Raw genomic sequence first — 72,089 nt, 5'->3', positions numbered from 1 at the left:
TTCCCCACCAAGGAATGATCTTATATTACCAAAAAAATTATTTTAAGTAGTTCGATTCTTAGAACTACTCGTAGAATTTTCTAGATTTTTTCTAAAATTGCTCTATTTTTGGGTATTTTTCTACCCATTCGGTGTTAATGGGTTAATTCAATTTATATTGTGAGCCAACTAACAGCATTTAAGAATATTTAATTCATTAAAATTTTATTTCAAATCATTGTTTTTTAAAATTTTTCAAATTCATGGTGAATTAAAAATTGAATTTGAATAAATTGTTTACTGCACTGCAATAAAAGGCATACTTCCAAAAATCAATTTGAAGAGCATAAATCTAATAAAAATTTGGGAATCGATATAAAATTTAACAAAAATATGTTTCATAGCTCCCGTATAAGAGCCACTTCCGAAAGTGATTGAATCAAAATAAAATTTAAAAATTTATTTCAAACGACCGGTCCATAATTGACCGGTTTAAGTTTTATTTAACTTTGTAAAAGTTTTTTTTTGGATCACTCTTTATATATTTAGAAATACAGTGAATTTTATTACAAAGAGCAATGAAGATCTTCATAAGCCAAGAAAATGTGTTTACCTAACTACAGCAACAACAAAAATAAACTTTTGCTACCAAAAGTGACAAAATCTCCATACTACACAGAGAACAGAATGGCATAGGTCTAAACGCGACAGAAATCATTAAAAATCTTTAATTAAAGATTCTAAATGAAGAGATTAATTACACCGTACTACAAAAAGAGAAAAAACTCGTTACACGCGAAACGGATGATATACATGTGAAACTATAGATTAAATGGAGAAAAACTGCGTTTTCAGTTATTCATTTCGTGATCCTCTGTCCTTTTTAAAGGACTTCAAAATATCAAAGAAGTACATTTTTCAAAAAATATTTAAAAATACTCCTGCTGATCCAACAATGACAAGTTTTATGTCAAACGAACAAGAAGAGTTGTAAAATATTTCGTATTATCTTTATTTGATCCTGTAAGGATCAAAATATATCAAAAATGTCCTTTAAAATTTTCATCCTTTAAGATTGCCAATAAATTCCTTTTAAAAAAATAGTGCGTTAAAGACCCAAATATTCTATACTAAATGTCAAATTTTATTCTATACCATTTTACTTGTTTATTAAAAAGTATTCTTCGTAGCTTTTTACAAAGTTTTTTCGAATGAAATTTTAAAATCAAATAATATACTTAAGTAGTAAAGATAGAATGATGAAACTTTGGCATGTATTCAATATTTGGATTTTTAACTCACTATTTTTTGAAAAAAAATTATTGTAAATTTAAAAGGATAAAAATTTGAAAGGACATTTTTGACATATTTTTATCCTGACAGGATAAAATAAAAATAATACGAAATATTTTACAACTCTTCTTGATCAGTTGACATCAAATTGGCATAGTGGGATGATCATAAGTTTTTTAAAACATTTTTTTAAAAATGTACTCCTCTGAAATTTTGAAGTCCAGGAAACAGGATCACTAAATAAAAACTATGAACGCAGTTTCGCTTCATTTAATCTCTAGTTTCAGAGTTATATCATCAAGTTCATGTCTAATATTGAGTGTCAGACGTTCAACCGTACATGTTAAAACAACTACATGTTAAAGAACTGCTGGGAAGTATACTCAAGTATAATATGGTATAATATTTATCATAAAGAGAATTTAGTTTAATTTTTAAAACCATTTATTTGTTATCCATTTGTGTATTTTTTTAATGAAATTGAGTTTACTTATGGACTGAATAGTAAAAATTCAGAGAATTTTGCAGCACAATAAATAGATCAAAGTGGAATTCACAGAATATATCACCTTTATAATGACAACAGCGATTCCCAGAATAAAAGCCAATACGTTTTTTTGGTTTTGATTTTACGTATGTTATTTGGAATCCATAAAATATGAGCAAATTTTTGGAATTATTGAAACTAACATAGATAAGAATTTCAATCCCTAAGTAAAAACTGTAACATCAATGAAATATCAGGACAGATTTAGATATGCTGTTCCTGGCAATCGAAATCTGCAATGGTCAGCATTTCTCATACAATGAAAACTAAAAAAAAATAATAAGCTAAAACAAATTTAAAAAAAGCAAACCACCGAAGTTCTTTAAGTTAAAGAACCTCAAGGACATTATTTACTATGTACTTCTAATTCATGATGATTGGTTCAATGTAGTTTTTACCTAACTCATATATGGAAAAAAGAAAAAAAGTATGAAGACGTCAAATTACTATATATTATTTCTATGTAATTGATTTCTATGTTTGTAGGTATGACCTACAAAATATTATTCGATTATTGAACTGTGAGCGTGACGTGCGACGTCAGCCTTTAAAACATCAATATTATATACATATATCACCGAATTCTGACTTAATACATACAATTGTCCAGATAACACCCTTCAATTATTTCAAAATTCTTACTTTCAAAATGAAATGCCTCATAGCATACATTAGTCTAAACGAATTCCCCCCACATCAGTTGATTTTAATTAGCAAACTTATACAGCCAGACGAATAAACTTTTGGTCGAGTAGTTTTTTTCCTTCCTGCTATGTCTTTTTTTACTGTGCTACAAGGCAAACTAATTAAAGGTGACCATATTTACAATGCTGTCCGAGGTAGCAGAAAAAATAAAAACTACTAAAAATTTCTTTACATAACAATTATTTCTCTTTCCACTTGGTTAAAAGGACAAGTATAATTTTTGCCATTTGCTTTTGTACATTTTTTTCCAACTATTTGGTGTTGAAAAAAAAACTATGCTTAAAGGAATTTAGTTTTCGGTGGGTTTTTTGTTGAACTTTTATCATTTCGTATTAAAATTACTAATCAAATGTTAAAGTAAATTTACGTTGAACTTGTGTGTGGTGGAAGTGTTGCCTTGTGGTGCTGCTAAGGGAATGAGTTATATGAGATAGAAAATTAAATTGGTGTTACTAATTGTCATATAAAATTGAAGGACTTGTCATGCTTATGAATTTAGAGATATAGTTAAGTAAAGGTATTGGAATTTAAATAATTTAGCAACAGGATGTTGTATTATATTTTGTATATAAATATCATCGCTTGTTCTGTTTATTTAGTTTCTCGTTATGGCGTATCTTTTAAACGCGTTTTTTGATTTTAATAACTTATATGTAATTTTGAAGGTTACATATCTGGCATTTATTCCCACTTAGTTATTGAACATTATAGTGCAAACAACAGCGGTTTTCTTGGCTTCGAATATATTGAATTTTGTCTCAACAAAGCGTCATATGCGGGAAGTTTTGCTTTACTTCTTTAACTTGAAAAAAGTGCCACCGATTGCTTACCAAATCTGATGGTGAATATGTTTCATCATTTTAAATGTGCGTGATATGGTTTGCTCGGTTCAGAAGTTGTGATTTCGACACGGAAGATAAAGATCGCACAGGCCAGCCAATAAAGTTTGAAGACCAAGAATTGAAGGCATTACTCCAGAAAAATGTTTGCCAAACTCAAAAAGGGCTAGGAAAATCATTGGTAGTAATAAATTTAAAACGTTATCGAGCAGAAGAATTCATTCAAAAGCTGTTAAATTGGATACCATTCGAATTGAAGCCGAGAGACCTTGAAAGACGATTTTGCATGTCCGAAATGATGTTTGAATGCTTTGAAATAAAATAGTTTTAGCACCGAATCATGACTTGCGATGAAAAATGGATCCATTACGATAACCCGAAGCGTAAGAGATCGTATGTAAAACCAGCCGAATCGACGCCAATGCCGAATATTTATGACTAAGGTAATCCTTTGGCGGCAGCAGAACGGTCTTTCATTTCTTTTATGAGCTTCTGAAATCTGGCCAGATTATCACTTGGAACATTTGCCGAAAAACACCCAGAATAAGCTGCCAGACATGAAACCGTAATATTCCATCATGACAACACTCGGCCATAAGTTGCATTACATATTAAAAACAATTTATAATGAAGTGATTGGGAAGTTACGCCTTACCCGACTTATAGTCCAGGCCGTGCTCCATCCGACTACTATTCTCTCTGGTATGCTTCATTTTGGAACAGAGTATCCGATATTAGCTTGATTCGTTCTTGGCCTTATTTTGGCTCGGAAACCATATGTTGCCAGAAATTTGGAAAAAGGTCATAGCAATGGCCAATAATCTGAATAAATTTATATTGTGCAAATGTTTCAAAATAAAAGCTAAACAATAAAATTTCAATAAATATTGTAGTGTACATCCAAAAAGTATGAATTATTTAGTCTTTCAGCAATGGTTTTATGTGTATAAGTTTATAATCAAAACAGTTGCTTTAATATACATTAATTATAGTTCAATTGTAATGAATAGTAATAAGAAAAACTAAAAATACAGCTAAAGGTTTTTATAAAATAGTGTTAGTTAGTTTATTAACGTAAAAAATAATTATGATTAACATTTCCGTAGTGTATAAATTTGTTTGAGAGCTAATCATTTTGACAAAAATTTCTTGACCAAAACAAAGGAAATAGCTGTGTAGGTGAGATATACTCCGATTTTATTATATAATTTGCTATATTCTCATCTCCTGTGTAATCTCTTCCAATTTAAAATTGGTTCCTCGTTTTAGTTCCACCACAGCAGTTTGCTAAAATTCTCCAAACAGAAGTATTAGCCAAATTTCATAAAGGTATATCATCATACGAATCGAAATCACCATCAAATTTTGACTGGAGCTCAAAAGGTATGTCACCGAGCACAATCAGATCCTCCTTATGGTTATTAGATTTATGGAAATCTTATGTTAATTTTATATTAAAAATATATGTGTTTTATATGAAGACTGCAGAAACTTTAACCATCCGAAGGTATACCTTCCAACAAATTTTCTTCTATATTCACTTTTATTGAGTACACGCGGCATCCTTACAAAATAGCGTAAAATGATGTAGAGAATCGCAGTATATAAAACCTATTTCAGTCACAGTGTTTAATAATCTAATTGCTGTATTACTTACGTTACTTATCAAAGAGTATAATATAAAGTATTGCTTTGATAGCAAAAGACAACCAAACAAACACTAGATAACAATGTGACACTGAATTCGATGAACATATACTCTGAGCTTTTTCTATTTAATCCGGGAAAACCCCTTAGAAAAAGAACGGTTTACAATATCTTGAAATCAATACAAAGAGTTTAATAATGTGTCATGAAATGTACATTTTGAATTATTTTTCATGTGAATTAATATCGTTCCAAACTCGACAATATTTTTTTTTGACGTACCCATTCATCCAGAGATTTGCCTCATCACTGAAGATGATTGAAAATTAGCGAAAGGTTCCTGAGCAGAAATTCCATTTTGATAAAACAATTTTTCCGCCCATGGTGATTTGACAAAACAAACTTAGTAAACGACAAACAATTCGACAGATGTTGCTTTATCAATATGGCCGCTATCAACTGTCAAACTTCGGAACTCCCTATTGGAAAACTCTTTAGGTGAATCCGCTCCAATTTGCATTTTTAATCCTCATGTAGAGATTATTAAAATCTAAAACAATTCTTTTAATTGGTTTAAGTTTCATTAAAAAAAATTTAAAATATAAAAATTTGGGACTTGAGATATGCATAAAAATTTAGTTTTGCTTGCTTAAGATTGACATCAATTTATCACGGCTTAGTAATGAATTTTATATTTTACATTTATGCAGCTGTGGATAAAAAAAAACAATTTTTAATTATAATTTTTATCCAATATTTTATATTTTTAATCGATTAGATGACGGAGTAAAATGTTGCACCATGTGCGTACCAAAAGTCGAATAATTGCAAACTAAGAGCCACCCTAATATTCATATTTTCCAATAATTCCTCTTTGCTATTCATTTTTTTACTTTTAATATACAAAACCTGTCAATATTCTGTTTTATTTCATTTCAAATCCCATATTTGCCAAGATTTTATTGAAAACGGCAAAGCGCCTTATTGAAAACTGTCTTAGGTAAGATTATGAACAACAAATTTTCATAGATTTTTTGCATTCATAAAATATGTTTACGATTCTTGAATAGTTACGACAGAAACAATTTGCACATAAGACCAATATCCATTCATTTATACCGACAAACATAGTCACCCCCTTTCACACACTATTAAACAGACATATGTATGTATGTAAAATGTGTGTCTAATGAAGAGATCTTCCATATTTTATCATTTACACACTGTGTAGAACCACACACTCCCTCCCAGCTTGAACTATATGTTTGTAGATTTTGGTAGTCTATTAATTGCTTTCTTACCATCTGCTTTTACCAATTTCAGCACGAGTATCGTGTCTTGCCACTCGTTTACATTTGATAATAATGTCAAACTCGAAAAGACCAAGTTATTAATTCGTTCCTTTCAGTTGTATCTTCATAGATTGTGTTTGCTTGTATATATATATTTGTGCATTAAGTTGGCCCCAAAACAAGAATATTCCCAACATAAAGAAAAGCTTAATTCATGTTAAGATACTGTTTCTCAAAATTTTTGTTCTGGGTTCAGTATTTGGTATACTGGATCAAGGGATAAGAAGATTTTTTTTAATGTTTTTTTTGAAAGTGGCTTGTAAATGTTTTTTTATCAACGGCGCCACCCTAATATCCATATGTATAAGTGCAGAACAGTGTGATTGTGTGGTCTAGTGCGGAAAACAAAATTGTGTCAGTTTACTAATGGCTATTAAGTGGTATTTACATTGAACTGAGTGGTAAATTAATACCTTGCACTAAATTTTTTCTTTATTTTATTTTATTTCCATTTCTTTTTCATGTTTGCCTCTTTTTTATCATGTATTGTTTGTTGAATACACTTAAGGAAATAATGAACTTTGTTTGAAAGAAATTGATGTTCTAGATATATTTGCTGTTATAAAATGTATTGGTTTAAATTAATTACAATACTTTAAATAAGGAGTGAGATCGAAAAATTCTTAACATACATATATGTTTATAAAAAAGAAACCACTAAACTTACAGCTTTAATTTTTTTTTTATTTGATTGAAATTATTATTACAATTTACAAAAAAAAATATTTTTATAGTTTTAATCACTAGTGATGAAATTTTGAACCTTTTTCGGAAACCCTTCCATTAACGTTTTTATAGTGCTTTCTGTCACTTTGCTCGAACATGTAGTCCATCTCCGTTTAAAATCTACCACACTTTTGGACACCTTTTTTGTACTCTTCAATTCTCTTTTAACAAGAGCCCAATATCTCTCCACTGGCCTTAGCTCCGGGCAGTTTGGAGGATTTGCCTCTCTTGGTACAAATACCACATTATTGTTCTTGTACCACTCAAGGGCTTGTTTGCCATAGTGACAGGATGCCAAGTCAGGCCAAAAATAAGTGGACACATTATGAAGTCTTATGAATGGAAGCAGCCTTTTTTGTAAACATTCCTTGATGTAAATTTCGGTATTTATAGAGCCCGTTGTAACAAATGAGTGGCTTCTTTTGCCGCAACTGCATATTGCTTGCCATACCAAGAACTTTCTGGGAAATTTTGTCTGCTTTTGGGTCCTAAACTTTTCTTCAACATTCCCTCGAGCATCAGCAACATAAAATTTTTGACCTGGAAGTTGTGAAAAATCTGCCAGAACATACGTTTCGTCATCCATTATGCAGCAAGAATATTTTTTTATAAAACTTGACTTCAATTTCCGTGCTCTGTTTTTGGCCTCTAAATTTTTAGTAGCGTTCCTGTCAGGAACTTTTTGAGCCTTGTATGTTTTTAAACCTGCATTAGCTTTAACTTTTCGTACCAAATAGTCCGAGCACTGAGCTAACCGGGCTGCTTTCCTACCGGATGTGTTGGGAGCTCTTTTGAAAATGCGTTCTATTTTTTTGGCTTTAGAAACATCATGTGGACCATTCCTTCTACCTGAACCAGGTTTTCTATCAACTGACAAGTTCTCCCGGTACTGTTTAATAACATTGGAAACAGTTTGACGGCAGACCTTTGTATGCTTGGCCAACTTTTTGTAAGACCAAGTTGGGTTTTGTTGAAAATATTTAATAATTTCAGTACGCACTTTTTTCTGGTCACTCATTTTAATCAGATTAACAAAAAAATTAATATAATTGACATTACACATAATAACTGACATGTTTTTCAAAGGTAACTTGATCAAAAAAAAATTCAAATAATACTTGGGTTAAAAAATGTAATGAAAAACGTGTGTTAAGAATTTTTCGATCTCACTCCTTATTTCAAATTATTATTCTTTTGAGTCGGGAAGTCTATTATGATTTGTTTGTTGAAGTTATAGATTATAAAGTTATATATCTTGTACCAAATTGATAACTACTAACTTACTATTTAAATTCCTAACGCAGTCTAATAATAAATAAGTTTTAGTTGTACAAAGGTTATTTTATTAATGCAAATTTACACTACATTGTTTAGTTTGTGAATTGGTTTCTAACTATTAGAACTCTATGGACTCCAATAAAGCAGAATTACCATATGAGAAGTTTTTTTGGTGTAACATAGGGTAATTTATCTACAATATTTTTTTAAGTGTACTCTAATTAAATGTTGGGCATAAATAGTTTATATGGAGTAAATTATTGTAAGTTATTTGCTAGTGTTTTCATCAATAACATATTTCTTTCAAGTTTTTATTCAACACAAGTTTTAGTATTGAATTCATTGATTTTATGTAAAAATGTATGGATAATAAAAAGTGAAGGTAATGAATGGTTCTCCATAATTACTATAATACTGCAGAACAAAAAAGTAACAATATACCAATAGAGTAATTATTATTATTAGCAGTAAAGTTAATGAACTTATAACTTTTTTTATAATTAAGCTACTAACCTTTAATTTTTGTCTTTATAATGAGAAAATCTTAAAGAAAATTGATCAACAAATTAGGAGAATTATTGAAACTTGCAGCTGGCATTTCTTTTGTACATATTTCGAAAAAAAAGATGTAAAATACATAAGGTAGACATGAATGAAGTATTTTATCTTCTTTACAAAAACAATGACAATTAAAAAATTCATGGAATACGTTTTTTAAAAATATTTCATTTATATATATTTTCACAGTTATATATATTTTTCTATTGAAAATGGAAGAATAAAAACAAATTTCGAAATTAATTATCAGAAATGCCGTAATTACCAACAAGGTTTTGAAAATCCCAAAAATGGGAATTTTTAGTTTTTGGCTATAATATCCATATGTAAATTTAGCATTCTAAAAATTATAGGTTTCTTAGAAATTTTTTAAACAACTTAAAAAGGAAAACAGTACTTTGTTTTCAAAAAAACTATAGAAAACTCGCCTTTTTTTATTTTCTTCAATTCACATGCATATATGTAACTTTCGTCTCAGTCAGCATTTTTAAACAATTCTTTTCTTATTTGACACATGGGCATTTCCTGGCGTCACGGACGTACGTTCGTATGCTTTTGATGTCCAAAAAATAAAAAAAAATAAACTTTTCCTAATTTTTTTGGCGATTCGATAGCATTATAGTAGATTTATGTTTAGTGCAAAAGATGGATCCTAAGTTTTCATAATGATAGTTATAAACATGTGGGTTCGTTACCAAAATAGAAGTCAACTTTAGCTAAGAGTACACAGTGGGGCAGAATCATTTTTTTTTGGAAATAAATCTGGCATTTCTAAACGGCTGGTCCGATCCAGGAAAATTTATACAAATTTTTTAGTATGAAAAAGTGCAATATTTTTTAAGGACGGATTTTTAAAGTGGAATTTTTTTGAATCTAATTGAGATATTGACTTGAAATTTTTTTTAAAGACCAAAAATTAACTAATCTAAACACAAAAATATAGCTCGGAATAAATGTGAATCAAATTGTTCATAATATTTGCAATCCTATTAAAATTTTTATATAATTTTTAGTTTTAGAAAATCAATGAATATGTAATATGTAATAAAATCTTAATTTATTAACGAAACTCAATGAAATTTTTAACGTTTTTTATGTTTATCATTCCAAATAAAAGTGCGTAAAATAACTTGTCAAAAGGTCAAAAGCAATCCCGAAATTCCTAAAAATTGGAGCTAAAATCCCAAAAATGGTATTTTACAATTTGGCTATAGGGTTCACATTTCCTGCGGTTTTGGGAAAATACTCTGGCGATAAATTGTAAATGCATCAAGGTTTTCAAAGCAGCTTTCTATCTTCTGATCTCAGCTTTGGGAATTTAGAACATGTGGCCCAAATTTCAATGTTTGATAAAAAATAGGTCAAATTCCGAAGGGCGTAGGGGCGACATATTCGAAGAATATGACATGTTTTTTATACCAAAATGTTCTCCGTGAGGATGTCTTTCAGATAAACATAAAATTGTTATATGTTCTTAAAAAAAGTTTTTTTTTTACTTAAAAAATAGTTAAGTCACCTTTTCGCCCAAAAAAATAGCAAAAATTAGCTATTTTTTGAATATTTAAATTGAAAATCGTTTATTTTTGGATCCGTAATAGATACTGACCTCAAATCTTTTGTATATTCGGTCCGAAATTACGCCCTATATTTTTTAAATAGCGGGCCAAGGTATATCAAAATTTTAAAATTTAAATTTTTAAATGCCTATAACTCGAAAACTAGAAGAGATAAATAGCATACGCAAGCAGCCCTAGCCGAGCGCTTTTCAAAACTATTAAAATCTTTGAAATCGGATGGGGAGCAAAAAAATGACACGTGTTTACAAATTTTACATGTCGAAGATACCCTACTTTGAGCCCCATATCAACGCCCCTGGAGCATTTATATGACCCATTTTAATAACATAAACTCGAATGCTCCGTGGCTACGCCCACGTCAATTTTATCCCGATCAGAATTATTTCCAAAAAATTTCGATTCTGCCCCAGTGTGCAGTAGTGAAATGTAAAAATCTGCGAAATTGTACGGAATATTTAAGAGCGATTAATTTGTTTTAAAAGTGTATTAATGTAGGCCTATATCCTGTATTTCCGCAATAAAATATCTCTATTATTTTTTGCTTAATTGACCTTAAGTACCGGTATCGAACGTACGGTTCGCGAACGTACGATTTTTAAATATAGTTTTTTATTAATATCACCATCATTTTCCCATAAATATCTTCAAATTTCCTTAAAAAACAAAAAAATTATATGTACCAAATTATATCGCAATATCTTCAATAAAACACGATGATTATCAACATTTTATTTTTCGATCCTGATTGACTAATCGTAGGAAATGCATATACATACATTTGTTTTTAGTCCAATAAAAGAAAAATGGAGAAAATCTGGAAATATTTTGACCCAACTGGATAGGGTGGTAAAAATGTTAAAAATTTTAAATACTAATAGCTATAAGAGATAAATGACAACTGATTGTAGTACACGATGATGTGATGATATATGAAATCGAATAACAATCGAAGAAATGGGATCGTTTTAAAAATGTTTCTAATTTGGGAACCACTGGTTGTGCCATAGTGAGCCCATGAGGTCCAAATTCAAAACTTTAACTCGAAAAGACTATCTCTTTGCTCACGTGAAATTTCATTCAAATCAGACTAACTGTTTAGAAGTTACTGATTTATTTCACAATTTTTATCTATACCACTGTGAACCATTAAATTTCAATACTAGGGCGTATAATTAATATTTTCAAAGATTAAATATTTTCATCACTTATACGTCACTTACTCCTTAGAATATGTAAAACAAACTTTTTAACAACACAAAAGACAAATAAAACCAAACCATTTTAATTGTTTTATTAAAAAATCGATTTTTTTTGTTCTTTATTAAATCTTGCTTAAAAAAAACTGATGTGTTACAAAAATTATTAAAATAAACTAAGTAATTAAATGATTATTATAATTGAGTAATGCAAATAAAATATGTATGTAAAACAAATATTTTTAAAATATTTCTTGATTATCAATTAAATTCAAATTCTAAATAAATGCAATTTGCATGAAATCAATACATTACTAAAAAATCTTACATTGTTTTTTTTGTTAAATAAAACTCATATAAATTAAAATATTTTATTTATAATTGAGAGTTATGAAACCAATTAATATTAAATGACATATTTTTTTTTGTTTTATTTATTTTTAAATTTTTCTGGTCTAACTATAAATCTTTTTTTTCTCTGTTTTTTTTCATTTAATTTAAAATTCAAACTGAAATAAGAAAACAAAATTCTTGTTTGCCAAATTAAATAATGTTTGTTAAAATTATTTCATATTTTCAATTCTATATAGATTTTTCTTATTTTTTCTAATATATTGACTTAAGTTTAATTTATTATTTATTTATTATTAGTTTTTATTATTACTTGTATTTTTATTTCTCCTTAATATATGACAAACATTTCTTTTATAACTTAGTTTTTGTTGTTTGTGTTTTTCTTTTGTAGTTTTCTTTATTTATAATTTAAGTGATTTTTATACAAATTTGATTTGCAGGTGATCACTATTATTCAGATTTAAATTTTATTTATTTAATTTGTTTTTTGTTAAAAAGTTATTTGCAAATCATTCTCTTATCGGTTTTGTGGGTGTTTTATGTTTTGTTTTCTTTATTTATAGAAATATTTACAATTTATTTAATTTTTAGAAAAATATCACATTGTTAATGTGTTCTTTTGTTGATTTATTTATTTTTGAATTTAGCCTATAAAAGGAGATTATCTTTGTTTAAAATTATTGGGTTGTACAAAATTAGTTGATAAAATAATTGTAATAATATTAAATTTTTTAAATTAAATACGATAAATAAGAATTTTAAATTATGAGTTATTTCGTGATTTTAAAAAAATACATTGTTTTTAATTTTAAATTTTAAGAATATAAAGATAAACATAAATATTATTATTGTATTAAATTATACCTTTACTTTATATTTAAATGAAGATTAAATATAATTAAATATTGCTTTAAATTTGCATAAAGGTTTAATAATACCAATAATAAAACCAGGGACCGAAATTTACAGTTATTTCTTTAATTTCCTAAATAAGAAATCATATAAATTAAGGTTTTTCATATAAATCGGTTTTTAAATATTCTAGTTCCATACAATGTGTGTAAAGTGTGTATACTGAGAAAACAGATTCGTAGTAGCAACCGAATTTGTTGACAATGGAAGGATTCGGTTGCACACTTACAATTTTTGTGTTTTTTTTTGTTCTATCAACAGTTGATAAAGAAGAATTTTGTTTCTCCTTCTAAATTTTTGTAGCCACAATTGTAAAATTCACTGACTAAGGCAGTATCCATTGGCGAAGATAGGGGGGTGCTGGGGTGTTCAAAACCACCCCAGACTCGCATCTGCCACCCCCCCCCCCCAGATAAAAATTTGAAAAATCGCAGAAAGATTTTTTTGGATTTGTAGATTGTTCAATTAAGAGATTCCAGTGCCCTGAAATATTATTCCAATGCTAATCGTACAACAGATCACATGGAATGTTTGCTTTTAAAAACGGTTTACAAGCTAAAATAAAGGAATCAAATCCGTAAGCCATTTTGGTTCATTGTTTATCCGATAGGCTAAACTTAGTTATTGTGGATTCGTGTTCACACATATCATCAACGCAAACATTCTTAGCATAGAGGCTTTATGCATTCACTTTTCGAAACCAGAAAATAATAATGATTTAAAAAGCCTAAGCGAAGCTCTTCAAATTAAACAGTATAAAATAAACAGCCTTTGTACAACTATGTGGAGTTGTAGATATGAAAATTGTAAGTAAGCAATTAAAAATTACGCTATAATTAAAAGTGGAAGATTTTTATATAGAATCAACATTAGGTAAAAGCTAAAATCTGGATTTGCCGGATTCTATTACTCGATTATATTCCAATAATTATTGGAAGTTAAATATATATAATCGAGTAATAGATAGCATAATTTTTAATATCGAATACTGTTTCCTAAACTTTTCATTACCTAAAGCTGTTAACAGTTTCTTTAAATTAGATTTGGATGGCACCGATGAATTCATTATTAATTACAAAAATGTTTTGCAAATTGATTCTGATTCTATGAAAGCTGAAGCACTAGTACTAGTACTTAAGAATGTGTTTAAACACATATTCAGCGAAAAACAATTAAACTTTGATATGATAAAATCCAAAATTGACAAGAATATCTCTCCAAGCATTTACATACTTTTGCAAGTGGCAATAAGCCTAACTATTAGTTCTGCTAGTTGCGAAAGAAGTTTCTCAGCTATGCGTAGAATAAAACAAATGGTTACGTAGTTTAGATATAAATAAATCTTTTCAACTCAAAAATAGTATTTTGTCTAACTAATATAAAAAGGAACAAATAACAGTTTATATCAGATATTATAGTTTTGTTTTAATAAAAAATTATTTTTTTTTTATAAAAAATTGTTAATTTTTACTATTTGGGAAGGGCACTTGCCCACCCCAGAATAATAGTCTAGCTACGCTTATGGCAGTATCATTCGATTGGCAACACATTTGTTTGTTTAAGAAAGCAGTAAACGTAGTCATTTGAAGTTTGGTGTACCTATGAATTGGATTGAACCGAAATCACTATTACTTTTCTGTGTTGTTAAATAACATGGAATGCAGGCTAAAAGGTCTACTGTAGTCAGACGACGTACCTTTGATTGCCAAAGCTAAGCTCAAATTGAGGCTTATGAACCAGTACTTCAACAAAATTTCTCGGTTTGAGTACAGAAAAGCTCGTATTTTTAATGGCTCACAAATAAGAATTTTAAAGAAAGAAACAGATTTCACACATTCAACAAATATTTAGAAGCAGCGGCTTGGAAATCTTTTAGAAGTCTAAAATTACGAGGAATTAGTTAGAAACTTTTAATAAGGTAATGTGTTTAACCCTTTGTCGTTGGGTGGTCACTTTACTAACCACCTTTTCCATAGTCTCTAAAACATAGTTTATTGGCATCTATTGCCATTTTGCTAAATAATTATATTATTTGAAGTCATCGTTTATAATTTTTTGCAAAACTTTGCCGTCAGGGTGCTCTGGTTAGATAAATATATTAATTTGAAAATATTGTAAAAATCAGTTTTTTTAAGGAACTTTCACGCATTCAATACAAAATGCACATAATGTTTATTGTTCATCGAATTCAGTGTTACTTTACTATTTCGGTTGTTTGGTCAGAAAATTAGTCAAAAATATTCAATTTCCAAAAAATATATACGATACAAATATTTTTATCATAGTTATTTTTAATGCCAACCACGGTGGTTAGTAAACTAACCACTTCACTCAACAAAAAACCTTGGAATGGGACGGTTTTTTTATGTTTTGATTATGCAATATTTTTGATTTTAAACTTATACACAAAAAAGCGTGGCTGAAAGCGTTAAAAGGAATTGTATAAAATAGATTAATTCACGACCAGACTTAGAAACACGATCGGATAATAGTTTAAGGGCCTGATTCAGAAACACAAAAGAAAAAGAATTTTCTAATGTTTTCATACAAAAAATAAAAAATTGTTTTTGTTTTACTATTACTCTCTCAGCACATACGTTTTTGACAACTGAGTTAGGTCTTTGACAGGAAATTATCCGATCTGTGTGTATATATCAATGGTATCAGGCCCTTAAAATATATCGATGGCTTAATATTTCGATAAATGGTTCAATCATATATCATAACTAGCCAAAAAAATGTCTTCTTAACAAAACACGAGTTAGGGCCTTTATATATTAAGCCATCGATATGTATTACAAACTTAGTGATTTTCATATACAAAATTTAAAATAATTTTTGGGTTGTTTTATTGTTAAATTTTGAATATCAGGAAAATAAAAAATTTGGAGATACATTGAAAATGAAATTAGATAGCTTGTATTTCTTTTAAGTTTTGAAACGAAAAAAAATTAGTGACTTACTAAATGTAAGACTACTAATATTTAACCTCTTTAAGATCATTTAAAAAATTAAAAATACGATTTGAAACTTACTTTCATTAACCCATTAACGCCGAATGGGTAGAAAAATTCCCAAAAATAGAAAAATTTTTGAAAAATTCTACAAGAGCGATATCAAAGAAATTTTTTTGGGAATAATAAAGTAAAAATCGAACTACTTAAAATATTTTTTCGGTAATATTAGGTCATTCCTTGGTGGGAAACTAGTGGGCCAAAGTTGAGCAATTTTACAAAATCACAAAATTTGAAAATAAGCGGCTAGAAAACGGAGGGAGTGGACGTCCCCCATGCCCTCCTTGTGTCTAGTAGTCTTAGATGTCCTCTATCAGTAAACAAAATAACCGAGTGATTATACCCACTTTTCTAAGCTACAAATACGATATTGTGGATTGGGTATAAAAATACCCACTTCAGCATATGTGGGTTCTAAATCATATGAAATATGAATATAATTTTTCAAGAATTTTTTTTTTTTTTTTTAGAAAATCATAATAAAACAAGTAAGAAAGTATGGTCGGTCAAGCCCGATAATACCCTACACCAAGTAAATGAGTAAAAATATTTTTCTTTTAAAATATCAATAATTTATATTTTTGAGTGATTTTTTATGGACCGTGTGATCAATTATGGACCGATCACCATAAAATTAGGTCGTGTGATTTATGTCTATATAAAAGTTATTTATGTTGAATTTTGTGTGTATACCAACATTTTTAAGTGATTTATGCACGTTAAAGTGATTTTCGGAAGCGGGTCTATATGGGAGCTATGACTAATTATGGACCGATCGTAACAAAATTTGGTGACATGAATTTTGTATATATAAAACTTATTTGGAGCGAAATTTGTGTAGATACATGGATAAATTAATCATTTATGACCGATAAAGTCCAATTTCGAGGGGACATTTGTATGGTGGCTAGGTGAAATAATGGACCGATTTCAGCCAGTTTCAATAGGCTTGGTCCTTGGGCCGAAAAAGTAATATGTACCAAATTTGATCGAAACATCTTCAAAATTGCGACCTGTACTCTGCGCACAAGGTTTACATGGACAGCCAGCCAAACAGACGGACGGACGGACATCGTTTAATCGACTCAGAAAGTGATTCTAAGTCGATCGGTATACTTTAAGGTGGGTGTTAGACTAATATTTTTGGGCGTTACAAACATCTGCACATACGCATAATACCCTCCCCACTATGGAGGTGTAGGGTATAAACATATAAAGGTATGAGAATACATGACTATATAAAATATTGATATGGTGAAATGTTGACACAACCTAACTAAAATTTTTTCAACCAGGAAATAATGATGCTAAACCTGTTCTTTTATACTGATGGTGATTACCACAATTATCATATGTTGAAAAAAATAGTAGTTATGTGTGTGTAGGGGTTTTTAGACCACACAGTTCGTGGTGGCAGTCCGAAACTAGCAATATAATCTACTTTCAGGTTACAAATAGCCACAGAATTAGTAGGCTTGTCCTAGGAGGAAGTCAATTGGCCTTGCAATACCTGGGAATGTTTAAGTAACAACTGTCTCCTCTCTGCATTACAACGAGTAAATTACTGACGAATGACCCAATACATACAAGTTAGAGTCAACCAAGTGTTTAGACAATAGTGAAAATTAGTGTATTTTACGGGTGTATTTTGTCCTTGTCGAACTGCTGGGGAGTGTTAGAGAGTTCCATTCCTCCTCAATATGTTATTCATTTGTGAAAACTTTTTTAACAATAGTCATGGAAAGATGAAAAGGCTTATTAGTGATGCAGAAATTGCCCATAAACCAATATATTTTCTATATAATGTTTCTTAGACTTTCTCTTTATTAACAAAAATATGTATTGTTCTATATTATGGAGACCAATATTTCCATTATTTTCAACGTCAAGATACAACTTTAGATCGTATAAATACACTCCATCCATCTCTGACTTACCAGTCTTTTTAGTTATTTGAATTTCATCAGACATTATAAATAATATTTTCTGAAAGTATCAACCTTATCAGATGGTCAATATCTGTGGTTTGCACCATTATTTTCCTCATCCATTTATAATTGATAGCAACAACTGTTAAAACTTTAAGATGTTGAAGAATTTTTAACGACTCATTATTGAATGCTGAAGTCACAAGATGTTTTATCAAGCCAGACTAGATCTATTGATGGTAAATGCTTAACATTACACAACTAGTTATATATGTTGTTTCAACTTTTCACCATCTATATGATAGCTAGGCAGGCGCTGATCCTGGTCAACTATATGGGGGGAAAAAATTAAAATTTTTTTCACTTTTTTTTCCTTTTTTGATATGAACAATTTTTGGTTTTGGGGAGGGGCGAATTCCTATTTCCCCCTCTGGATCCTCGCCTGTAGCTAGGTGTTGATAAATCTACAACGTAATTATCAAAACATCGAAAAAATAAGTTAAGGGCTTCCTTTTTCTAAGTAGCTAATTAAAAAAAAAACTTACATTTTAGAACACATATACGCCGAAGTGGGTAGAAAAATACCCAGACCCTGCAGGCTCATGTGTGGCAGATAAAAAAAATTAAAAATATTTGCGGCAATATAAATGCCTTAAGTACTGTCTGTATAAAATTTCATCAAAATCGTACAACGGATTCGAGGGTCAGGCATTAATGGGTTAAAGATGTCATCGTTCAAGAATGGTGGAATATTGTAGCAGAATCTACAGAAAAACTAGATTTATCGATGAAAAATCACTTAAGAGACGTAATTGCTGCTAAGGGATACCACATTCAATATTAAACACATCATACATCATCATAATATGAATTTTATAAACACATATGTAAATTTATTTATAGGGTATAATTTTTTGAGTTAATATTTTGAACTATTTTGAATTTTTATTGTTTAAAGTAAATGTAAACCTTTTTTTATTTTACTATTAATTGGCAAATTTTTAATCACTTGTTGGACTTTTAAAAAATTTTTACTTTATTCGAATCGGGTAAGTATTTTTCGAATTCTAATCAAATATAATTTCTGCTGTATGGGGTATGGACAATTGTCTGTGACAGTGTATATGGGCTTTAGCCCCATTAACACGAAGTCTGGTTATGCCTTAACTCATAATTATGCAGTTGGTTAAAATTATTTTTGTATGAAAACTGTCAGGGGGTTAGTGTTAAACACTGTTTCGACTTTTGTTGTGCTGTGTAATTAAGCAAATAATCATAACTGTTCGGTCCCTGTATAAATCTATAGCCTTTTTAACATTAAACAATTAACATAAATATTCTATTGCCTACTCTAAGGCATTTAGTTAGAAATGCCTGCAACTTAAATAATAATAAGAAAAATCGAATAAAAATAATTGTGTAATTTCATACTTAAATAATTAGTATTACTTCGTCTTCTTCACTAGAGAGTTGCATTGCAATTATATTGTTTTTTGTTGTTAATATCTTTTATATAAAGATCTTAAATACTACTTCAGTAAATGAAGTGATATAAAGATTTTGTTTTTTTTTTTCGTTCTCCCAAAAGTATACACACAAATTTACAAAGAGTTTTCTTCATTATGTACAAATTTATAACCATATAAATAGTCTTTTGTTTATATATAAATAATATATTTACACATACATATGTTCTGGTACAATAATTGTTGTTATTATAGTTTTGTTGTTGCTGTTATTATCTATGTATTTGTGGTATTTTGCTGGTGTTGGTGTTGTTTTTGTTGTTGATATTCGTCCAAATGTGACATTCTTATCGTGTGACCCATAATACCCTGAGGTCAGTTAACGCTTACCAATGGTTCAAGTGTGGTTAAGTGCAACAACTGTTGTTGGTGTTGCTGCTGCTGTTGTTGAGAATAAAGTTGTTCGTTTGAGGGCGGTGGTGGCAGCACTACCACTATAGCCTCTGGTGGCAGTGTCGTTGTTGTTGTATGTGATGGTGTCATTGGCGTTGTAATCATGGTTGATGCTCCGGCAGATGGTGCCCCTGGCGGTATGACAGTAGCGGCAGCAGCTACCGCCGCTCTGGCCGTTGTACTACCACAATTAAGCGGTGATTGTGAGAAGCGCAGATGGCCAATATTCATATCCAGGACTTGTGCTCCAGGTTGTTGTTTTGTGGGAGGTGGTGGTGCTGGCGGTACCACCACCAACTCATCAATAGTACACACACGATCATCTATGGGAAATTTAAAATTGATTTCGCTGGTACTGCGGCCATTGCTGGGATTTAAGGGTTCCGCTGTCATGGCTTCTACTCCATTGCCGCTGGAGTAGGGTGTTTTTGTATTGTTACTGCTGCCATTTGTGGGTGATGCTAACTTTGCATTTGTTTTACCATTTCCTTGGGCAGTAATTGTGGTCGTTTCTAAATTCTTTTCCAAACATTTGTCCTCACCTAAAGGGATTAAACCCAGAAAACAAAAACAAAGAGAAAACACCAGTTAATAAAACAAATGGCAAAAATATGCTGTATATACTTTATAAATATAAAAACCAAATGTATTTCTTCTTATTTGCTTTATTTCTTTTCAATTTGTTTTTATGTGGGTGGCAAGAAAAACATTAAATTCGTTTTAAACACGAAATAAATTTCTTAAGGGAATTAAAGCATAAACTCTAAAGTATTTTTTTTTTACATAAATTAACAAGTTTAGAGTGAACAGCATGCCATACTAGCGCTGTTTAAAGTGTTTTTAAATTAAAAAGTAAGCGCGCGCTCTAAACTTTTGCAACTTAAACGTAATTTGTTGTTTATGTTATTGTAGCATAATTTTAGGGTGTCAATAAATGAAATTCGTTGAAAATATTGCTTTTGCTTCTGTTTATTTAAGTGTTTAAAAGCGTTTGCAGACTGTTGGTAATACAATTTTAAATTATTTATGTCTGTTGTTAGAAAAAGTTTTAAAATGCCAGACTTTATGAAAATGCGATAAAATGTTTCATGTTTTAGCGTCTTAAAATGAAATTTAAAATTGAAGTTTTGTGTTGGGTAATAAAATTTAAACAGTTGAAGGTTGTAAACCAGTATTTATTGAAATATTTTATTGTTTTAAAAATAAGGAAATTTATTTTGTTTATTGGGAGAATCCATCCCAAAGAATACAGAAATCAGCAGTATTCGGATTTCTCTTCTAAGATTTTAACAAAATTTACTAATGTTAGAATTTATTGCAAGTGTTTATCAAAGCATAAACTTTTTGAATCGAGTGCACATATATAATTGCACATAACTTTTAAAGCAAAATTATACTAAAACTTTTGTAGAATAACTCACATTTCTTTCAAAGGTTTAATTCTTGACTTATTCTTGGCCTGCATCTCAAAAACCACATTTTAAAATTTTAAAAAAAAATATGAATTTTTTTATATTTGCAAACAATTTTAAAGTGGAGACTCTTCTACTTTACACATTTTGGTTCATAACTTCTGAATTACAATAAAAGCGTATCCAGTTTAAACACTTGTATAAATATATAAATGACTTTGGTTATTAGCATATAATTTTATATAAAAAATTAAAGTGCTGGTTTTTGATATATGTGACTTTGAACCTAATACCTCAAGTGCGTTTAAAAGTTAATTTAGATTATTCCACTATTATTGTAAATCTACTACTTTAAGATATCTTTTATAAAATTTAATACAAAGCCAACCAAAACAAGTAAGAAAGTTTGGTTGGTAAAGCTCGACCATATAATGACCTACACTAATTAAATGAGCAAAATAATTTTTCTCTTAAAATTTCAATAATTTATTTTCGTGAATGAATTTCGGAAGAGTGCTATGATGGGAGCTATGACTAATTATGGACCGATCGCTATGAAATTAGATCATGTTATTTATGTCTATATGAAAGTTATTTGTGTTTAATTTTATGTGTATACCAAAATTTTTAAGATAATTTTGCTCGTTAAAGATATTTTCGGAAGTGGGCCTTATATGGGAGCTATGACTAATTTTGGACCGATCGCCATGAAATTTGGTTGTGTTATTTATGTCTATATGAGAGTTTTTTATGTTGAATTTTATGTTTATACCAAGTTCTTTATAAGATTTATGCTCGTTAAAGTAATTTTCGGAAATGGGCCTTATATGGGAGCTATGACTAATTATGGAGCGATCGCCATGAAATTTGGTTGTGCTATTTACGTCTATATGAAAGTTATTAGTGTTGAATTTTATGTATATACCAACATTTTTAAGGGATTTATACTCGTTAAAGATATTTTCGGAAGTGGGCCTTATATGGGAGCTATGACCAATTATGGACCGATCCCCATGAAATTAAAGTTAAAGTCATGTCTATATTAAAGTTATGTATGTTGAATTTTATGAGTATACCAACATTTGTAGGAGATTTATGCACTTTAAAGTTATTTTCGGAAGCGGGTCTTATATGGGAGCCATGACTGATTATGGAGCGATCATAATAAAATTTGGTGACATGAATTTCGAAGATATAAAACTTATTTGGAGAAAAAATTGTGTAGATACCTATATAAATTAAACATTTATGACCGATCAAGTCCAATTTCGGGAGGACATTTGGATGGCGGCTAAAATGGACCGATTTCTGCCAGTTTAAATCGACTCAGAAAGTAATTATAAGTCGATCGGTATACTTTAAGGTGGGTGTTCGACTAATATTTTTGGCGTTACAAACATCTGCACAAACGCATAATACCCTCCCCTCTATGGTGGGTGTAGGGTATAATAAAATAAATTTGCTAACAGTTATCTTGTCCCTATACAAAGTTACACGCATCCACAGGTGGAATATGTAAAACGGCCTATTTTTTTTTTCTTAGAAAGCCCATCTATTTTTTCTTTAGTACAAACAAAATTTCTTCGGACTAAATACAATTATTAGATTATCCAGAAACAATGGCAAAGCACCGATCCGTGAAAAAGCTCTACATTTGTATAACATTATATAGTTCTTAAATACTTTAAATTTTTTTTTTACCATCACACTATAAATAACGTCACAGTAGGCCCAGTTTTTAGAAAATATTTTTAAAACGGTTTTTACCACTTTTATGCAAATATTTTGACATGGATGAAAAATATCGCCCATGCCAGCCAAAAAATTTTAAGACCAAGAATTGGAGGTAATACTCCATAAAGAGTGTTGTCAAAATCAACAAGAGCTTGAAACATCTGTGGAAGCTCAAGCAGCAATTCATCCAAGAGCAGGGTAACATACGAATTTTTACACTCAATCGTTACTTGCGATGAAAAATAGATCCATTACGATAAATCGAAGCGAGGGAAGCCAAATCGAAACCAAATATCCGTGGTGCTAATATAATTCACTATATTTGGCGGTACCAAAAAGCTGCTGAAATCTGGCCAGACCATCTGTACCGAACACAACTGATTTGTTGTAATATTCTATCATAACAGCACTTGGACACAAATTCTTCAAAATAAAAGTCATACTACCAATATACATAAGTACCATTAATACTATTTCTATTTATTTAATTCTAATTTTGTTTTGGGGTTTTCTTAAATTTTTCTCATGAAGGTTTAGGATTCGCAAATGTGCCTTGATAGCAATTGAAAGACAATTGGAAGCTAATCAGGCAGTATATTCTTTTTAATCGCAAAATTATTCGTTCGCTAAATGTTTCTTTCAGTAAATTGACAATGGCTTTGAAATTAGCATCGCTCCAAATGCTGCAATTAGTTTTATTGACCAAAAATTTTGTTTACCACTGAACAAAATACTCAATTGAAGGGTATGTGTAAATTAAACCTCCAGGTTTCGCCGTGTTCGCGCTAGCCGCTTAGGCCACATGCCCCCAAAATAATATTTTAACATTATTGACATACAAATATCCAAATAATAAAGCCAATTGGCTGGATATAAAAAAACGGTTTTCTCTGTTTTATTTTTATAAAAATACCCTTTATGCATATTCTGGATCCTTTTAAAATTCTATGATGATTTAGCAATGTCCGAGTGTAAGGGGGATGAAATATTCCTCAAATATTCTCTATTGACCAAAAATGTTTCGTAATGAAAATGGTCAAAAACGGTCAAGAATAAAAATTCAAAATATTTTTGCAATTGGCTTTAAAAATATTCCAGATAATAAATTGAAATTTGTCATATGTTATTGCAAAGAATGTTAAGAATCGTTCCTAACACTTACAAATATCTCTATGATCATGTACACACAGTCTCAAAAGTGAGTCATTATAAATCTTTTTTTTTGATATTAGTCAAAATCTGATAAAAATAAATATTTTTATTGGTGATGGGTATACTATATATGATTTCTACTTGCTTTTATATTAGATTTGGAGACGCAATATGCTAATAAAGTATCATTTGAAGATGAATTTTTAAGTCTACCAAGTTTTAAATCGAATTTATATATTTTGGATCAAGGTAAGACAAAGATTGGCCTAAAAGATACTTAACATACCTCAGATTATAAAGATTATGCAGTTTAACATTTTTTTGGATTCACTCTAGGAAATACTACAAAATACTAGAAGTAATATATTTGCAGATTCGATTGCCACTTAGTGTTTTTTTGTTATCCGGATATGTATGTATAATACTTGAACCACCATGCACTCTCCTCCCACAATTCCCGCCAATATTTAATTTTGATTTGTGTAATTGTCTATGGCTACTGAAACTTAAACAAACAAAAAACCAATAGCAAAAATTTGCTAAGTAAACAATTTTTCTCACACTTAGCTTTCTCAACAACAACAAATATTTATACATCTTTGTTTTTATTCTGTATGGATTTTACACAAACAACCAATGAGAAAAAAAACTTTATTTTTTAACTTTTAAAAACTTTTTCCTTCCGTTTGAAGAAATTTTCAAAAAAAAAAAGGAGAAAAAAGAAAACTATAGAAGAAATAACAAATACGTTTGATTGTTTGAAAAGTATAAATTTTTGGCGCGTTGTGTTTTTTTTTTGTTTTTGGTCGTGCTGCGCCACACAAAAAGAAAAGTTGAATTGTAAAAATCACACCAAAACATAAAGAATATCAATTTAAGTTTTTCTATATGTTATTTTTAGCAGTTTTTTTTCTCTAGGTTTAGTTTTTTCATTTCATCATTGTTTTTGTCCAGTGAACACTTTTGCGTTGCATTTTGCCAACTACTTAGTGAATTGATTGGTTTGTTAGTGGCAAAGAATAAGAAAAATAAGTTATAGAAAAAAGTAGTTAAAATGGGGAAACAAAAATAATAGTAATCATAAAATAAGAAGGTTAATTGAAAAGTGGCAGTAAAATAAGATGGAAAATTGTATAGTACAGTTAAAACAGTAGCGAGGAAAATGAGTACGATTACAGAGTGCACCATGAATAAAAAAAACCATATACGGACACCACTACGTGATAAAAGACCAAAAACCAGTTACCCGTGTCTCCTAGTTTTGTCCAAAGTCATGAACAATTGCTTATGAGCCCCCAAAGATTTTCGGCCTCGGTGTCATTTTTGTAAAAAAGTGATAATTTTCTCAGGCGCATATCTTGCAATTATCTCAGGCTCATATCGGAATTTTGATTTACTCTCTGAGGCAAAGTTGTAGCAATTGTCATTAAGAACAAAATTTATGAACGTATAAAATCAAAAAATCATCTTCAATATCAAAATCGCAAACAACTTTAAAAAATTAGATTTTCTTTACCTTTTTTCCCCTGTTCTGGTCCATAGGTAGCAAACCGTTCAAAATTCAGGAAAACAATGTACCTAAGATCTCAATAAATAACTTTCTAGAACAGATGAACTTCGTAGGAATGATTCTTAACACGGTTTAGGTAGGTCAATATATGTTAGTAAGAAAAAACTAAAGGAATTAAGTGATTTAGGCCATAAACTATTGAATTGTTATAAACTAAAGCATACTTTTAGGCAGCTTTTAAAAAAATAATTTATAAATTTATTTCGAAAGTTTTTTTCGATTTTGATCTTGAAGATGAATTTGTTTTGATTTTATATGTTCACAATTTTTGTTCTTTATGATAAGGGCTACAACTTTGCCTCAGGGAGTAAATCAAAATTCCGAACTGTTTGCAAGATATGAGGCTGAGAAAATGATCACTTTTTTGGATGTCATCCTTGGAGGCCCATAAACAATTGTGCATGACTTTGGGCAAAATCGGGTCTTTTTGTTTTTGGTATTTTATCACAGTGTGGTGTCCGTATATGGTTATTTTTGTTCGTGTTGCACTTTGATAGTAACAAACATTATCACTCAAATAAGCAGTAGCAATATTCTCACACAACCCTCATACATTTCGATACAGTATTTACAGAAAAACAAACTAATGCAATAAGAAGTTTTCTTTGTTTTTCCCACTATTATTGCTATTAGTTTAAAGTTGGAGCGTTTTCTTTTTGTTGCCATTCTACAATATGTTTCAGTTTTTTTTTTTATAAAATTTGTACAAATTTTTCTCGAAATACATACAAGTGGGTCAAAGTATATGGTAACAGTTACAACTACAATAAATACAAAACCAAAATAAAACAATATTTGTATTATTGCCAAACTAATTTTTACCGCAATTGTTAAACGAAAGAGCAAAACAAAAAACCAGAGCAATTTTTTATTTTAAATTAAACCAAAAAAAAAGAGAAAAACTTAAACTAAAACTAAAATAAAATTAGTTTAGCATATAAAAATAAAATGAAATAAATGCAAGAGTTTTGCTATATTATTTGGTTTTTCTCTTTATTCCTATATAACCTTTAGTAGTTTTTATGTGTTTTTGTAATAAACAATAGTTAAATTAAAAAGTTTGCTGTAGCTACATTTTTTTTGTATTTTTTATTTGTTCATAGTTGTAAGTACTTACTGCCATTAAGATGATCCTCTCGCGTATAATAACGTGCCCGATGTTTCGAATAGCAAATGGCAACGGAAATGATTATAATGGCAATTAAAACGAAAATAATGCCACCCAAAATTGCCAGGGTATTAAGGCCACCTGAAAAGTAAAAAAAATAAAAAAAGAAATAAGTATTAGTAGTATAAAAGACGTATTAATGAAAAAAATAGTTTGTTTCGCTATTACGAAATAAAGAAATCTGGAAATAAAAACAAAATATTACCAAATTTATTACAGTTTGATAAGTGTAACAACTGTAATTTTAAAATTACTCAGTTAAATATTCACCAGGGTGGCCCTTGTTATGCAATTTTTCGATTCTTCAAGGTCTTAACCCTCATCTCACTCTCAAAATACTTTATGTTGTTTACCCTCATATGTTGTTTTCCACACATACGTTATGTCAATATTTTTTACACAAGCAACATAATTTTTTTTTTGTAGTTAAAATCTGATTTACCATCACACTGTGGGGCAGAATCAAAATTTTTTGAAAATAAATCTGTCATTTCTAAATGGCTGGTCCAATCGTGATAAAATTTGACGTGGGCGTAGACAAGGAGCATTCGAGTTTAAATTATTAAAGTGTGACCTACAAATGCTCCAGGGGCACATAAGATAAGTTAATTTTTGGTGTTACAAAAAAATTTCAAGTCAAAAACTCCTTCATTCAAAAATATTGGACTTTTTCATATTTTAATGTAACCAACCCATTTCGAACTGAGATTAAATTTTTATTTACTTTTTTTTAAAAAAAACTTGATTGGAAATATCTGGTCAAAAAATTTGTTTTCCCAGAAAAGCCATTTAAAAATTTGGAACAGTTATATAAGTTTACACACATGTGATGTCCCGCATTTGCATGTAAATCATGGTTTTTATGTTTTATGAAACAGTTACATATGTTGGCAATAATTCCTCATGTTTATTATTTTAATTTTATTTTTTTTACTATTTTTAAAAATTAATTTAAAAAATGTCTATTTTTAGACACTTTTTTAATTTAATGTAATTGCAGAAATTTGCCCCTAGCAACGAGGGGGAGGGGGATGGCCACGCCGGGATATAGTTTTTCATTAGCTAAAAGATGAGACCAAAATACCAAAATTTCAGTAATTCCACCTTTTTCACTTATAAACAGTTTTTGGATTTTTTTTTTTACTGTTTGAAAAATTGAACACCTCGCTATGTGTCCAAAAGCCAAAATTGCGGCAAAAATTATTTCCAAGGGGGTTAGCATCATAAAACTTTGTGTAGAGACCCCTGTTTCTAAAATAAGCATTTTAAAAAATTGGCAATAACCCTCTCTCCCTCTACTCCCATAACCCCCCCACCACAACTTACTAAACATTTTCAAAAAAGATTTCAATATATATTCTCATAGCACTTTCCACAAATACCATTTTAAAAAAGTTGCTATTAACCCCCCTCCATCACTTTTCCCCTCCAACTAACCTACAATTTTTTTAAAAAAAATTAAAATTTTATTCTCACAGCACTATCTACAAATAGCACTTATTCGTTTGTTTGGCGTGTTCTTGGGGCTCCGCTATAAGTAAATTTTGGGTAAACAATTGTGTATGTCTTTGACATTCGCCATCGTTATAAAACTTGCTAAATTGAGCTCTCATGCTTCGGTACAAATAGTTACAAAAATTGTAGTATGTTTCTAGAAAAATGAAAATTATTTGCATCGGTGCAAGTAGTTGCAAAAAATTTGAGTATGGAATAAAGCCTGACCTTCCCACAAATAACCACATATGTATCATTCATTGGGCAAATGCAGGCAACGTAAGTTCCATACTACAGAAGACGAACAACTTTTTCACAACGAAAAAAAATTTGTGTAAATTTTCGTAATATTTTATTCAACAACAAGTCAACGGTTCTTACTTAGCCCATTTCGCTCCGCTGCACTATGTGCTCATTTCCAATATTTGCGGCAAAAATTAAAATGTTCAGCTTTCGCTTTTTGAACAAAAAAATTACGGTTCAATTCTTAACCCTACGATGACACAAATAACAAAAATTTATGCCAATTGGACACTCAGTTTATATATAAACAGCTGTGAAAGTTTAAATTTTTTAAATAAATTTTTCCAATTGAAAAAAGTAAAAAAATTGCATTAAGGAAAACGTGATTTTTTGTAAAAAATTTGTTATAACTAAGATTTTACCAAAACGGATTACAATACCGGAGGTGTGTGCTTAAAAAAAAAACTTAAAATATTTTATATTATGTGTAAAATTTCGTGTTTTTATTAGTCATGTTTTTTGTGTTGTGAAAAAGTGCAATATTTTTGAAGGACGGAGTTTTAAAGTGGCATATTTTTGAATCTAATTGAGATATTGACTTGAGTTTTTTTTAGAAATTAACTAATCTAAACAAAAAAATAGTTTGTAAAAAATGTGGATAAAATTGTTCCTAATATTTGCAATCCTATTAAAATTTTAATACAAATTTTAGTTTTAGAAATTCAATAAATATTTAATATGAATAAAATCTTTCTTTATTAACAAAACTCAATGAAATTGTCAAGGTTCTTTAAGTTTGTCATTCTAAATAACAAAAGAGATTAATAGGGAACACATCAGGGTTTCCAAAGCTGCTTTCCATTTTCTGATCCCAGCTTTGGAATTTTAGAACTTGTGAGCCAAAGTTGAAATTTTTTTTACAAAATAGGTGAAATTCCGAAGGTCGTAGGGACGACATATTCGAAAAATATGAAATTTTTTCATATAAAAATGTTGTCCGTAAGGATACCTTATAGAAAAATATAAAATTGTTATATGTTCTTAAAGAAAGTTTTTTTTTAATAAAAAGACCTAAAGGTCACCTTTTCTTTCAAAAAACAGTAAAAATCTACTATTTTAGAATTTTTATTCCCTTCACCTTCGTGAGAAGGGTATATATAAGTTTGTCATTCCGTTTATAATTTCCACAATATAATTTTCCGACCCTATAAAGTATATATATTCTGGATCCTTATAGATAGCGGAGTCGACTAAGGCATGTCCATTAGGGTGGCCCTTAATAAACGAAAGTTGGATTTTGGCCATTCTCACCCCCCAGTTTGGTGAACATTAGTAAAAAAATCATCCTGAAAAAATTTTAGGTAAATCGGTTGGGGTTAAGACGTGCCGCAAGCCCTCTGAAGTTTTGAGATGCATTTACAAGGGGAAAAAATTCATTTTTTTCAGTTTTTGTAAAAATTTTGCCATTAAAAAATTACTTTTGTAATTCAATTTAAAAGAATCGAAATGTGTACGTAATTGTCGTTCTAATGAGACATAAAAAACAGAAATCGGTTAAAAAATTTTAAAGTTATTAAAAATTCGCCAGGCCATTAACGTGTCTCAGGCCACTAGAACAAGAAATGTTGGAACAAAATTAACATATTTTGAGAAATATTAAAATAAAAGCTCATTTTTACTTAAAATATGTCCATATTTACTTGAGTTTTTGTCTTCGTAGGATACCGTTAACCTATTCTTAGGTATGAACAAAAAAAAATAATTTTTTTAACGGCAGTTTCAAAACTCCATTTTCAAATTTTTAAAAATTTTGTTAAACAAATTTCAGAATTTTTTGATCATCTCATTGGGATTTATTAAGAGTATAATAGGGAATTAAATCGTGAAAAAATTATGAAAATATCTCTTATAGTTTTTCCGTACCTGCGATTTAAATTTTGAAGTTTTCGAGAAAAACCAATTATTTGGCAATTTTTAGGCCAATGAACTCTATTTCCTTACTCTTATGAATTTTAAGTAAAACCTATTCAGAATATTATAGTCCAGATAATTCTAAATATACTCTGAAACTTTTACTAAAATCAAAAAACGTTAACCCTTAAATCGTGAAGGTCAAAGGTCAAATTTTTCAATATTTGGAATTTCTCTTGGAAAGATTTTGAAATGTTCGAAATGTTGTATATTTTTGGGCCGATTTTGATGAAATTTAACAAAAATATAACACAAAGCCTAGTATTTACAAAAGCAGCAGAAAAATTAAAATACTTACAATGCGAAAAAAAATTTTAACCCAAATTTTTTTTTTTACCAAGTTGTTTTTACTAAATATTAAAAAAACAAATTCAAAAAACAAAATAAAAAATTTTAGATGAAAAAAAAAACAATTCAAAAAAAAAAATTTAATTTTTTTTTTTTTAAAAATTTAAAAAATTTTTAAAAAAACTATTAGAATTTTTTTTTCCAAATAAATTAAAAAAAAAGAACTTTGGAAAAAAAATTTTTTTGTTTACCTAAAAATATTTAAAATTTTAATTTTGAAGTATAATTTGGTGAAGGGTATATAAGATTCGGCACAGACGAATATAGCTCTCATACTTGTTTAATTTAAAATATTTTATTTTTGTATTCATAATTGATATTGCTCCGAAATCTTTTGTATGTTATTGGTAATTTAGTTCGAGTCCATTTGGTTCAAAAGTACCCACTATATTTTTAAAAAGCGGACCAAGGTATTGCAATATTTTAAGATTTCAATTTTGAATTGCCTATAACTCGGATATTATAAGAGATAAATAGCACACGTTAGCATGTTTTTTCATGACCTAGCCGCTTTCTTAAAATATAAAAATCTTTGAAATCAGATGGGAAACAAAAAAATGGCACGTGTTTGAAAATTGTACATGTCGAAGGTACCCTAATTTGAGCCCCAATAACGCCGACCCTAGGGCATTTGTAGAGCCCATTTGAATAACTTAAACTTGAATACTCTTTGGCTATGCTCTTTATTCCGATCGAAACAGACGTTTAGAAAAGCCAGAATAATTTCCAAAAAAAAAATTCTGCCCACTGTGCATTGATAACATATTTTCTTTATTTTTTTTGTATCTGCATTTCAAACATTTCGGTATTGAGTACGCTTACATTTTAGTCAACAACAAATTTTGTTCCTAGTTCAAAATATATAGAATTTACATATGTGTGGAATATCACACAAGAGGTTAACCAATGCTCCTTTTTAAATATCTCGAAATATAAAAAATATTTTTAAGCAAATTATTGAATATTCTGTGCTAAATTAATCCGGAAGATGTGTGTGATTTTCCACACAAAGTTAGGAATGAGAGTTAAATGATTTTGAGCAAAATCGTATGCATTTTTTATTTGAATTTTCGAGTTTTGGGACAAATTAGCAGTGTTTTCAGACAATTTAAAAAAACAAATGTTGGAAAAAATTCCAGTTTCTGTTTCACTTACCCATAGATGTGTAGAAAATGTGTGACACAGATAACCCAATATAATTTGATACACACAAAAATCATACAACTTCATTCATATTGTTTTTTAAATGAAATTTAAAAAAGATTTCGTTTCTTATAAAAACTTAGTGAGAACCTAAATATGTGGCCCACAAATATAATCGTATATAAGTGTAACTGAACAATAATTCTCACTTTGGTTGAAGGGTATTTCCCATTCAACATAGCCGATTAAAGCACTCTAACTTGTTTTATTTCAAATTTAATTTATTTTCGTCTTACCTCTCTCCAGAAAATTAGCATGTGATGTACTGGCTGCATTTTGTTCCTCGTCTGTTATATAATCCAAACAACGATCTAAGCCATTTGCATCCAAATCGGTTATTTCAGCACCCCTGAGAGTCTTGGGTAAGAAACAAATTGGATATGTTTCCCATTTCCACTGCAGCTGCATAAAACAAACATAAAAATATAAGAGAAATATAAAAAAAAAAAATTACAAATTGTAAATCATCAACAACTCGGTGTAAAACACTAGAATATGAAAAAAATATAAACAGATACGACTGGCATGTATAAAAATAACACTGTAAAAAGCACCGAAAAAAGTTTTACATTATGAGTTTTTTTTTTGTTTTCTTTTACGATTTTGTTTATTTTTACTATTTTCAAATAATTTGCATAAAATTTATATAGTTTTTGTTGCAAGGAAAATATTATGTGGAGTTTCATAAACAAAATTTGTTAACATTTTGTAATACTGTTCGTGATAGCAGCATAGTATTGCGATGTAAATTGGGAAACCAAATTTTTTTTAAATAAAATTATGAGTAAAGGTAGCAAAAAGACAAACTGAAATTTATTGGTCTCAATTTGTTATGAGAACAAACGATTTTATGGATTATAACTCCTAGAAATAGAAAACTTTTAGCGGGTTTTTGTACAAATTTAACTGAAATGAGAAAATTTGGAATGCTTAATAGTTTCTGGGCGTAGTTGTAGAACAAACGAATATTTCAGAATTAAAGATCAACATTGTAGTTAGTACTTTCTAATTTAATACATCTTCTTTACTTTACTGTAAAGAATTTAATCAAGAACTACAACATGTAATTTAATGCTGTCTATGTTTTAATTAAATTTTTATTTTTGTCTTGTTTTTTTCTTAATATGTACATAATACAATTTGTATCCAACTCTTATCTCTAGTTTTGTTTTGTGCTTACCTGCCGTACAACATCAATTAATTTTCCCATGTGACACTCGTCACATATAAGCGGATTATTGTCCAATCGTACATTGCGTATCGCCTGCATACGTAAAACAATGTCAGCGTTAATGCCATGCAATTGATTTCTAGACAGATCAAGAAACTGAAAAAAATTAAGAAATAAAGATGTACACATATTATTAAGGTTATTGTATTTATTATTGCAAAATATACGTCTAAAATACTAATTAAAAAACCAATTTATTTATTTTTTTTCTGTAAAGAAATATAAAAAAAATTGATTGCTGATTCTTTAAACTTCACGAGTTATATTTTCTTAGCTAATTATACTAAATTAAATTATGATATGTATCAAGTAACCCTCATCTCAACCATGTGTGGGAAACCATACAAAATGAATCCCTTTTATATATTTTTAAAATTTCATTTCCTGTCGCATCAATTTAGCATAAAATAGTTTATTTAAAAATAAGTTTTAAAGTCGTAATATCTCAAAAGTGACGGTGATTACTCTCTTGTGTGGTTTTTCACACATGTGTAATTTCTAAGAATATTTCACTAGGAAAATGCTGTATTACTCATAAACGGAATATTTGTGTAGAATGTGTTCAAGATAAACTAATTTGCAAGTACCGTAAATAACGGTTATCCAGAAAATTTTAAATAAAAAACTCTCTATGTAAGATTCAACGAAGACCTATACTGTTATATACCAATAGATTCGTATTGACTCTTTCAGAATCTATAATGATATTAAAAAAATGATTTCAACTCCACAATTAGCAGTTATTTTTCAACATAAAAATAAAAGTTCGCATGAAACTCTTATATAAAGAGTTTTAAATAGCCGTCATGGAAACACTCATTTGAGGAGTTTTATTTTTCCCGTCAGAAAAAAACTCTTTTGAGGAGTTTTATTTTCTCTGTCATAAAATAAAAGTCATTTGAGTAGTCAGAAAAAACTCATTTGAGGAGTTTTATATTTTCTGTCATAAAATAAAACACAATTGAGTAGTTTTATTTTCCCCGTCAGAAAATAAAACTCTTATTTATTGAGTCTATCTGATATAATGTTTGTAGTAATTTATTTGTTTAAGAAAAAAAAGCACTAACAATTTTATAAAAGGAATCAAACAATAACAAATTAAAATACGACTTGATTTTATTTTATGGACAATTTATTTAATTGCTATGCTATGCAAGATGCTTTACAAATTGTAATGATCTGACAAGAGATATATATGACGCACGATCTGGGTGGACAGTTCACATCACCTCCACATAAGATGACCATGCCCTAATATTGCTCGTGCAGAAAGTCCAATGTGACATTAACTGTGTGCCACATAAAATAACTTCATATTCATAGACATATAGCGCATTGCGTTAAAGTAATCCTCCAAGAATATTGACACCGCCAACCCAAAATCCATACCATTAATTTTCGATATGAATTGGATGCTTTGGCACTCATGTGAAGTGGTATTGTTCCGAATTCGACAATTTTTATTGTTGACATACCAACTGATTCAGAAAATATGATTTGATAAGTCAATCTATTTTTAAATCCCAATTAAATAATTTATTACAAATGTTAAATTTAATTTTAAGTTTCTGTCTATAAGGATTTTTTGCATCCATAGACTAAATGAATTAAATAAATAAATAAATTATGATCAGTTTTCAACTACTCCAGGGCCCATTGAGCGAACACATATCTAGTCGATGGTCGTTTAACTTCTAATGGGTCAGTTGAAATTTGTACGGATGGAGGCCCAAAAACGAACTGTATAAATGGCAGATAATTCGACAGATGGCCGCTTTTAACTGAAAAAAATCGGAAGTTCCTATTAGAGGACCCTTTATAACAGTTAGATCAGTTAAGAGACATGAATTTTTTTTATTGCATTTACCACAACAATATCTAGAGTCTAGACCTTTTAGACATAGGATTTTTCCTTTCCTTTATTACTGATTTGGAATACAGGAGTTTGGATCGAAAGATATATTGCCTCATAATCTTATCAAATATTACGTTTAATACTAAACCTCGTTCTTCAGGCGACACGATTGACTATTTATCAGCAATGATAAAGGATCAGCGTTGATAAAATATCACGCAAATACGAAAGTAGTTTTAGGGTTAAGTGCCTGTCAGATATTACCCTGCAATAGTAATAAAATTCCTACCCTAACCACAAAATCCAGAGTCCTGTTAGTAGTACTCTTTTTTTTCTTTCATATATTCATTTGTATTTAATATTTTTAAATTAATTCAGAAAATACTGCGATTAAGTGCAGAATGTCAATATTTAACAGGCCCATATATTCCCCTTTCATATTCTTTTAGAAATGTGATATCGACGGCCCATTATCTCAATGAATAACTGAAATGTTAATTTCAAAAACAAGTTAAGCTACAAATTATTGATTTTGAGTAAATCAAAGAAAACTTCCTAGCAAGTAGAGTTTTTCTTTTCCCGCACTTTTTCATTTTCCGGGATTAATTTTTAAATTTCCCGGAATGCCGGGAAATTGGATACAAATATACAAATCCAATAAAAATTATATAAAAAGATAAACTGATTTCTAATTTTGGTTATTTTGTCATTTGTGTCGGAATGGCTTCAATTTACATCAGATTTTGTTCTACCTTCGTTAGATTCCAATTAATTCTGGTAATTGACAAAACTTAAACATTTAATTTTGAATTAGCAATGTTTTGCTTATTAAATCAAAAATTAAGTAAAGATGTTAATTGAAACTTCTTTCTTGAAGTTTCAATTAAAAAAAGTAAGCGAGCTATATTCGGCTATGCCGAATCTTATATACCCTACACCAAATTATACTTAAAAATATATATTTTTAAATTTGTATTCTATTTTTTCGACCTTTTATTATATTTAATAATTCTAATTTATTGAGCTTAAGGTCACTTTTTATATTGAAAAACAATGTTTAATTTATTTCCGATATTTCGCTACTTCATTGTGTATATATATTGTTAATTGTTAAATATTGTTTCCCTGAAGATGCTACTCAATGAAGTAGCGAAATATCGGAAATAAATTAAACATTGTTTTGCAATATAAAAAGTGACCTTAAGTCCAATAAATTAGAATTATTACATATATATATTTTTTAATTATTTTTACTTAAACAAAATTATTTTTTTTTTAATTTTAATTGTTTTTAAAATTTTTTTTAAAATTGTTTTTTTTTCAAATTGTTTTTTAATTTTTATTAAAAAAGATTTTTCTATCTCAGTCATTTGTGGGCCGATTTTGTCGATTTGATACGAAATTCTGATATTCTAATTTTATCAGCAACTTCTAAAGTAAAAAGACAAACGAAGTTTTTAAAGAGTTTAACATCAAATTTATATATACTTATTTGTTCTGAAATAACTATTCCTCATTCTGCTTCCATTGAAGGCCCTTGAAAAATATTCCCATACAACTCTCCATATCCAACCAAGTAGTTTGTAAAACTTTTATTTTATCACATTTGTTGAGACCTACATTATTTATGAAAAAAATTTATTAAGGTCCTAGTATTACATAGGCAGAAACCAGTCAAGCGCTGTCACTTGATTTCTTTCTGCACTAAACACTGATTTCTTGGCTTTTCTTCAACATAATAGGGAGCCAGTATTTAGTTTTGTTTGCATTAACCGATGCATTTACCTTTACAGAACAGTAATCGCCCAATAACTAAATTTTGATTTTTTTGTTGCTTAACTGGTTTTTGAAATAAACGATTCAATTATCGTATTGTATAAGCTCTTTTGTATATCATTTAATAAATTTGTATGCATTCTATTATAAATTTGGAAAATAATATTGGAAAATGTTGTAGTAAACTTTCTTTTATATTGTTTGCTGATAATATTGTATATTAAATATTTTCTTAGAAAAAAAATAGTTTAAATAAGCATGTATGTACTTGCAATATAAAGTTAAACACAATCTGTGATAAAATGACTTTTATTAACAACACATGAACCAGATTCAATTTGAAAATGTTGTTTCTAAAATTAAATTGATTTCTAAATAGTAGCTTTTGGTCCTTCCTGTTCTTCTAGTGGATGCATTGACCACATAAAAAAAATATATATATAAAATTTAACCAATTGTCAACAATTTTTGTTAAAATTTGTTTGAATATGTGTCGGTCGGTTTGTGCAAACAAACTGCTAACACTTGGACCAATATTCGTACTAATACATGAACCCACAACTCTGTGTTGTGCCAAAATGTTGGCAGAGTTTTAAAAGAGTTATTTTTTCAAACGAAGATTTTAAATGCAGCTGGGTTAGTCTATGTTATTTGGTATTGATTTTATTCGCAACTAGTTCCTATGGAAAGGAATTTAGTTTTGAAATTATTCAAAATATTATAAAAATTGAATGCCGAAAATAGTGTATGGCTTAATACTCAAAATATTCAATTTTCTTTCCACGAATTTATTTATTTATTACCCTGACTTTATCATGTGAAAACTCCAAGCTTTTGTTTGTTATTTTTTCGGTTTCTTCTTTCCCAAAATTGTAATTTTGGTCAGTGTGCAAATGGTTTAATAATACATCTTGACCAAAATATATGAGTTTTCGTATGTGTGTGTGTGACAAAAATAACAAAAAAAAATAATAATACAAGTAGGATTACAATAATCAAAATATACGCAAACACAATTACATGCAGACTTACTTACACATACAAGTTTAAACACTTAAATACATATTGCACACGTACGTACATACATATATGCAATCATACGCTGAACAATGTAAAGAATGCACTCAAAATGGAAATAAAATGTTGACAAAAATTACGAGCACACAACAGGCACTGGCAGACAGACAGACACACAGAAGGACGATAGACGGACATAAACAGAAAATAATAATAAACGTATACAGCCATAAACAGCCATGTAATTGTGTGTGTGTCTGTAAAATTTATGTTTATTTGGAGTTATGAAACTTTTCATACATGAGTTTTTAAGACAAATTTTATTCTTTTTTGGAAGGAGAACAGAACCCAGTAAACATATGTACATTGTTAAAGATTTAGTAATCTATAGAAACAATTAAAATACTGTGATGCACCGTACAAAATCTGCACAGTGGGGCATTGTTAAAATTTTTGCGAAATAAGTCTGTTCCCATCGGTATAAAATTTGATGTGGGCAAAGACAAGGAGTATTCGAGTTTAAGTTATTAAAATGGCCCCTACAAATGCTCCAGGTGCGGCGATCTGTAGACTCAAAGTAGGCTACCTTCGACTTGTAAAATTTTTAAACACGTGCCATTTTTTGTTTCCCATCCGATTTTCAAGATTCAAAAACGTGTGATATTTATCTTTTATAATTCGCAATTTATAGGTATTTAAAAATTTAAATTTTGATTTTTTCAAAATATAGATAAAAATATATTCCGAAAGGACTAACGAATTAGCTAGTCCAACTTTTGTTAGTTAAATAACTAAATTAACAATAATATACAAATAAACGATTTTCAATTTAAAAATTCAAAAATTAGTAGATTTTTACTATTTTTTGGGCGAAAATGTGACTTAACTCTTATTAAGAAAAAACTTTCTTTAAGAAAGTATAACAATTTTATGTTTTTCTGTATGGCATCTTTACGGAGAATAGTTAAGTATAAAATATGTCCTATTTTTGGAATATGTTGCCCTTCGAAATTTGACCTATTTTTTATCAAAAGTTCAACTTTGGGCCACATGTTCTAAAATCCCTAAGCTGGGATCAGAAAACGGAAAAAAGCTTTTTGGGATTTTCGATTCAATTTTTAGGAATTTCGGGATTCCCTTTGATCTTTTGACAAGTTTTTTTTACACTTTGTTATTTAGAATGACAAAAAAAAACGTTGAAATCTTCAATGGGTTCTGTTAATAAATAAAGATTTTATTACATAAATATATTTCATATTTATTGAATTTCTAAAACTAAAATCTATATAAAAATATTAAGAACCACTTGATCCACATTTATGCCGAACTAATTTCTTTTGTTTAGATAAGTTAAGTTTTGGTCTTACGAAAGAAATTTTCAAGTAAATATCTCAATAAGATTGACTTGACTTTTTGTTGAATAAAATATTAAGAAAACATATTGGGGAGGGTATAATGCGTTTGCGTAGATGTTTGTAACGCCTAAAAATGTTGTTCTAAAACCCATATTAACCTTCGCTTTACCAACGATTTTGTATGTACATGGTTTAATAATACCCACCCGGGTGACACTACACTTCTATAAATATATGCGACGAACGAAATTTTAAAAAATTGAAAAAACCTTATAAAAAGTTTAAAATGGTTCTATTAAATTCTATAGAACTCTAGAATTTGTTCAGTGAGTACAAATTTCATTTAAATTGAAACAAAATTAAAAAAATATTAAACCAATAAAATCGATCTGGTCACCCGGGATGGTATTGGTAAAGCGAAGGTTAAAGTATACCGATCAACTTAGAATCACAGGTAAATTATCTGCGAGTTGTTAAGTTTTCCCTAATTAATTTGCCACGTAAAAAACATAAGATAGACATGTTATATACCAATGGATAGAGGATTTTGTCTACTTTTCAATAATGTATATAACTTTTGACAATTAAAAAATTCATGAAATACTTTTTTGAAAAATATGACAAAAAATGCTTTTTATTAAGTTTTTGCATAGATACACATTTTTCAAATTGTAATAAAATTTTTATTTATGAATATTTTTTAATAAAATTTTACACTTATATAGATTTTTTTATTGAAAATTGAAAAATAAAAACAAATTTTGAAATTTGTAATCACCAATCCCGCAATTCCCAAACAAGTATTGAAAAATTCCAAAAATGGGATATTTTCGATTTTTGGCTATAATATCCATACCATCGGAACCCTTTACAAAATAATTAAGAACATATTGGGCCATCTAAAATGGGTTAACATATTTTTATATCGACTATGCGATTTGAGAATCTTTGCCCTAAATTTGAATTTTACAGAAAAAATAGGCGTTTTTTGAATGGACCTGGTCCCCTCGGGATCAAAAATTATAATTTTTTTTCATTTAAAATATTTGGTGTAAAGTTAGCTTTTCAAAAAGTATAAACTCATTATACATCCTTTTAGAAATTTTTTAGATAACTTAAAAAGAAAAAAAGTACTTTTTTCCCAAAAAAATAGCGAAAAATCGCCTTTTTTATTTTTTTTTTTAAATCAAATGCATGTAACTTTGGAGTCAGTCATTATTTTGAAACGATTCTTTCTTTATTTGATAAAAATGGAGAAAATCGGGAAATATTTGGAACCGCCGTCATCAAAAAACTGGAGTTGGGTGGGTAAAAATGTTGAAAATTTAATTTTCAAATGCGAATATCTCCTAAGCTATAAAAGATAATTGATAGCTACGACGAGGTTTTATATAGTGCTCGAGAAGATTCCATATACATATGTAATTTTTTTGAAATCGGAACACAAACGAAGAAATAGGATCATTTTAAAAATTGAACATACCCGAGGTGTCCTAATTTGGGGACAAGTGACCCAGCTCCTGACGGGCTCATGAGGTCCAGATTCAAAACTTAAACTCGACAACACTTCTTCTTTGCGCGTGTGCAATTTCATTCAAATCGGACTAAGGGTTTAGAAGTTACATATTTATTTCCCTCTTTTTTTTCTCATACCACTGTGCGATGTCCGTCCGTGCGTCTGGTTGTCCATGTAAACTTTGTGCGCAAAGTACAGTTCGCGATTTTGAAGATATTTCGATCAAATTTTGGTACATATTATTTTTTCGGCCCAAGGACCAAGCCTATTGAAACTGGTTGACATCAGTTCATTACTTCACCTAGCCCCCATTCAAAAGTGCAATATTTTTGAAGAACGAAGTTTTTAAGTGGCATATTTTTGAATCTAATTGAGATATTGACTTGAAATTTTTAATCATGTTGTTGCCGAAGTAGACAATATTGATGTCGTCTATAAGAATGTTATTCAAAATTGCACATATTTCTGTCTGTTCTCCTCGTTCACACCAACAAAATTCCTGAAATATCTCGGAATACATTCCAATTGTATGATATTGTACCAGGAAAAACTACTTAGTCAACATGGCATTGTATTACATGATCGGGAGAATCTTGTGCACACTGTGATGGTGCTTTGGAGGTACTTTGTACATTAAATGTATTTCGCACTTGAAATTTTGATCTCCTTCGACAACTTTGTCAAGATTGAGCTTTTATAGGTCCCATTATAGATCATCGACATTGCAACGTGCCCCAAAGGTGCCCCACTTTGCGGCATTGTGGCTCAGCCCCGCCTTGATGTTATAAGCCCAAATTCAAAAATTAATCTTATCAACGCCTCCTCTATGGCCATGGAAAATTTTATTAAAATCGGGCTATTCGTTTAGAAGTTACAGATATATTTCCATTTTTTTTCAGATCCCACACTGTGCGTTGTATGAAATCACTTTCATTGCTTGTGGATTATCAGGGAGTTTAGAGATGCAATAGATACACATGAGTGGGAATATGACCGATGATCTCCTTATCTAATTCTATGAGGTTTGAGCATTTTACTCTAAACATTACAAATTCACTATACATCACTTATTTGAACCGAATAATAATCTGGACATCTGTCGCATGACATATAATGACTAAGGCAAGTGCACTACCATGAATACCATTCCTGGTTTAAGAACTATAAGATCTAAATTTCCATGGCGATGATCGATGTGGATTTTACATATTCCATACTAGTAACGAGCTTTAGGTAGAAAACGGATCAGCTGCGAAAGAAGAAGAACATCGAGAATCCTCACGAAAGATGACAAGAGCAATACCCGGCTGAATGGTTGTTTTCCTGGTTTTTGGAAAGGCATGTTTGGAGTGTTTTCCTGGAAAGGGAAGTCTCTAGATCAATTCAAGTGTCTAAGCGTTACTTACATTTGTACAAATGCATAACATCCTCCACACTATAGGTTTGTAGAGTATAAATAATGAAAGTTTGGTTGACACGATTTTGAGCAAAATTGACAGATTTGGTGTTCAGCAAATATTAATGTGAATTTCAAAACACAAATGCATAAACAACTAGACTCTAATTGATACAGAATGTGGGATGGAGACATCACTAAACTTATACTGGTTTTATTTGTTAATGAAAGTTTTTCTGGGTTATTTGGTAGAACATTTAAATGCAATAAAAATACCAAACAAATAAAATTTTATACAAAATGACACAAACTTAAATCACTCTGCAAATATATTCAAATATTTCATCTGACAGAGTATGTCTACTAAAAGCAATTTCCAGGATTTAATTAATTTATTATTAAACCCATTATTTTAAACTCCAATCTAAAATTTAAAATGTTCATTGGGAATTATGTCACCTACTCTTTCTTGTTTTTTTTTTTTTGGTTGCACTTGCATATTAACAACAGAAACATTCAAAATGTTTACAGCTGCTGTAGCTTACTACTGTTATTCTGGCTAAATGTCAGAAATAAAAACATTGGGAAAAAAAACAACGATTGCTGTTTTTATTTGTTGTAGACTAAAAGTATTGAAGTGTTTTTTTTTTTTGGTATTCTTATGATTTTTCTCAGTACTTGCTGGTGGAAACAATAAATTATTTTTGAATGCTAAACTGTACACAGTACACAGAGTACAGAGTTTATGGTCTCCGCACATACTAACACCACTACAAACATTTTTTTAGCTTAGTGTGCAAACAAGCTAAGTCCCTGTTCACAAATTTTACAGGAAACACAGAAAACTTTTCAAAAGCCTTGGTTTTAAATATTTTGTATGATTTATAATGATAGATAATCCCATTTTGGAATAAGTGCGTTGGCGAACTATGAGTCCTTTTTGGGACTTATCACATTTTCTATTACTTACTTGGTTTTTAAGTGGACTTAGCACATTTTCTTATACACATTTTTATATTTTTATCGCATTAACTCTGTTATTGGGTATAGTCTCTATTGTCACTAAAGTTACTCTCAGATAGCAATATTTCTGATATCAAGATAAATTTCAAAATTAACCAATATTTCCTTAGGTAATTTATGATTTACGTTTTTTGATTCAAATTTAATGAATAAATCCAGTGTTTTAAAAAACTAGACTACAAGTAGCAGTAGCAACGAAAAAACACAAGTAGTCTATTTAAAAAATTAATAAAAACTCGGAGTCAATAATTACTACTACTACTGCTACATTCACATTTTGGTAGCAGTAGTTGTAGTAGTACTAATAAAAGAAAAATTTAAAAGTAGCAGAGTAATTTATTTTCTATTGCTACCTTAAAAAAGAAAAAAGTTTTGATGTAGCAGTCATTAGTTTTTTATTAATTCTGCTACTTTTAAAATTTAGTAGTAATAGAAGTAGCAGTTAAGTAGCAGTTGAAGTAGCAATAAAATAAGTCAAAAATAAAAATCTTCAGCCAAAAAAGTATATTTGTGTAAGTTGGTCGTGTTGTAAACAAAAGTTCGGCTTTTTTGTTATACACACAGAAAACACGATCTTTCTGTTAGCAACACGAACATCTGAGACGAATAAAAACGAATAATTCTTTCAAACTCTCTCAAAACAAAAACAACACACAGTGTTTAATTCTGTCAATTTTGGTGTTATGACTGAAGATTTTCTTTTTTTGACTACTTTTATTGCTACCTTAACTGCTGCATCAACTGCTACTTTACTGCTACCTTAAAAATTAAAACTCGATATAGAGCAGTAGCAATGATTTGTATTTTTAAGCTACAATTTTAAGCTTACAATTCATGTTTTATTACTACTGCTCTGTTAAGAGTTTTATATTTTGAAGGTAGCAGTAGTTTTGAAAAAACAAGAAAACGAAAAAAGACAAATGCTACTGCTACCGCTGCATGCACTTTTTTGAAGCAGTAGTTGTAGCAACAGTTAAAAATTTGTTAGTTATCGTAGCTTTTTAAACACTGAATAAATCAATAAATAAAACAAATTTGACGCTATTATATATTTAATAACGTAGTTATATTCAATTACATTTGTCTGACATAATAATTTTGCAATTTTGACAAAATACAAGATCTCACTGTGGTTCCAAATCAAAATCTAGGTGTACAAAATTATTTGGCGATCTTTTTATATAGAATTGGTATTTCCGATTCCAAAAAAAAATCTTTAAAAGATCAATATAAACTTTTTTCGAGTTACAGTAGGGTCTAGATATACATATAAAAAACATTAATAAAAAATTAAAAAAAATACGTTTTCATGTCTTTCTGAAACTAAATTTTTAAAAAGATCTGTATTTACTATATTTCAAGTTACAGTGGGGTCTAGATACATAAAAATCAATAATAAATAAAGAAATATTTCTAATAATTCCATTCCGTAAAAATTAAAAAAAAGTATTTCGGCAGGTGCTGGCGGCTACAATTTTTTTACAAAGACATTCCCCAGAAGTTTCTTTAAATGATGTATATAGTCATTGGACATTCTTAGAAAAAAAAATATCAGTATATTTGAGAACCAAGTTTAAAGGACTATAACAGGAAAATAGTGAGGCCCATAAACATAAGATATACATTTAATAAAAGCCTATATCAATGTTTATCTATGTTTTGAAGTATGAATTTCTATATGGTAAAACCGTTGAGATATATCTAATTTAGTAAAGCAGTAAAATATTAAAAAAAATTAACGAAAATATGATTCAAAATTTGTTGAACTTCTGGCGCTTCTGTCGAGAAAACGAAATGTCCAATTGAAAAACCCATTTGTATTGGAGGAGAGCAGATTGTCAGCTTCCGAAAAAACTTAGTTTTTCCAAATTCTGAAGATACCGATTTTCATAATTTTGTCCACCTAGATTTTCATTTAGAACCACAGTGGGGCGTTAGCACGATTGCATACCACAAAATGTACGTAGCACTTTTGCATATCCTTGCATATCCTAGTATAACGACGAGAATAAAACGAATAATTTGAAACTTTTTTCCCGCAAATAGTGTGTTTTTACTTATTAAAGCGTTTTCTATTAAAATCAAAATTTTTATAAAAAGTGGACTTAGCACTTTTGCACATTATGCTAACGAAATGTATATAAAATATTGCATGTGAGGACTCACTCATAACTAAATATTAGGGTAGTTATTATTTTGGGATTTTGGAATTTGGAATTGTTCTCCGTCAACTAAAATTCAAATGGTGCAAATTTGTGTCAGATTGAATAAAGTTTAGAGGTGGAACATTTGAAGTTTCTAGTTTTCGGTAAAATAAGCAAAATTTCCAAAAAAAAACAAAATTTTGAAAAAAAAACATCTCACTAAAAAGTTTTTGTATTTCACTTCCTCTTAGAGTTTAAATCATAGATAAATACACATAGATCGTTAACTCTCCTATCAAAGACCTAACTCAGTTGTCAAAAACCTATTTTCTCTATGGTTTAAATATAAAATACAAAAATTTTTTGACATCCATAAACAATTATAACGGATGAGGCAAAACTTCCCATTCTTCCCAAAACATTTAGCATTTATTGCAATATTATTCATTAGAATTTTTTGAAATTTCGTTTAAAAAAATGATCGAAAATGCTTAATTTACACACAGAGAAAATAGGTTCATAATAGCAACCGAAATTGTTGCCAATAGAAGGATTCTGCCTTAGTGACTGTTACAGTTGTGGCTACAAAATTTTTGAAGTGGTAAAAAAACTTTGGTTGCTTCAACCAACATTTTTTTTTCCACTTATTTTATGTAGCTAGAAACGAAAAAATCTATGTGTGCAACCGAATCATTCGATTGGCAACAAATTCGGTTGCTATTACGAGTCTGTATTCCCTCTGTGTATATATAAGTTCCCGTCGTTCTAAAAATGAGCATAGGGCCTAAAAAAAATTCTTTCAACATCTCCTTACTTTGTGCTAACGTCTTTACTTCTTCTCATATCTTGCCTCTGCAGAGGCAATATCAGAGCTCTGATATTTGCTAAGGCCTCAGTCTGTCTTCTCCTTCTTGTGTTCCAGTCTATGATGTCGTTAGTCTACCCTGTAAGGACGTGGCCAATCCAATGCCATTTTCATCTCCCTATTTCAATCGATAGGATTTCTTGGCCTGTTTCAAGAGCGTATGATTAGATAAGATACACTTAGAATCTTGCCAAGACACTGGTTTACGAATACTTGAAATTTTCGTATATCATGAGTGGCAGCTTTCCAAGTTTCGGTGCCGTGCAAAAGGGTAGATTTTACATTGATATAGAATATTGCAATTTTCGTACGAAAGCATAAAGAAGGTTATTTTCAAATAGGTTTTAGGCTGCCAAATATTTGGCGATTATCGATGTCCTCACCCGATCTTCCCTACGTAGATATAGTGCTTCCAAGATATCAGAATTGGCTGCCATTTTCAATTTCGCTTGCACCCTTTGCAAATAAATTCCGGGAGGGGTTTGTCTTCACGACATTTATTTTCAAACCTGTGATTCCGCTGTCAGCGTTACGCTTCGTAAGTTAGCTGCGTGTCAGTAGAAAAATATCGTCTACATATTTAAGATCATTTAGGTGAACCTACAATCCCAAAGAATCCATATGCCGTTATCGAAGTATCTTCCAAGGATCATCTCCAGAACTATATTAAATGGAAGTAGTGACAGGACACATCCCTGTCGGATACCATGTCCTATCCTACAAGAGGCATTACGGTATAAGTTTGAGAGGTAATCTCGCACATGAGAACGAACTCAAGGTCAAATAATGGTTTAGTTCATCTCGAAGTCTATGAAGCATAGATATAGTGGCGAGCGCCACCTATATTGTTCCACAGTAACACGTATGCTGTTTATGTAGTAGATGGTGGAATTATGGGGTCTGAATCTAGCTTGTTCCTGCCTTAGAGTTGGTGTTACCCTGTCGGAAATCCTTTTGTCAATTATCTGGGCTATTTACTTTTTAATCACGCATAGCAGAGTAATGCCGCGTCAGTTATTAGGATCCGTGAGATCAGCCTTATATTATCCGCCCTCATGAGCTAGTTGTCGGGATTCTCTCTCTCCCAGAATTTTCGATAATATATGGAGATTTGTTGTCTTTGAGAATGCTAATAGAATTCATGATCTTCTCAATGCTGGCTCATGCGGAAACGATCCTCTTAGGGGCCTTTGCAATGTCGTATACTCTTTCGTGAGTTTGCTTAGAGACCTTTAGATATCGCTGACTATCTGCTGATATATGTGTGTCCTTGCTGATTTCGTCAAGCCATCTTCTTTTATCCCGACGAGCACTACGTCTCACTCCACTCTCCAGCACGTTGTAAACTGCCTGCAAGTGTAGTTTAACTCTACTAGCCCGAGCTCTATTGATATCAGATTTCGTACTTTTGTGTAGTTCGATTACTCGCCAGGATTCATGGGAGATCAACTCTTTTCACTCAAGTTCCTTATGGCCGAGAATTCGTGTGACAGGTTCCATAAATATAGCCTTCAGCCTTTTCCATTTAGCTCACGTTCTAGGTAAGATTTAAAAGCATTTCTCAATGATAAGCAAAAGAAACTCCTTTATCCTTCAGCCTATTTATGTCTATATTTCTCATATTTCCTCTATTGCTGGTAACTCGAATAACTTCAAGTTTGATTCGCATCTCTGCAACTAGAAGATGGTGATCACTTGCCCTACTACGCACTAATGGAAAACCCTTTTATTTATCGCTTATAGCGACGTGGTCGAAGAATATAGTAGTCCTTGGCAGCATCGAAAATTTGAAAAGTTTAAAATAAGCCCATCCCTAATAATCATGTTCAAATTTTGTGAATGTATTGTATTGTAGTTTTTAAGTTAAGAAGTGTGTAACAGCAGTTGCACAAAAGATGAAAACAAGACATGCCACTGCACTGTGTAAGTACTAGAAAGCTGCTTTGGTTATTGCTGCTCTATTGTGGTATGGTAATGGACACTGAGGTCCTTTTTTATTTCTGTTGTTCTTTGTTTTTATTTTCACACACAACTGCTGTTATACATATCAAACATATCAATGTTGTGGTTATAAAATATTTTCTTATTTTCATAATTTTACTTTCACAATACCATTTTGTTCAAGTTTTTCTCTCTGTAGCAGTGTTTCATTGGTTTTCCTTCAAATATATTTGTTTGTATTTAAGAATTTAAGTATATTTGTGCATATGTGATTTTAGATTTCATTTTGTTTTTTAAAAGCTTAAAATTATTCAATTATGAGATTTTAAAAGTCACTAGTTAATTGAATTTCGGAAGAAAAAAAATTAAACATAATGAACTAATTTTAAATTAAATCAATAATTCAAGGCTTTTCATTGAAAACTATGAACAGTTTCAGCATTTTTGTGGAAACAATAAACAAAGGGTTATATGTTTTTAGTCTTAATAGAAATTAGTTTCAATATTCATGGTATTCTGTAGCTAGAGTAGTAAACATAGTCACACAATGTTACATTTATAATTCTAATATGTTGGTTAGAATTATTTAAACTGTTTTCATGCTTGAAAACTAAAAATACTTTATTACTTCAACTTCTTTTGCAACCATATATTATTGTCATTAAAAGTTTTTCTTTTATATTTTATTTTTCCCCAAAATAAAAAATATAAATTTCCTTTATGGGTTTTTAATGATTCAATAAAATTTCAAAGTGCCACAAAACTTGAAGTTTTTAGGAAAAAAATTTATTTTATGAGGTATTTCATATAAAATGAAAATGACTAGCATCAAATACATACATTAAATATTATTAATATCTGAGAAACTTTTCACATTCGGCACACAAAAATGCATGATCTTTATATCTAAAAGTTTAACGATGTGTGCTAATTTAATCAGCTAGTCACCTTTGCATTGAAGATCGATTTGCAGATCACATGGATGGGAATATTAAGAAGCCCGGTTTATCTTGATATATTCAGATCATGATTTGTAACAGCTTCCATAGAAGTTCGAATTCAGAAAATAATTTTTAGTCCGAACAGTTATTCGAAACTTATATTAATAAGAAATTTGTAAGGATTTCTCGATATTTGTAGTTATTTTTTATATCAGAAATTTTAAATATTGACCTTTAATACTTTTTTACCTTGTTTTTATATGAAAAATAATTACACAGGTCAACAAATAAAGAGGCAAGTTTTTTGTTACCATTAAACCGATAGTGCCTTTGAATAAGTGTGCACTACCAAGCGGGATAAAATTATAGGTTTTTATTTTTTGGCCTTCTAAATACCGGTCTACACATTCTATAAGATCTGATACCCATGTCGCTCTACCTACTCTCTGAAGGTGTTCTAGAAAGACTTTGGTGCTCCTTCTAAAATATGGTCTAGAAAACTTTTGTTTAAAATTCAAACATGATCGTTTTCTATTTTGCAATTACTCTCATCTGTTGCCTCTCTATAATAAAATAGTTCTCTCTTTATTATACACCGTTGGAAGATACAAAATCTTCCAGAAGAAGGTGCAAAATCTTCTAATAAATTTAGTCTTTTGTAAAATTTAACATTGTGAAGATCGCGTGAATTATTTTTTTATATATAAAATAGGACACGTGATTCTTTAAAGTACATTCTTTAGGCTTTATGCTTAATTCCTTAGGAATATTTTCCCTAATGATCCTCTTTAATGGCTTGTTTCAGTAGACCTCCAATTAAGGTTTCATTAGCAGGCGTTTTAATATAAGTTCTTATGTATACATTCTATGAGGTATTACTCGGCAAGTCTCCTTACAGGCCTTCAATGGAATACATTTTAATATGCCTTCTTAAAAAGATCTTTATCTGACCTCTAACAGCGGGTAACAGTGTAAATTTGAAACGATTTGGCAACAAGCCCAATTTACTGTACATTTTTCCCATTGTGTGGCAGTCATAAGTAAATTATTGTGCCCGTTTCGTAATCATATATGTTTTTTGTCTCCATTACACCTCTTGGGAGCATATGGCTTCCACAAATCATCTCTATCTTACACGATTTGTTACATTTATTTTCTCGTCTTCCCATGTAAGATTGCACTGTCCTAGTTCTTGGAGTATCCGTTTCTCCATGTATTCTTTGGCCAACTTTGAGCATTGAGGGATCCACTCTAGTGTCATTCTTGTTATACTGTTGGGATTCTTTCTGATAGTATAGCCTATCAACATCGATTTCCAACATTTTGTTTGTATTATTAGGCGACATATATTCCCGTTGTGAGGAACTGATAGTTCTGCATACTCGTACATAACTCTGATGATTCGAGTTATTTTCTGAGGTACTTCTTTTCTTCTCAATGCTTTCCATTTTGCAATCCGTCTGATGGTATCGAAGGCTTTCTTGAAATCTTCGAAGAGTAGGTACAGAGGAGTACGCCATTCTAGAGAATGTTCTATTATAATGTATAGAGTGTTGGCCTGGTCTGCTCAGCTCCTGTTTGGCCCGAAAACTGCCTGTTCATCTCGAAGATTCTTCTCCATTTTAATTTGAAGCCTTTCCTGTATTATGACTACCAATATCCTATATATGGTGTTAAGCAGAGTACTACCTCTCCAGTTGTTGCCATCTTTCAAGTCGACACTTTTCGGTAACTTAACGATGATGCTATTCTTCATAGTTGGAGGTAGCCTTTCCTCCTCCCAGACTGATGTGATGTGCGGTCGTAAAAGTTCAGCTGTGGTTTCGATGTTAAACCGAAGAATTTAAGCTGGTATTCCTCTTCGCCTGCTGCCCTTCTATTTCTTAACTTCCCTTAAGTTAGATAAAACTTATATTGAAGGGGCTGATTGATATTCTTAAGATATATTCAGCAGGGCTGTTGTTTTCAATTTCTTTGTCCTCAGTTTATTCGAAATGTTCTCTCTATCACTGTGTCTGTGTATCATTGTTTGCAAATATTGCACCACTGCTATTAGCGACTTGTTGGTTCCTGTTATACTTTCGATTGTTGAGACAGTTTATCGTCTGGTGTAGTTTTCTCATATTGTTCTGGCTAGCCGTTTCTTCTGCCGATATTGAAAGCCGTTCTGCAGTTTTCTTTACTTGTTTTGCGAGTAGTTGGTATTTCAGTCTCAAAGTGTTGTTGTTCTTTAACTGCAGCTTAAGTTCCCTTCTTTGAGAAATCAGTTTCCAAGTGTGGTCTGATACCCAATCTTTTCTTTGTGGTTGCGCTATACCCAATGTTTTTTTATCTGCGAATCGGTTATATGTTGCTGTGATATCTTCCCATGAGTGGTGTTGGTTTAGCTATTCACGAATTACCGGCGCTAACGTGTTCTTAGTATCGTTATTCTAAAGTTATTGTAGGTAGAGCCGTTTTCGTCTTGAGTGCCTGGGGATTCTCCTTTATCATGCTCAGCACCTCTTCTGTTTCTGACAAGGAGCTTCTCCATTTTCTGCTCACGCAAATATGCTCAATCTGATTAGGTGAATTGTTATTATGTGATGTCCACGTATATTTGGGTATCTCCTTATGCGGGAAGATGGAACCATCTACGACGAATTGTAATGTCTGGCATAGTTCAATTAACCGCTATCCATTGTTTTTTCTAACGGCACAGCCATGCGTTCCAATGGTAGTTTTGATGTAGTTTCTCGCTGAAGTTTGTTTTCTCGCTTACAATTTATCGTTTACTTCCTGCGACTAGGAAGCGCCTACTTCGAACTATTTCATTGAAATGAACACACTTTGCTTATTCTTAAGGGCTTTGAAAAGAAGCTCACTTTTTTTCCGTCGTTTTATACCTAATTACACAGAGATACATATAGCAACCGAAGTTGTTGTCAATCGAATGATTCGGTTGCACACATAGAATTTTTCGGTTCTATCTTCAGAAAGTCAGTTGATAAAGAAGAATGTCGGTTGAAGTAACCAAACTTTTATTACCCCTTCCAAAATTTTGTAGCCACAACTTTAAAATTCAGTCACGAAGATAGAATCATTTGATTTACAACAAATTCGGTTGCTATCACGAATCAGTTTTCTCTGTATATATAGATAATCGTATAAATTTATAGAAAAATTTTATATTCATCATAAAATAAATTTTTATTTAAAAATTCTCCAATTCTATATCGAAGAAATTTAAAGTGATTAATTTTCGACACATCTTTAAATAATTTTACAAATTAGGAAATTTCTTGAAATTTAATAATCAATGAAAAATTCACCCTTCAAAAATTATTTAACTTTTTATTAAATTTTAACAAAAATAATGAATTTTACCGCAATGACCTTTATCTGTCACATCAGCTGATAATCGAACATACAATTTATTTATTTGTCTGACAAACTGTCATCATGTTCCCCTATAAAATACCCCATTTAAATCCCCCTTTAAAATTGTTTGAATTTTTTACGAATAAAAAAAATATTTTATGATAAAAACCATTATGTAAGTAAGCACATTGAAAGGATATGTACATTCTAAGTCATATATGATTGCATTTTATTGTTTTCTTCACCTTTCTTTTAAAAAAATGTAAAATAAAAGAAAAAAACAAAGATATGAGATACATTACACTTTCAAAAACCACACTCTGGCACAACACAACTACGTACATACATCCATCAGGCATATAACCATAACAGTTATCCTTGTATAAAGCTCAAAAAATATTATTTACAAGTATTGTCTGAATGATAGACAGAGGAAAAAGTACAATGAAATGAAAAAGAAACCAATGTTACACTTACCTCTAGCTCCTGGCAGGGCTCAATGACTTGTAAGGACATGATATCCAAGTGATTACCGGAAATATTCAAATAACGCAAATGTTTGAATGGCACTAACAAACCGACAGGCAATATTCCCATATCAGCAATAGAAAGATGTGTCAGGTGTGGCAAAAGCTATAAAATGTAAAATAGAAGAGAACAAAAAAAATAATAATGAAGAAAAACATTTACACAAACAACAATCAACATCATACTGATGATTTTTAAGCCAAGGATGATGGTTTATTTTTTCCAAAAAATAACAACAAATATTTTTCAGGATTTAAATAAATATATATTTTCTTTGCAGCTGTCGAGCATTTGTTAACATGTGTTTAAATGTTGTTGTTGCAAATTTACTCCTACCTTCAGATATTTATTTTTCATATGATGTGTTTAGAGGCATTTTTATTGGTTATTTATTTGTATTACAAAAAATATTTTCTATTTTTACTTTTCCTTTACAAATAGATAGGCATATTTATTACATAATTTTTCATAAAATGTAAATTTAAAGTGAAGAGTAAGAGAGCTGTTAAAAGAAAAGCAGCCTAAAAACAGTTTTTAGTATTGTGGTTTATTTGTAAGCCTATAAGTATGCTTTTATTTTATTTATAGTAGAAGTTATAATAACCTTTAGGATTTTAGTTTCTATTTATGTTGCATCTTTTTATAGTTTTAGGTTATTTATTTGTATTTGTTTAGATGAAATTCAAAAGATTTATAAACAAGAACTAAAGAAATGTGTTTGAATATCATGGCCTTGAATTTGAAACTTTAGAAATGATGATATGTATCAGAGTTATGATGTTTGAATAAAAACATTTCTTATCTAGCTTGTGTCGTAAACATATTAAGAGATAAATGTTGTCTATAGTTTAATTTAAAGGCTTATATATTTATTAAAAATTTGATAGTTAAAGCAAAGCCAAATAAATCTTGTATAAACAAGTATAAAAATAAAATATAAAATTAAATCTTTATTAAGAAAGTATTTTTATATATTTTTTTTTTATTTTTGGAACTATATTATTATTCAGAAGTAGGAACTAATACAAACACTGCAAACATTACCAGTAGAATGAGTAGAGTTTTGGTCAAAATTCAGTTCATCAAGAAAAATCTGGGTTCCTTAATGCGAGATCGGTACTATCAACATATTTTAATAATGTAGCACAGTGGGTATATCCAAAAAAGTGGCAACAAATCTCTATCCTTTAAAATACTAGTCTTATTTCGAAATTATACCAATATTTTATATAAGAAATTCTGCTAAATAGAAAAATGAAAAGTTAGCCCTTCAAAACCAACAAAATTCTCAGCGAGTTGTTAAGTTTTCCCTAATTTATTTGACACGTAAAAAACATAAGGTAGACGTGTTATATATCAATCGATAGAGGATTTTGTCTACTTTTCAAAAATGTATATAACTTGGTAAAATTAAATTCATGGAATACTTTTTTGAAAAATATGACAAAAAATGCTTTTTATTGAATTTTGCATAGATACAAATTTTTCAAATTGAAATAAAATTTTTATTTACGAATATTTTTTTAAGAAATTTCACGGTTATGTAGATTTTTCTATTTAAAATGGAAAAATAAAAACTAATTTTCAAATTTGTAAGCAAGTATTCCCCAATTCACAAAAAAATATTGAAAAATTCCAAAAATGGGATTTTTTCGTTTTTTGGCTATTATATCCATAATAGAGGCGGGGTTATCGGAACCCTTTACAAAATAATTAAGAACTCATTGGGCCATCTAAAATAGGTTACTATATTTTGATATCGAGTATGCGATTTGAGAATTTTTGCCCTAAATTTGAATTTTACATAAAAAATAGGCATTTTTTAATGGACCTGATCCCGTCGTTATCAAAAATTATAAATGTTTTTTTCATTTAAAATATTTGGCGTAAAGTTGGCTTTTCAAAAAGTACAAATTCATTATACATCCTCTTTGAAATTTTTTAGATAACTTAAAAAGAATAAAAGTACTTTTTTCCAAAAAAAATTGCGAAAAATCGCCTTTTTTAATTTTTTTAATTTCAAATGCATGTAACTTTGGAGTCAGTCATCATTTTTAAACACTTCTTTCTTTATTTGATATATAGGTCTATTGTTAATCCTATAAAAGTAAAATGGATAAAATCGGAGAATATTTGAAAACTGCTGTAGGGTGGGTAAAAATGTTGAAAATTAAATTTTCAAATGCGAATATCTCCTAAGCTGTAAGAGATAATTGATAGCTACGTCGAGGTTTTATGTAGTGCTTGACGAGGAGATTCTGTATGTGTATTTTTTTTTAAATCGGAACACAAACGAAGAAATATGATCATTTTAAAAATTGAACATACCCGAGGTGTCCTACTTTGGGAACCACTTGTCCCGCTCCTGGTAGGGTCATGAGGTCCATATTAAAAACTTAGACTCGGCTACACTTCCTCTTCGCGCATGTGATTTCATTCAAATCGGCTTAAGGGTTTAGAAGTTACAGATTTATTTCCCTCTTTTTTTATTCTCATACCACTGTGCGACGGCAGAACCCTATTATAGAAGAAATATGGACAACAGAGAGAAGTCCAGACGAATTATTGATTTCGAGAAGACATTTGATCCCTGGGTTAGGGTCTCGATCCGATCTCTAAAATCTTGGAAAAACGCTACTAATGGACAATCTTAGAGGATAATGTTGTTTTTGCCTCCTGCTGCAAGAATACTAGATGCTAGTAATCATCACCTGATGTGTCATCGAGTATAAGCAGTTTGCAACAATTTTGCAAAATTCTAAAACGGTTTTTTAAAGAACCATTAGTCATTACACCCTCAACGAATATATTCCTTTGTCCTTGTTACCACAAATTCTCTTACATCCATATGGTTTTACGGATTTAAATATATTGCTTTAAATTCCTAAAAATTTAACCTCAAATGACTAAACTTTTCTTAATTTACAATTATGGTAAGTACTAACAAACTTAAGCCCTGTAAAATATTATTTAAACATATTTGTGGCTTTTACTTCATAATGCATTTAACAAATTTAGTAATTTGTCTCCTTCAAAATGTTTTTCAATTTTAAAAGTACTTAGATTTTGTGTGTGTGTGTTCTTCTTTACTTACTTCAAAAGTGTCTCGTATTTCATGAAGATCCATATGTATGTTGCCACTTATATTTAAAGTTCGTAAATTGCCAAGACGCCTCATAGACTGCGGTTCTAAACGCACCAATTTGTTATATGACAAATCCAGAAAAGTCAAATTAGTCAAATGTAAAAATGAATCGTTGGGAACTTTAGCCAAACGATTGTAGGACAAATCTAAAAAGAATATGAAAAGAATAAAAAAAAATAACAGAAAACTTTACTTCAAGTAAACAATAGTAATTTTAAGTAAAAAAAAAATATCCTTTTATAATTTTAAATGCTTTTTGAAGCGAGATAAAAAAACAAAAACAACTTTATAACAAAAATTAAAAAAGGAAATAGAATATTAGGGTGGCCTTTCATTTTATCACAAGGTGTAAAATTGTTCTTCTTTCATTTAAAAACCAAATACAGACAATTTTAGCAAATTCGAATAATGTTTAGAGATGGCATATTTTACAACAATTTTAGACCTTGTGAGCATTAATTGTAAATAAGGACCAGCCTAATTTAGCATACTTGAACCAGAATAAGTAAAACAGACGATAATGATGACTTGCAACAAAACAGATACATACCTAAATGTTCAAGACTTTTTTGCATGCGAAATAGTTCATCGACAACAACAGGCAATTGATTGCCATCTAATAGAACTTTTCTTAAATGCTTGACATCACGATATTCATCCTTGTCAAGAAATTTAAACTAGAGCACAAGGCAAAAGAAACAGAAAAAATAAAAATTAAAGAAAGTTAATGATTTTCTTATTCTATTTTATCTATCTTTTATAATGTACATTTATTTGACGTAATAATTTATAAAGAATTTGTTTTTTTTTTTTAAATTTCATACCTCATTTCTTCCCAAATCGAGTTCACTTAGCGATGGTAATAAATTGTACAATTGTGGATTGATTTTCTTTAACTGACAGTTGCGACATTTGAATACTTTCAGTTGCTGAAAATGAAATATGTTTTTATTGTGGTTAAGGAATTTTTCATATTTTTTTTTGTTTGTTATTGTTATCTTACCGAAACATCGCGAAAGACATCTGGTGGCAATTCCTGCAGGGGATTTCCACTTAAATCCAAATATTTCAATTTGCTCATCATAAAGAATATGCGCTGCACTAACTCTCCTATAGAGTTGTCGGCCAAATTTAAGCGTCTTAATTCCTAGGAAAAGAAATACATTAATTGTTTGAAAAATGATTTTTTTATGGTTTTAACAGGTTAAGGTTTTCTGCATAGAGTAATACACAAGCAGAAAAATTACTCAAAATAATCACACTTACGTACTAATAAATTCTCACCACTTTGATTTCTGACAACTGAGTTAGGTCTTTGACAGGAGAGTTTCCCATCTATGTGTATTTATCTTTGGTTTTCTGCATAGGGTAAAATAAAGACGAATTTCGAAAACCTAAGTCTGTTGTCAAAAACCTAACTCTGGCAACAACAACATACATGTAAGTCAATCTATTTTGTTGTATCATTTGTTCATTTTTCCTATCTATAACTAGTTCTCTGTGTAATTCCCTATGGTTTTCTACACAGAAAAATAGTTATAGATCAAATACCTAACTCAGTTGTCAGAGTTAGGTTTTGACAGCAGAGTTTCCAATTTATGTGTATTTATCTATGGTTGTCTACATAGGGTAACATAGAGATGGGAATTAATTTCATAAACCTAACTCTGGCTACAATAACATACATGTTAGTCAATCTATTTTGTTGTTTCATTTGATATTTTTGTTGGAATTCCCTATAGATTTCTACTCAGAGAACTAGACATAGATCTGAAACTCCCTTGTCAAAAACCTAACTCAGTTGTCAAAAACCTAAGTTTCAAGGATGGATTAGTAAATAAAACTATGTGAAAACAAAAACATCGCTTGAGTAATTTGTTTGAGATTTTTTCTAGTTTCCGCTCTATTTCTCTATGTTTAGAGAGTATTTCTACATAGAGAAATACGCATAAAGCGAAAAATAGATATAAACTGAAACAAAAAAACTACTTGCATAAAATCACACATATCAGTTTTCTCATTTTGAACTAGAACATTCTCACTACTTAGGTTTTTGATAAATGAGTTAGGTTTTGAGAGGAGAGTTTCCAATTTATATGTATTTATCTATGGTTTTCTACATAAGATAGTTTCATAAACCTAAATTTATTTTCGAAAACCTAACTCTGGCAACAGAAACATTAGTCAATCTATTTTGTTGTATCATTTGATATTTTTGTTGGAATTCCCTATAGATTTCTACTCAGAGAACTAGACATAGATCTGAAACTCCCTTGTCAAAAACCTAACTCAGTTGTCAAAAACCTAAGTTTCAAGGATGGATTAGTAAATAAAACTATGTGACAACAAAACATTACTTGTATGTTTGATTTTTTGAGTAATTTGAAATTTTTTTTCTAGTTTCCGCACTATTTCTCTATATTTAGAGAATAACAGAAATACGCATAAAGCGGAAACTAGATATAAACTCAAACCAAAAAACTACTTACAACAAATCAAACATTCGAGTTATGGCATTTTTAACTAAAACATGCTCAGCTCTTAGGTTTTTCATAACTGAGTTAGGTCTTTGATAGGATAGCTTCCGCTTTATGGTTTTCTATTTCTTCACTAAATCATGAAATAGTCTTTAAACTTGATATATAAATGAGAAATTTATCCTGCTGTAATATTTTCAAAAACTTTTAAACTCTTTTCCTCAAACCTTTCCTTTTTGCATAAGAATTTTCTTCAAATTTAATGGTAGAACAATATTAAATTAAACATTTCCTTCCTTTGTTCGTATTTTATTCCTCATACATTTAAATTAATGGAAAACTGCATACAGGTAAAACCATAAAGACTGTTGAAGAAATTGAAAACCTCAACATTTTTTTTTTACTTTATTACTCACCGTTAAATTACAAAATACCGAACTGGCCATTTTTATAATTTTATTTTTCGATAAATCCAATTCCAGCAAATTATTTTGTCCCCGAAAATCTCTTTGCTGAACAAGTGAAATATTATTCTTGGAAAAATCTGCATTTTACGATTTTTTATGACGATTGTTACACACAGAAGATGACAATGGTGATAAGGATGCATGCAGGACAATTCCATAAGATACAGCATTTAAATACAGAGACACACACAAACATACACAGGAAAAGGACATTTATGACATTTTTAACCAATTTGTTGGAGTAGTATTGTATGGTAAAGATGTAACGGCCAACCAAGTTTGTATGTTTATTTTGTTGTTGATTCCAAAGATTTTTTATAACGTAGATTGTTAATAATTTTATTTCGTTTTTTTTTTTGTCCATTCATTGTTGATGTTGCATTGCATGGCCATAACATTGAGCCCGGATAAACATGAAATTAAAAAAAAAGAAAACAAAAAATACATGAAGATAAAAACCAGAAGCCAGAAATAAAAGTGAAATATATTGAAAAATGTTTTTGCATTTAATGTTTTATTGAAAATGTGTGTGTGCTTAAGCTTAATTGCATCTCAAGTAGTTGAAAAGTACATGTTTGTATTTGTATTTAATTCAATGTTTAAGAATGTATGTATGATATGGGAATAATGGTGATAAAATTGCAAGTAGAATTATTTTATACAGAAAATCATTCAAGTGCACTTGAGAGATTTTTCAATTATAGGTCAGTATTATGCGATAACAGGAATAAGAGAAGATATTCGCAGAATAAGAAATTTTAAGATTAATGAGATTTGCTTGATTAAATAAGCTCAAACTCAAAATAAACAATTAAGAGTGCTATATTCGGCAGTGCCGAGTCTTTATACCCTTCACAAATTATATTTCAAAACAAAATGAATTTTTTTTTCCAATTTTTTTTTTAGAATTGTTATTTTAATTTTTTTTTTAAAATTTTAAATTTTTTTTTATATTTTTTCAATTTTTTTGGTGAAAAAAAATTCGGGTTAAAAAATATTTTTTCCGATTTTGACCCATTGTAGGTCCAACTATGGTCTTATACACGTCGTTGCAAATGCCTTTGAAATATCTATCATTAGATATCCGTATTGTCTGTATTAATGTCTTAGGAATCCAGATATAGGTCAAAAATCGAGGTTGTCGTGGTTTTTTCGTCATATCTCAGCCATATGTTGACCGATTTTGCTGATTTTAAATAGTAAACTTCTCGAAAGCATGTCTGACAGAGTTATTGAAGATTTGGATCCCGAAGATATCTGGGGTCTTCAGAAAATTGATTTCAACAGACGGACAGACAGACAGACAGACGGACGGACATGGCTTAATAGACTCCGCTATCTATAAGGATCCAGAATACTTTATAGGGTCGGAAATGAAAAATGTAGAAATTACAAACGTAATGACAAACTTATATATACCCTTCTCACGAAGGTGAAGGGTATAACCAGAGCCTGTACAGTGGAGCCGGTCGGCAAATAAAATGTAATAAATCTGTATCTTCTAAACTACTCGTATATAATAAAAACAAAATTTCCTTCGTTTTATAAAAACACTAGCTGTCCCGGCAAACGTTGTTCTGCCATAGCTCATACAAAGTTTGAAGACTCCCACTATAATAGTACTCCAGATATGCATTAATAATTTTTTACTTTTTATGGGTGGTGCCATGCCGATTGTACCAATAAAGGTCAATTATGAATCTAAACCATCCAGGAACCCAATCAAACACACACAACAAATTTCATCGAAATCGGCCCAGCCGTTAAGGAGGAGTTCAGTTACTAACACACGTACAGAAGAATTATATATATAAAGATATGGTAAATTACTCAGTGCAACACGAAAAAAATATAACCATATACGGACACCAATACGTCTCCCAGTTTTGCCCAAAGTCATGCACTTTGTTCTTATGGGCCCTCAAAGATGTGGGGCCTTGGTGGCATTATCTCAGGATCATATCTTGCAAACAGTTCCGAATTTTGATTTACTCACTGAGGCAAAGTTGTAGCCATTATCATAAAGAACAAAAAAAGTGAACATATAAAATCAAAAAAACTTAATCTTCAACATCAAAATCACAAAAAACCCCTTTAAAAATTTGAATAAATTTAGAAATAAATTTTTTATAGCTGCCTAAAAGTATGCTTTAGTTTATAATAATTTAATAGTTTGTGGCCCAAAACACTTAATTCATAGAATAAACACATAGAACGGAAGGAGAGAGTAATATATATGGAAAAATTACTCCCTTTTCACATATACGGGTGATACAATAACAAAATACATGCAATACATTCTCATGAATTAGGTTTTTGACAACAGACTTAGGTTTTTGGCTCTCAGTTACCTATCTAGTTATTGTCTATGACTTAATTCCTTTAGACGTTTCTTACTAACTTATGTATATTGACCTACCTAGACGGTGTTAAGAATCATTCCTAGGAAGTTCAAATGTTCTAGAAATTGTTTATTGAAATCTTAGGTACATTTTTGTAGTTGATTGTTTCCTTGAATTTTGAACGGACCTATGGACCTGAACAGGGGGTAAAAAGTAAAAAATCAAATTTTTTAAAGTTTTTTTCGATTTTGATCTTGAAGATGAATTTTTTTGATTTTACATGTTCACAATTTTTTTTCTTTATGACAAGGACTACAACTTTGCCTCAGAGAGTAAATCAAAATTCTGAACTGTTTGAGCCTTTTTTGCAAAAATGACACCGAGGCCCCTAATCTCTGTGGGCCCATAAAAAAGTGCATGACTTTGGGCAAGACTGGGTGACATTGGGTCTTTTTTATTTTTGGTCTTTTATTACGTACTGGAGTCCGTATATGGTTATATTTCAATGACTTACAAAAATACACACAGTGTTATCGTTCGTTATTCAGGCTGTTTCTTTATTTTTCTAAGATACAATTTGGTTGGCTCTTAAATCTTAATAGTTTTTTCTCAATTTTCTTCTTATTTGCTAATAAATTAAACGTCAAAATTATTTCACATTTAATTAACTATGGCAGCCAGCCATCAAGTGAACTCATTTTTTTGACAGCAAAAATAAAGTCTTTCCACTTTTTATTTCCTTTTATTTTTAAAGACATTGATTTCAAAACGAATTTATTTTCATCAAAATCATTTAACTAGAAGCTGCAAACATATTTTTTGCACTTGACTAGAAATTTTATTAACTGCAGCTATAACAACAAATGCTTATTGTCTACAATAAACAGAAATGAAATTCTTGAAAATTCCAGCTACAAAAAAAGGGAATAGGAAAAAGTTGTACAATAACTTTGAAAAGGCTGTTGTTAACAAATGCAATAATTCTAAAGTGTCATCAACATTTGTTTGAGTTCAAGTCTCTATATACATATTTGTATTACGTTTTATTTTGTTCTTTAATTTTTCTTATTTCCATTTTTTTTCTTTTTGCTTTTTTTTTGACATGATGAAGTCAATGATTGACATTAGATTATTTATTTATCTATCTATTTATTTTTATTTGTCTACATCTCCATTCAAATGATGACAGTATGGAATAGAAAAAAAAACATTCTTTATAATACAACATCTAGATAAAAGGGAGATTATTGTTGGTATAAAAATAATTCCAGAACATAGAGTTAAGACAGCCATAATCAAGCTCATAAACATAGTTCTAGATTAGAAACACATTCCTATACAAACCCTCATACATATTTACCAACATTCAACACCCACATTCAAGCAACTACCAAGAAACAGCTAAAGAACTCAAAAGTATTTTATTTTTTTTTGTTGTTTTGTGATTATGTTTCTTTAAATCCAAGTTGTAAATTCTTATAAATGTTTAAATTTCGATTTAAACGTGAATACCTCGAATCAGGGAAAATAAACATAAAAAATTTTTTAAATATTATGGAGCTACAAATGTAACCAAAAACGCCTTCATACTTAGTTGATGTTTTCCAAACATTCCTTTGTTTAACATTTAAATTTCCTAGTTCTTTTTTTTTGGTTACACTTCAACGCAATTCTTGGTTGATAAGAAAAAGACGACAAGGAAACATTTTACGGCTGTATTTGCCGCCTTTCATAAAAAAACACAGATTGAGACATTTAAAGGTCATAAATTCTTGTTATTTTGAGAAAAAGCCATAAAATTTGCTTGTTCTTGTTAGAATTCTTGTTTTGTTTCTTATTCAAATGCTAATATTTATTTTGTTTAGACTTTGTCTATTTAGTTAATGTTATGGCAATGAAAATCCCTCCCTAAATCATTGTTAGTTATTGTTAAATATGAGATAATTTAAAGAAATCATCAAAATGTATTTATTTATTTGCTTATTTACTCACCTAAAATTTTTAAATGCTGCAGACCCCACAAACATTCCGGCCCTATGGCCGGTACATTTGAGTCTGTGATGCGTACTATTTCTAGTTTAAGAAAATTCCTTAGAAAATTCCCAGTTGTTACAGAATTCCGTGGGCCTTGTATGATAATGACTTGTACATCACCGTCTATGCTTTCGGCTGGAAATCTTGTGAGGCCACCTGAAAAGATAAATAAATGAGAAAAAATATAATTAAACTGTATATTAGAGAGGATCGGTCCCCATACAAAAAAAGGTTAAAGGCTAGTTAAAGAAGATATCAGAAATGTAAACATTATTTTACTGCCACGCCCCTAAAATTTAAAAACAACACTAAATAACAATAACAAATCAAACTGAAAGTTAGTAAAATTATGATTGGAGAGCACTAAGGTGTAATTACGTCCCTATCAAACTTATTTCACTTATTAACTGACTTTAAAGTGCTAAGTGGAACGATAAATTTGAAATTTGAACTCGGCGAGGCTGTGTCATATCACGACTTATGTTTAATATAGTCCAGATGACATTTGCCTTTAAGCTCACAGCTTCTTACAGATATACAGACACCACTATGTGTTAAAAAACCAAAAAAAAAGACCCGTGTCTCCCAGTTTTGCCCAAAGTCATGATATTTTTTATGGACCCCAAAGATTTGGGGCCTCGGTGTCATTTTTGCAAAAAAAGTGATATTTTTTTCAGGCTAATATCTTGCAAACAGTTCGAAATTTTGATTTACTCTCTGAGGAAAAATTGTAGCCCTTGTCATAAAGAACAAAAGTTGTAAACATATAAAATCAAAACAACTTCATCTTCCAGATCAAAATCGCAAAAAACTTTAAAAATTCCAAATAAATGTTCCTTTAAGCTGCCTAAAAGTATGCTTTAGTTTATAATAAACACTTAATTCATTTACTATTTGCAAGATATCAGCTTTAGGAAATGGTCACTTTTTTGCAAAAATGACACTGGCTTTGGGCAAAACTGGTCTTTTATCACGTAGTGGTGTCCGTATATGGTTATTTTTTGTGTTGCACTGTGTAATAAATACTGCTAAAGTTAAAACCCTCCGAATTAATGAAATTTCCCAGGAGTTATTTACAATTATCAAGACTTAAATAGAAGCTATCAGCCATTTTTGCTATATTAGAAGCATAATTTCAAAAAACGGAGGTTCAGGTGAAGACATATACGGAAAGTTCGACAAACATTGGAACGTTTAAATCCATTTGAAATTCGTATTCCCCTTCCCATCTTACAAAGTTAACCATTCACTCTTCTTTACTGTTGTTAGATGTGGGCCACTTCCCCTCGAGATATGTAAGATATTCAAGTTTTTGTGAAGAATATTCTGGCAAATATTCAATATTAGACTCTGACAATAACCCTTTCAACATTAGATAGCCGCAGAAAGACATAAAGACATAAATTGCTTTACGTTAAGAAGGTCAGCAAAAGAAGGGGACGACCAGCACAATCATACATGGAGAAAGCAAATTAACAAAGAAATATCTGGAACGGGTAAGGACTGGGGTGAAGCCATAAGGCATCCGAAGGTTTTTTATTATAACATTTTTACGAAAGCTGAATTAGCAAAACCAAAACGTTACGAATTCGAACATAAGTCTGTTGTCAAAATCCTAATTTATGATAAAATTTTGCCAAGTATTTTGTTATTGGTTAATAACACTAATTACAGTTCTAGATGTATAGGGCGCTAATTCACAATAAAGCTTTAAGTTATCATCACAATGATTTACATCTGTTTGAGGAAGGAGACTGATAAAGGACCAAATTGTATATAAAGGAAGTTGACACTGGGTAAAGTAGAAGGTTATTAATAGATTCTTGGATTTACATCCATGAATATATCGGAGAATAGCAGATATAAGGCAGAAACGGTGGATCACTAGCACGTGTCACAATGAAAGTTTCACATAGCAGCATTTTTTCTAAACAAACTCAGTTGCCAAAAAACTAAATGGTGAGAATACATTAGTAAAAAAAACTTTGTGAAAACAAAAGCAACACTCGTATGTTTGATTTTTTTTGATTAATTCTTTTGTTTAAGTTGATTTCTAGTTCCGCTCTGTGTACTTCTCTATGTTATAATCTTTTCATAATAGAGCCCTCCCCAAAGTATGCTACATGGTTTTATGATTTATTTACTGAGAGATATTTACTAATGGAGCGTATGCGTTATATTTAAATTATATTTAGCAAAAGAGTTGCAGTTACAAGGGGACGTATGATTGATATTTTTGTTAGAATCGACTCATATGCTAATTATGTATGTATATAAATTAACTTGTATAACTTTTGTAAATTAACTTAAAATTGAAAACAATTTTACAATTTTAGTGGTTATTTTGTTGTCATTATTTTTTAAATTAAAAAATAATTTAAAATAAAATATTATTTTATTTTGATTAGTTAAATTACCAAATTTTGACAGATATTTTTATTATTGACAGAGGCTCGAAACTTCGCTAAAAAAAAAATTAAATTTAAAAGTCAGTCTAGTGGTTTGTTATTAAAAAATGAGTTGCTAAATTTACCTACTATGGCATCTTTATTCAAGTATTTTCAAGGATAGTTTTATTCCAACTACAATGTTACCTTACTAGTATAAAACAATGAATAAGAAATATCTTTATTCTACAAAAAGCAAATACACATTTTCGTGCCAAAAAGTATTTTAACAGCGCATAAAAAAGTTTCACAACTGCAACAATATTTGCACAGCCTATAATTTTTGCCATACTTTTTTCCATTGGTGACAACAAGGCTTAAACTTTTAACAGATTAAAATGTTAGCATTTTTTTTGTTGTTTTTAAGGTGAATACAAGTAGAAATTGTTAAAAATGTATGTTACCAATTTTTTTGCAACATTGTTAAAGAGAAGAAAAGGCAATTGTTTTAATATTTAAATGGCGATGCTAAGCGAGCAGGTGATAATATCTTACGCATTTTGCTATCGGTAAATATATTTTTTACTTTCCTTTTTTATCTATCTTAATATAGCTTTAAGACTGGTACTTTGAAAACTTAACACCTTTTTTATTTAAATTTTTTTCTGGTCTTTTTTCCATTTTTTTTTGTTCATGACTCCATTTCCTTGGAGAGTGCATAAAATTATCATTTGTTTAAGTACCGAAATGTAACATTAATGTTCAATTTCCTTACACACAGGGTTAGTTATATTTTCTTGTTCTTTTTGTGCTTCTTGTTTTTATTTTAATGACATTGCTTTCTTTTATTTTTTTTATATATGGTACTGGTACTTTTTTTAATATCTTCTTTAGCACTTGAGCTAATAAAGTTTTCATTTTCTTTTTCTATGATTTTTGTAACTTTCTTTAGGTATATCTATTATACTTTTTTACATTTATTGCTCTGTTTCTTACCTTTGGTGCAGATGGTTTGAAAACGTTTAAATTCATCTATACTGCAAGTACATTCTATCGGACATTTCCGTTCATTGCCAGTTGTGAGGCTGACCGGCATGGCTACCAGGCACAATATAAACCATTTTACTAACATCTGTAACAAGACAATAAAAGAGAAAGAGAGAATATTATGAATTGTTAATTAATATATTTATGTAAATGGTTGACATTTTCAAAGGTGAATTATATAAATTACATGATATATATTATATATGAATTAACTAAAGCAAATTGCATACATCAAACCAAAACTTATTTTCATTAACCGCTTAGTTTGGTTAGCTTTACACTCCCTTTGGAAATTAGAAACTCAGACTATTAAGTTTAGATTTAATTGCGACAGCTGATTTAAAAATTGCTTTGAACATTTACTCCCTTATTCATAATAAATTTTTATTTCTACAAATGTTTTATAAAACAAAATTTCCATACAACATTTGTTTTATAAATCTGTAATAGGCTTATATTAAACAAAAACAATATAAAATTAATTTCTTTTATATTATTTGATGCCAGACACAATTTTATTTACATTTTTATTAATTTCATTCTACGCACGTCATTTTTAATGGCTTTTTAATTAATATTAATTACAACGTAATTTAATAAAAATCCTCCTGTCTTTATTCATAATTAATAACAACGTTTTTTTTATTTATTTTTTCTGCTGGACTTTACGCATTATAATAACAATCATTTTTAGAATGAGTTATTTATTTACAACATTAAACGTTGCATATTACATTTAAACAATAAACATTTTAATTAATTTTATAAAAAAAAATACAGAAAAACCATTTAGTTGCATAACACTAAACGTATTTACGTCTGATTAACATCAATATGATTTGATATCACTCATACGTATGATGCCTGCTTTTAATGTGAGAGGCCTCCCTAAAGTATGCTACATTATTATATGATTTATTTATTGAGCGACATTTTTACTCATGGAGCGTATGAGTTATATTTAAATCACATTTTGCAATAGTTCTGCAGGTAAATGGAGACGTATGATTGATGGCAATTTTTAACATTTGGTTTAAATGAAAATTAATAAATTGTTTTAATTTCAAAATGAAAACCATATTAAGAATATTAATATAATTAAGTAACTATAGATACATAGAAAAAAGCACAAACTAGAGAACTCAAGTATTTGTTGATTTTAACCAAAAATATTTTCAAAAATTATTTTCTTGACACAAACATGGTTGTTTTATGGGTGTATAAGCCGATACTTATGTATGTGAAAACTGATCTCGTTCATAATTGTTTTCACTGCACGTAGAGGCGGTTTACATTTGAAAAGTGAAAAACCTTGATAGAACTTAAAATGCTAACAATTCATAAAACTTCGAAGGAGTATCAGTATATTAATTAAAATATTTATTTTATGTTCAATAGTTAAAGGATATAATAAGAATGTAAAAGTCTTTTATGCAATTTTACAAAACATCATAAAACTTGAACATTACATAATTTACCTACTATTTTCCTATATATGCCAAGACATAACTGTTAAAAATTCAGTTAAAAAAGTCACAATTTTCCAAAAGTAGAATAAAGGCATGTGAGGAAAACAAAATATTTGGAAATGTTGAATTAAGATATTACCATTTTTGTTGCTTGCGACATAAACCCCATTTTGTGTTGTATACGAAGATACTATTTTAAAACTGTTCGCGGTAATAAATTTTCTCATTGCTCGCAAAAGTTGTGTTGGTTTAAAGTTTAAAATTCTAAAAATGTGAAAAATATTGATTTTGCTTAATTAAATTCATTAAACTCTATAAAAACTATCAGCGCACAGTGGTTTGGATGCTTTTTGTTTTGAAAATAATTCGGTAGCTCTTGAAAGATTGGATATACATATGAATCTTAATGAAATTTAAATAGCCACTGCTGAAATGTTTCCAAGATGATTTATAATTACGTGCTTTAATAAATGGGCCAAACATGCAGTTCTGATCCGAATATATTTAGATAGTAATTAAAAAAATATATTAATGGTTATCTCTTTTAGTTCAAAAGGTATTTATGTAGATAATTTTAGTTTAAAGTTTGGTTGATTTTTTTGTTTTTCTTATGTGACGGATGTACTTAGAGGGTGCGGAATTATTTTATATATCATTTCTATTTCCGAATAAAATAAAAAAATATAAATTTCCATACAGTTATCTGGTTCCTATAAAAAGTTGTATGCATCCAAAATAGGAATATCTATTGTAAAATGGGTCAAAAGAAAATGGTCAAAAGAGAAAATTAGGGAACTCCACGCTTTCCTAACTTGACCGATTTTGAAGCAAAATTTCAGATTTATCTAAACATTTCTAAAACCTCCAAGCCTATATTATAAAAGACACATTAATTTTTAAAGATCCTGTTTATAGTATAAATTAGTTGAAGGAAATAAGATATCATATGGTAATAAAAGGAAAAGGGGTCTCTTTTAAATATTTTCGTCTTTGAGGAATTTGGTGTTTAACTGAATATATAAGTTCCAAATTATATTAGGTGTATGACTTAAAAATGCGCTAATATTTAAAATTTATTTTAATTTATTCAAAGTATTGGCAGGTGAGGCAAAATTTCCCCACTACTTCATTCTAAATACTTTTTAACAGATATTGCGATTTCATATTCTGGGAGATTTTCGGGCGCGGCTTCAAATAAATTATTTGCGTTCGGTGCAGGTTCCATGTGATAATCTGGTTTCAGGACCATTTTGCTTTCACCAAATATAGAGCATTACTTTAGCGAATATTTGGATTTTTGGATTTATTGTCGATTCGGCTGGTTGGCCGTTCTTCATATACGATATCTTACGCTTCGGTATATCTTAATGGATCCAGCTTTCATAGCAAGTAACAATTCGGTGGAAAAATTTTATTTTACAGCGTTTTAACATCATTTCCGACAGGTAAGTTCTCTCGGCCCCTTACCACAGTTCTCTCTCGGCCACAGTTCGTATGGTACATAATGTCCTGCTATCGGATGAATCCTTCTGCTTGCAAATGTTTTCAAATTTCTGCTTGAGTTGCTTCCAATGATTTTTAAAGCTATTGTTGAGTTCTACAGCAATCTTCATGGATTGCAATCTTCATGCAATGCTTTCAATTATTGGTCTTCAATAATTTTTGGCTGTCCTGGGCGATATTTGTCTCCCGTGTCAAATTCGCCACTTCTGAACCGAAGAAATCATATCTAGCTCTTTAAAACTGATGGAACACATTCACCAACAGCTTTGGTGAGAAATCGGTGTGCTTCAGCGACACTTTTTTCAAATTAAAGGAGTAAGCAAAACTTCCCACATATGACGCTATGTTGGCTAAAAATTCTACATTTTCGAAGCATAAAAAAACTTTGTTGTTTACACTTAAAGTTCAGTTAATAAGTGAGAATAAATGACAGATGTTTACCCTTCAAAATGACACATCGAAATCAAAGGAGACGCAATCTATTATAAATCCCCTATTTTTAAATCATACACCCAATATTACGATGATTTTATCTGTTCAAATTTAAAAATGTTTTTCAAGAAAAATCGCAGAATCATGAAATTTCCGGTTTTTATGGTAAATATTATTCTAAAAATTTATTGGATACATTTTTCTTCTCACATTGTCCATCCGAATCGGTATCATTTATATGAATTTATTTGAAAAAGCATACATTTTCGAAAAATTTATTTTTTTAAAGTCTGAGAAGGCCGTTTTTTTACATAAACAAGATGGAAATTATAACATCTCTAAAACATTGATGTCAATATTAATTATGACTAATGATCGCATAAAATCTATTTAAAAAACAGTAGAATTTAAAATCTTTTGATTCTGCATTTATACTTCTATATTATCACTAGTTGAATCCGGTCCGCGATGTTTAGAAAAAATCTGTTTTATATTGCATCTCGATCTCGATTTTAATATACAGCTTTGGACAAAACTAACGCACGGACTCTCCCAACCTATCTTAGCCAGCTTACGGCGGATGAGGAGGTAATATTACAAAGTTGTAACAGATATCTATAAATGCAGTGCCATGCTATGCCCTTGAAAAAAAGATGAATTCATCTTAAGGCCAGGGAATATTCAAAGTTTCTTGTTTTTTATTTGGTGTAAAAATATATAAATTATTTGGCGTGGCAACTCAGGAGCAAGCCACATATAATTGACCTTGGGAAAAACATGAATTTTCCAGCCAGCAATATTCAACGATTGGCATTGTGCTTTGTAAATGGTTATAGCAAAGATAAGACGAAACGGTAACTGAAGCCGCTTGTATTCAAATGACAAGTTGTTGGAAATCATCGGTATGAGTGGAATCATTACGGTTTCGCCTTTGAATCTGCCACCGATGATTTGTGGCTCAATTAAATTTGGTGAACATTTTTTGTCAATCTTGTTTCGTTGCATAATTTTGGCACGTTTAAGTTGTGGAAAAGCATTACTGGTGATCCAGCCTTCAATATTAATACATGTGGTGGCATTTCGTCTGGTTCCAATGAATTAAAAAATTCAGTAGAATAATTGAAGGCTTGTTCTTCGTTCATTACTTAAAAATATGTTTAGAAACTTGTATTTCATTGCTTCGCCAGGCAGTTTGAATTGAAACATTTGATTTGCCACGACCCTCCGCCCACAGAGTAAAAATCAAAAATACGAATTTAAAGTGTTACCCGCTAGGATATTCTAAATATTTTTGAAACCATTTTTATATATACACAGACCTTATAATATTGTCCAAAATCTATAGGTTTTAATTTATTCTAATGTATGTTAAGACTAATGAACAAATTCTTGTTAGTTTCTAAATATATTTTTAAGTTTTTAACTCTTTAGAGGTGAAATATTATAAATCTAGCTTACAATAGTTTTGTTGGTATATTCAAACGATATGAATCACTGATTTTTTTAATTTCAAAATGCAAAAGAAATACGAGTCATATGGATTAAAAATATTTGAATTTCCTCATGTAGGGGATACAATAAAAATTCTTATGACTGATAAAATTAAAATAGCACAATTTTAATAGCATCCCGTAATTTCTTTTAAAATAAACAAATTATGACATTTAATACTTTTCGTTTTATAATTTTAAATTTGCAAAGCAAAACAGTAAACACAAG

The 72,089-nt window shown here is 29.8% G+C and overlaps 1 protein-coding gene across 1 annotated transcript; it reads right to left on the bottom strand.

Annotated features, from left to right (window-relative positions):
* Window positions 1–19,488: 19,488 nt before the first annotated feature.
* Window positions 19,489–67,051, bottom strand: rdo (reduced ocelli). Its single transcript, XM_065500927.1, has 12 exons — window positions 66,916–67,051; window positions 63,491–63,688; window positions 59,106–59,233; window positions 57,216–57,359; window positions 57,037–57,141; window positions 56,763–56,889; window positions 56,162–56,358; window positions 53,017–53,172; window positions 33,300–33,446; window positions 32,356–32,521; window positions 26,810–26,941; window positions 19,489–20,366 (listed from the first exon to the last, which is right to left on the bottom strand). Exons 1-12 carry the CDS (start codon window positions 67,049–67,051, stop codon window positions 19,747–19,749), a joined length of 2,256 nt encoding a protein of 751 aa, XP_065356999.1. The 3' UTR covers window positions 19,489–19,746.
* Window positions 67,052–72,089: the final 5,038 nt, after the last annotated feature.

This window comes from Calliphora vicina, chromosome 2, assembly GCF_958450345.1.
Source record: "Calliphora vicina chromosome 2, idCalVici1.1, whole genome shotgun sequence".
Taxonomy (NCBI): Eukaryota; Metazoa; Arthropoda; class Insecta; order Diptera; family Calliphoridae; genus Calliphora; species Calliphora vicina.
The sequence above is the reverse complement of the archived record's forward strand: the minus strand, read 5'-3'. Positions and strand labels throughout refer to the sequence as shown.

Excerpts from the sequence above, each read along its gene's own strand:
- rdo (XM_065500927.1), bottom strand. The coding sequence starts at position 67,051 with ATGTTAGTAAAATGGTTTATATTGTGCCTGGTAGCCATGCCGGTCAGC. Across the intron at positions 53,173-56,161 it reads AAATACGAGACACTTTTGAA|CTTTTGCCACACCTGACACA; the intron begins GTAAGTAAAGAA and ends TACATTTTATAG. Across the intron at positions 26,942-32,355 it reads TGCTAATTTTCTGGAGAGAG|GTGGCCTTAATACCCTGGCA; the intron begins GTAAGACGAAAA and ends TTTACTTTTCAG.